General features: G+C 42.0%; 1 protein-coding gene across 3 annotated transcripts; it reads left to right on the forward strand.

Annotated features, from left to right (window-relative positions):
* The first annotated feature begins 1,314 nt into the window (after nucleotides 1-1,314).
* On the forward strand, nucleotides 1,315-44,056 carry fgf13a (fibroblast growth factor 13a). 3 transcript variants are annotated; one of them, XM_034543359.1, is made up of 5 exons: nucleotides 1,315-1,477; nucleotides 26,648-26,758; nucleotides 31,639-31,742; nucleotides 41,034-41,232; nucleotides 43,920-44,056. In XM_034543359.1, exons 1-5 carry the CDS (start codon nucleotides 1,348-1,350, stop codon nucleotides 44,054-44,056), a joined length of 681 nt encoding a protein of 226 aa, XP_034399250.1. In that variant the 5' UTR covers nucleotides 1,315-1,347. The 3 variants fall into 3 exon arrangements, with proteins under 3 accessions (XP_034399250.1, XP_034399249.1, XP_034399248.1); XM_034543358.1 differs by lacking the exon at nucleotides 1,315-1,477 and adding an exon at nucleotides 21,661-21,691; XM_034543357.1 differs by lacking the exon at nucleotides 1,315-1,477 and adding an exon at nucleotides 23,690-23,879.
* Nucleotides 44,057-72,089: the final 28,033 nt, after the last annotated feature.

The following is a 72,089-nucleotide window of genomic DNA, read 5'->3' on the forward strand; positions in this document are numbered from 1 at the left end:
GAAGTCAGTGAGTGGGAGTGTGTCTACATAATGTTTGATTTTATATTCAGTAGTTTTGTGTATTCTCTCTGGGAGAAGCGGCTGAAACGGTCCTGTAGTCCATTCATGTTTCAGCTTTCTGAGTAAAGCTGACTGAGGCTTACATGCGGTACAATATTGTGATCTTATCACAGTATGAGAAGAGTGGCTATCGGGTCATCAAGAACAAACGGTGTGAACATGATCAGTTTTAACACTATTCATGATACCATTTTCTGGTGGATTGAATTAAGCTGAAATGAATTATGTTGGTCACACATGTCATAAATGCAGTCATTCATTAAGTATTGTGGAGGTTCTGATTAATAGCTTTTTCTATAGTCATTTTCATAAAGTAGTAAATGTGTCAGAGAGAGGCATGGCACTCAAATCCATTAGGAAAAGAAGATACAATTTATTTGGCTTGATTCTCTTGTACCTAATCCATCAATAGAGAGAAAATAGGTCAATGATCGAAGCCAAGTAGGGACTTTGTCCAGAAGAGGACAGATGCAAAAGATCCAATACATACAGACAGAAACACAGGGTTTTTCACAGGATCCCAGAATTCCTGCAGACACACATGCAGAGTGATGTCATAGTAGCGCTCCTTAACGCCACTTTAAACGTCACTCGAGTTCACCGGCCGCTCCTGGAGGCCTGTGCATGCTTTCCATCTTCCTGCCTACTCATACAGCAAATGGCGTGGATATGTGGTGAACAGGGGAGCCGTACTCACCCACCACCTGACCTCCGTTTCAGTGGTGCCGACTATACTGCACACAGCAGCAGACTGCATGCTCGGCCTGAACATCGAACAACTTTTCACTCCTCTACCGGCCCGACAGTCACCTCTTTAAAGCGCAGCGGCTCATGGATCTGTGTCTGCCATAACACTGACTTTGAACATAATTGTTTCCCCTTTTCCTTTTCCTTGTGTTATCTGATCACTTTTTAGTGACACAGGATATATTTGTTGTGTATAATTTGATTAGTTTTGTGAACTTGGTGTTCTTGATCTAAGCCTGTCTATTTCTTTCTTATTCTCTCTCTTCCTTCTCTCCCTTCCTTCTCTCTCTTCCTTCTCTCTCCTCCTGCTCTCCCTTCACTCTCTCTCTTCCTTCTCTCCCTGTCACTCTGTGCTGTATTACTGTTGTTTAAAGCCATTAGCTGTAGCCAATATGTGACGTATTATTATTTGCCTGTGTTTCTGCCTTGTGTTTTTGCTGTTGTTTGCTTTTGTGTGGTGAGTTTTCTAACCCCAGTTCATTCTGTTATGGCACCACCGCAGTCCAGGATGACGCTGCCCCAGGTACCCAGGAGTACATTATGTTACGGCAGGACTCCATCCACTCTGCGGATATAAGGAGTAAAGGGTCCCCCTTTCGTGCTAAGTGTCACGAAATCTTCTGCTGCCCGCTGAAGCAAGTCACCAAGAAAGAGAGCACAGAACCCGAAGGTTTGATCGCATCCCCTCCTTGTTTTGATTTGCTGATGCTCCACGTATCCCCTGCCCACTCCCATCTTGTTTTCCCCTCTCTCTCATATTCTGTGTGAACTGATAGTTCTCCGCCCCTTCAAACTAAGAGTCCTGTCTTTTATGCCTGTCTCATTTTTCGAGAGCATCTGGTGTGCTTCTGCCGCTTTCTAGCATGCGTGTGATTGTGCACGAACGAGCGCATCAGTGTACGGAAGTGCAAGCGCTTGTGTGTGTGTGTGTGTGTGTGTGTGTGTATATGTGTGTTTGTGCATAGTATAAGACTGAATGCTTACGGGCATGTTTGCTTGCAAATAACCTGTAGGAGGTCATCTCTCCCTGGGATCCTCCAGCCTTGGTTTGTAATGTGTGAGTGTGTGAGTATGTGTGAGTGTGCGTCTGCCTGCACACCTCTTACGTTGGACTGAGTGAGGAGCACATCATCTGTAGCCCCTCCCACCCCTCGCTACCCCAAACCATTAACTCGGTCATGGCCACCCTGAGGCACGTGCACAGACCCAAACAAAGTGCAAACATAAAAGGGGTAATAGCAGCTGCTGCCCTAATGAGTTCAATGACTGGGTAATCTCAGTGTGCGCTTCCACCTCAACTGGCCTCGTAGAACAAAAAAGGTGAAGCGCTTTTATCTTCTTGTCTTGAAGACAATGTGAGATTCAAATGTTACATATTCATGACTAAATAGTGAACTACTCCGCTACGGACTGCAAGTCAGAAATCCCCCCCCCCCCCCCCCCCCCCCCCCCCCTCCCTCCCTCCTCCTGCCCCTCCTCTCTTGTTCCCTGTGCTCCCAGTGATGGCTGTATCTTACCCTCTCAGTGCTTCCTTCCATCCTTCCCTTCCTCCCCTCCTACTACAACCTTGTTCCCCTTTACCCCAACCTCTATTTCCACATGTGTTGTGCTTGTAGCAGCATGAAGATACGCCTGCATGCATACCTTACAGTGTATGTCATCAACGTTTGTACAGTTAGGACACGCAGTAAAGTAACAATTAAAAAAACGATCCTGCTCCTACTCCAAGCATGCTTCCATACCCTGCACTGTCTGGCACTCAGGCTCTTTGACTGCCTCATCTATCCCTCAATAAGAGTGCAAAGATTGTAGAAATTGCTTTCCTTTGCAGACTTCCTGATAGGTAAGATATGAATTATCTTGCTCCTGATATGTTTACTGCAATGTATTGGTATGTCTTCTGTTGCATCTAAAAGAGGACCACGTTCGGTACCGTAGTGCTACACTTACACATCAGTTAACCTGTTGATAGATGTCTGTGTTCCTGCTGAAGGACTCAAGCACATGCACGTATCCTTGTGAGAGAGAAAGAGAGGGAGATAAAGCAGTAGAATACTAGTGGAGGTCTGGCTAGAAAAGTACAGATGTATTATTCAGTTTGGCTGCAACTCCAGTTGGACGTGACTGAATTTACGAAGGATGGAGGAAAGACTACAGCTGTTACGTCAGCTGTTTGTGAAGACGTCATTAATGTTGATGCATCATGCAGATGGAAACTTTGTGTAACCATGTGTGGCCCACACACACACACACACACACACACACGCACACACACACACACACACACAATACAGAGCTGTTTGCTAATATTCTTGCCAATACGTGTAAATAACAAGTAAACACAACATACATATTGAAATAGTAGAAGTTGATATATTTGCACAGGAAATGGTATTCGATATTAAATGAAAACAAGATGGTTGTATGTTTTGAGAGATCTGAGAAGTGAAGTCAGCCTCGTCACAATGTTACCATGGCAACAAAAATCCAACTGCTTTGTGTTGCACTTCTTGATGATTTTAATGAGTGCCATAATTTCGCTCCATGTTAAATAAAGTTTGTAAGTCACAGTGGATTGCGCCACAGAGAGTCAGGAACTCTGGTTGGTTGTCTCTATTAATCTATAAGCAGTAAAAGGCAGTGTTTCTATAATGTTGTTGACGTGTGTTCAGTGGAGATGCTGGAGTGTGTCTGCTGCTGTATAGATGAGTCGCCAAACTGACAAGTGCTCTGAAAGGTACAAACATTAAAGCAAGCTCTAACGTGGCGTTGGCAGAGTCGGTTATCTGCCGTATCATTTCCTCTTAGTCCAATTCTGATGCATATCCCAGCAGCATTGAGGTGGCTGATACAGAGAGCCAAGATATTGGTTTCAACAGTCACTGGAGATGTACTTGTCGGAACAACACATCGGCAGCACACAGGCTTGGGCTCTGGCACCCCAAAGGATGAGTTCAAATCATATCGGTTCATCTCTGTGGAGCTGCAGGGAGCATAAGAACACAGTCAGAGAGCACTAGACTTGCTTCCTGCATCCTGAGGAGGATCCTATGTGTGCGGCCCGCTGTCAATCAGTTGGTCAGACAGTTGGGCATCTATCTTGGAATTCACTTTGACACGCTCTTTGGCTCAGTCTGTGTCACCACCTCTCGATTCCTTTTAATTCTCAAATCAATCTCTCTTCCCTCTGCTTCTGTTTTCTCTCTCTCTTTGGCTCTGTTCTGTTTCTCCACAGCAACAACAACCCGATCTGTGTAAATATCCCATTCATAATTCAGACGACTGCAAGACTTGGTGTTTATAGTTTCAGGCCACAGACAGACAGATATCCATAACGAGATGTAAACACAGAGGTATAAGGCATGAGCAGTATGTGTATGTTTTCATTTGTAACACAATGACGTTTAAAATGCCAAACGACTTAGAAATAGAAATATAATGTCACAGAGAGGAAACAATTCAATGCGATCAGAAACCTCTGGTAATTTGGTTATTTGTCAGAATTATGTGAGCATTTGTCTGATTCCCACTAATATTAAAAAGGTTGGAAATGAATGGGGCTGTCCCGAGTGAATCTTCCGATAAGTTGTCAGAATTGATCTGTAAGGAGTTATGGTTGACCCAGCTGTTTTCAGCACCAACAATAAAACCGAAAGCCCAAACGGTCGAATCATCTTCCAAAGTTAGTCTTTTCATTACAAAATGTTCTCTTTGTGTTTCCACTCACTTGATTTAGATAACTCAGACGACTGAGAACAAGCACTGTGGATTTTGACCTCCAGCACATTGTCATTTTGTTCATAAAATTATGTTTTGAGACACTTGAGAATTAACCTAACCTTTTGTGTGTTTTATATCCTTCATCTGCAAGCTGCATAATAACTCACATTACTGCTGACCTTTTGGTAGGGCTTCCAACCCTCTGCAGCCTTTTGTATCGGTTCCTTTCACCAACGCTTGCAGAAATGTGAATCTTGCTCGAATAGTAATTCATCATAACTCATTTTGTTTCACTATTACTTTATGAAGTTTATGTTGTGCACGGTAATGCAGTTGTGAGAAGGAATTATTTTAATTCAAAGTGTTCACGGTGCAGGCCGACAGCAGGGACGTGCAGGCCAACGTGAGGCAATCACAAGTGTTTGCGTTCGCCACAACCAACCGGGAACTCCAGGATGCTCCATCTAAAAGCAATATAATGAAGTCAGTGAGGCGATATGTCTCTTACAGACAGAATGAAGTCCAGCACCTGTTGCTTGACATTCAGGCCACTATCTAATTGGTTTCAGCCTTATTGACAAAATAACTCATCTGCTGCTCACTGAGCCATGAAAGTGTAAGCAGAGGAACAAGAGGGATGTATCGTAGCCCCATTCATTTCCCACACTCGATGTTAAATGCATGGTGGTGATGCAGCACAAAGTCGACAGAGCGCAATTACATTTGGAGGTGTGGGCGAGCATCGCTCCTCATAACAAAGTATCCCATTGCAGTGTCTCACCGAGTCCTGCACACTACTGCAATGTTGACAAGAGACAAACATGCAGCCTCAGGTGCACTCATGCTCTAATAATAGCTTGTTTAATTTTCTTTCTTTCGGCATGAAAAGCAACAACTCTGTTTGTCTGAGTCAATACATAAATAGACCACGCATGAATAAATAATGCATATGATAATGTGATTTGGTGCCTGGAGAGACGAGGCTGGGAGGAGAGCGTCAATGTCACATTCGTTCTGCTGCGCTTACCTGACCTCTATGGTTGCCTACAAGCGTGCATTTAGCCACATGTCAAAGTTTTAGCTGGAGCCGAGACTTTAGAGTGAGTGAACAATGTATTTTAACAGCTGATAAGAAGAAGAAGAAGATAATAATTAAAGACTCAGTGAGACAATATCTGTGTCAAATAATGTATAAAAGAGCAGTGTTTTACGATCCTCGTTCACATTGCTTATTAAACGTCAGCCTTTCTGAAGTGGAATGTCACTGTTATAAAATATGTGAAATAGAAAAGGGCGTAATGTAATCAACACCTCCGCTTGGTTATCACTTGTAAGCGTAAACGAGTTGACATCCACGTGCACAAGTGAACATGTTCTTATAACGTCAAACTTACACGAGAACAAAATCTTGACTCAGATTAAGGCAGAAAGGTTGACACAGTGGTCATTTCGGGCCTGGCTGGGGCTTAATGTAAAGGCACAAAGAAACAGGAGGAGTGGGTGTTTCTGACAACATTAATGAGAAACTACTCAGGAGACCAGCAGAGAAGTGAAGGACACTGAAGTTGCCTATTACATTCCAGCAGCATCTATTTTATTAACAATTCTCACGTATTCGCCTCCGCATCCCAGGTCCACTGCTCGTGAATTAACAACAGCCAAACAGACTGACTATTCTGTTCAGAAATGTTGTGAATCAGTTATGAATGAATATTTGGAATGGTCACTCTAAATTCTTATGTCACGTTTGTATGCATGCTTTGATGGTTATACATTACATAATTTGTAGAAGGATTGCTATTTACTGAGTAAAAAGACGCAGTTACAGTAGCAATATACTGTTTAATACGCCACATAGACATTAGCAGCTTTACTCACTTTGACCCTGAAATCCCAGTTTATGTCACTGATGGTCATAACTTATTATTGTTTTACTCAGTAGAATTCCTGTTTCTAACTACTGACCAGCTCTAAATCAGAGCTAAACATGAACCATCTCTAGAGTAGGTTATAGCAACTGTGACACAAGCAAGTGTGTAAGTTTCCCCCAGAGTAAACAAGCAATACGCTATTTAATTGGGGCAATGAGGCACACTGCTGAGTCAGCGCCACACTAATGGGAGTCTCGCAAAGTATCTCCAAACGGCTGCCAGGAGAGAGATTACAGATACACACAAAATAATGTCACTTATTAGGGAGAAGATATTTAGTAGATAACATAATAAATGTGAACACATACTGAATCTATAACCTCCCTGCACTCAGACCCTAATGCTCTCTCTCTCTCTCTCTCTCTCCAAACGGTGGTCTTAATAAACCTCACACTTTATTGAATGGACAGACCAGACCTCTATTTGTCAATTTTAATATGACGGTCCCTAATTACTATGTATGCTTGTGTCCCTAGAGAGCAGATTACCTGGTCCGAGAACAGAGAGGGCATAAAAGCCTTGCGCTCTCGCGTTGCTGGGCACAGGTTTTCTCTCCGTCATATGGAGTGGGCCCGGAACGCTGCTGCGGGTTACTTTGGTTTTGGTTTCACTCCATTACACACGCATTCATGTTGACACTACTGATGTTAGTGACTCCATAACGTTAACTATTTCTTTATTAAGTTTCAATAAACACTTTACGTTCCAATCAGCTGTTGTGTCTTTGCCGTATTTGTCTTAGCCTAGGAGCCAGGTTGTGACACACTATTAATTAGTGTGTTTGCTGAATTATGGTCAACTTTGCCAAAAGACTTGCAGTGAATAACCAACACTTACAGAGAGTTTGAGGGTCATCTTGGGGGCTGGCGGGGTTATGTAAAGACCTTGATTGATTTATCTCAGGGAGCATTGAGTAATGTGCCAGCCGGCCAAGGCCAATGTTGTCAAGGATTCATCCAGACACCCAATTTCTCCCATCATGTCGCCTGACAGCCCCACAAGAGAACCAGAAAAGTACTGCCGCCCTCCACATACATGGATTAAACGTACTGTTCAGGGATACGGTTAGATGTTGGATAAAAGTAGTCTGGCTTACATTAAAGAACCTTTGGTCAAGAATGTGATCAGACTTGTAGCGCCAGTCATGTTAGATGCTATGCCGCTTCTTTCCCCAACAAGCCTTTCTTGGTTGGATTTTTGTGTGCTTCACTAGAGACTCAGTTTGTTTGTTTACTTCCATGTCAATGGTGGTTAAATGTCTGGAAAGTGCCCAGACTATTTCACAGTTGCTTTATCCCGACTCAGTGGTCTGTGTGCTGTCCAACTTTGGAACAGCAGATACTGTGAAAAACAGCTAAAGCATCCCCACGATATTTAATCATTATGATGATGTGTTACTAGGGCTGTTTACATTGCTATTCTGCAATTATGCTCACAGAGTTTTGGGTTTCACCCCCGATAGGTTTGCGTAACCCTACCCCAACACAGCTTTATACAGCTAAGTAGTGTATTATATAGGCAGGTGTGCACATATGTGTCATAGTTAAAATACTCTCAAGTATCATCACATAGATCTTTTATTAATTACAATGACATTCATGCCTAAAAAGAGGTCATTGTAAATGTATGTGCCAGAGCAATAGATGGGTCCGACATAAATAATGCATGTTGTTAATGAAATGATCATTCTTCAACTGTCAAAGAGAGTTCTCTCTTGGCAGTCCTCTCCCATTCATCAGTTCCCTCCAGCATGTGTTAAAAAGTGCACAGTGCTCCTCCATCACCCTCTGCAGGTGTTTGTCCAACAAGCACTGATGGAACTAAGTCACTTTCACCTCCAACAAGCTCCAGCAGAGCTTCTGTGTCATACAGCGTTGTTGTTCTTCATAGTTCTCACAGACACACCCTCAGCTGGTTGTCTCACATCAGGACACGAGCCCCCCCCCCCGCCCCCCCGAGTCATTATCTTCAATCCAGATCTAATTTTGCAGCATGTATGCGAGCAACCAAGCAGGCTGAGGCATTGGACTAAATAAACCACAAAGAGACACACAGGCGCTGGTGAGACACGGCAGGCTGCATGCTCACACACAAACACACACACTAATGTCATGAAGGCAAACGACACACAGAGCAACATTACTGAAATGAGGAGACTGTGTGCATGTGTGTGCGTCTGTTCTCCAGGGACTGCAGCCTTATGTCAGCCATTAGTGTTAGCTGGCTAATCCCCTTGCTGGAGAGATAGTTAGACATTGAACATCTTGTCAGGCCCGGCCAGCATTCACATTCACATTCACATCCGCCTCTCTCGTCTCCCTTCTTCTTCCCCCTGTCTCCCCCACTCGCTCTCTCTCTCTCTCATGTTTTCTCAAAAGGTTAAAAAACCCTGTCTTCATAAGGTCTTCACGGGTCAGAGTGCTACAACGTGAACCAAAAAAGGCAACTACGTGTCGTATTGAAATGAGTGCCTCCTCACTATAATGGTGACAATACTAAGAATGGCTCTTGGCTCTGCTGGTGTGTTAGTCGGATGTCACAGGCCTCGGATGCATGTTCAGTATGATGTAATAGGGAGCAATCAGACAGGAAGGGAGGAAGTCCTTCAGCCGTACAGATAGATGATCATGCGTAAACCATCTTTACAACAGGCCAGTGACACGCAGCCTCCCATCTCTAATCTGTGCCCTCCAACAAGCCAAAGCATTGGTTATTATGTCCTAATCCCCACATGTTGTATACTCATTTGCAAACACCCACATTGACCCTGGATAGTGCGTGTCATAGGTCATGCCCAGAGTCCTATTAATCTAATCTAGCAGTACTGGGACAAACTTGTTCTGACTTGTTGAATATGAGTGCATGTTTACAGCAGCTACTCTTTCAAAAGAGCCTCAGACACAAAATACCACAGTAGCTGTGCTGCTTGGGGAACTTAACTTTCTTAATATAATATGGGCCCACAATCATTTGTACTGATCCTTCAATCTGTAGCAGAAGGCTCACTGCAATCATTCAATCATGTTAAAGCATGACCTCTGACTCATCGCCCGCCACATTGGCCAATCTGGTTGTAGGACCTGATAGATGAAGGAGCCCAGAGAGACCAATGGACAATGTATGTAATTATTTAATCAGTCATCCACAGAAGACACTAAACCTCAGTCCGATTCTCTGTATTCTGCAGTGGTAAATACAAAGATACTACCGAGCATGCTGCCGGAGTCGTTGGGGAGGAATCAATAGCTTTATCAAGCAAGACACATGAAGTTGATCCCCACAAATGTCTGCATACACAGCCATAATGCATTCTAGCCCCTATCCTTTATGGACACAACTAAAGGACACACCAGGACTTAACCGTCCTTTGAAGCAGTGAGGACTGTGCCAACACGTTCTCACAATGCAGAAATGTCCTCACTATGATGGTTTTTTAAACTGAATTTGGTCCTCACAAAGATATCAAAACAAGCACAAAAATACAACAGTAGGTTACATACGGTATACACAACCAATCCTCTCCTATAAACAGGTGGGTCTTGCGAGCCATAGAGTCTTAGAACCCTCGGAAAGTCCCTAAGATCCCTTCTCTCATCAGGGCTATACCACACACATCCCGCATCCCACAGTACACATCCCACAGTACACATCCCACAGTACACAGTACACATCCCACAGTACTCAGTACACATCCCACAGTACACAGTACACATCCCACAGTACTCAGTACACATCCCACAGTACACAGTACACATCCCACAGTACTCAGTACACATCTCACAGTACACATCCCACAGTACACACACATCCCACAGTACACATCCCACAGTACACACACATCCCACAGTACACATCCCACAGTACACATCCCACAGTACACATCCCACAGTACACATCCCACAGTACACAGTACACGTCCCACAGTACACATCCCACATCCCACAGTACACAGTACACATCACACGTTACACAGTACACATAACACGTTACACAGTACACGTCCCACAGTACACAGTACACATCCCACGTTACACAGTACACATCACACGTTACACAGTACACATCCCACAGTACACATCCCACAGTACACAGTACACATCACACGTTACACATCACACGTTACACATCACACGTTACACAGTACACATAACACGTTACACAGTACACGTCCCACAGTACACAGTACACATCCCACATTACACAGTACACATAACACGTTACACAGTACACGTCCCACAGTACACAGTACACATCCCACATTACACAGTACACATCCCACAGTACACAGTACACATCACACGTTACACATCACACGTTACACATCACACGTTACACAGTACACATCCCACATTACACAGTACACGTCCCACAGTACACAGTACACATCCCACATTACACAGTACACATCACACGTTACACATCACACAGTACACATCACACGTTACACAGTACACATAACACGTTACACAGTACACGTCCCACAGTACACAGTACACATCCCACATTACACAGTACACATCCCACAGTACACAGTACACATCACACGTTACACATCACACGTTACACATCACACGTTACACAGTACACAGTACACATCCCACAGTACACAGTACACATCACACATCACACATGACACACAAAGATTGCACTGCAGTTCCCAAAGACGGCAGGATTTGAGAAGCCATGGGAAACGGGTCATTCCCATTTAACTGTTAGCTAAATCAAAGAGAAGAAGAAATAAAAGCTTAATATAACAGTCCATCCGTTTTTATCAGCCCGTTTTGTAAAAAGATACAGCAGAATTGAAATAGTATTCACATTGTCAAAGCTGTATGACTGCAACGTTGTTAAACATTTTTTAACATCTACTGTACGTTTGGCATTATACTGAGAGGCACACGTATAGCTCTAACTTCTTTTGATTGACATTACAATGTGTATAGACCAGGTTTGATTTCCAACAGCACACTGCAGTTCACAAACACACCACAGCTCAGCAGCTGGCTTGAACTCAGCAAATAATAAATCATACAATGATAACATCAGTAACACAAAGGCATGATGTTCATTTAATTGGCTGTCAACTGAACAGAAGTGATGCTGAAGTCATGGATAGACATAAATTAGTGCGCGTCAAATCATGTTTGCCTCCTCAGACTCTTTTTGTCCTTTTCTTCATCACCATTTTATGACACTTGTTTATACGTATGCATTTTAGAGTATTCACTGGCTGAATGGCATGATAGTAATTTAGTAGTCTTAGCTCAATGCTCTAATGTCTTTGAATATGAATATGTGAATATGTGTCTCTAATGTCTGTGAAGCCTTTTTTATTTAAAACAAAATAAATCTTAAAACCAAGATACAGTACGATGTGTCTATACTTGGTAACCGGTATAGTTACCAAGTGATTGGCTGGAGGCTCGTGTCAATGTATTGGCATGATGCAAGGTCCACAATGTAAGACCTTGTTAGTTTTGTGTCTCTGCTAATCACTCATTCCCTCCACCTGCCACGCCTCTGTCTCCTTGATTGGTTATGCCCTACACATGTGGTTCCCCCTATATATGCTTCCATTCTTTCCCTTGTCCTCTGCCAGATTGTTGTTTATCCTCTGTGTGACTTCACTATCCAGCCTGTGTTTTTGAGTTTGAGATTTTCAGTAAAGATTCTTTTGTTCACGTGACTGGACTCCTGCCTTTTTCTCTCTGCGCCTGAGCCATACCCTCCCCCCGTGTCACACAAAGGGATTAGGTATAATTGTGTGTTATTACTGCAGGCGTCATTATTATGTCCAAGACCAATGCTATTCAGTAATAGTGTTGCATCTCATAATGTTTCTACTACCGACCACAGAGAGCCATCCCTGCCTTACTGCTGTGTTTTGCCCTACTTTTTCATCCCACTGTAGGGTTCTATCAGCTCGGCACAGCTCCTCCTACCAGTTATATTCCAAACGCTGGTCCACTACCATCCATTGACATTATGTTGCCATTGATTTCTCTGTGCGCTGACTTCACTAACAAGCGCCGGGACTGAAAGTGAAAAGTGGAAGACTCTGTGTTGGCTAGGGAACATGACCTATTTACCCACCCACTCCCATAAGTGGAGTCACGTCTCCTGTCGTGTCATTTCCAGCTCAGTCGATCTGCTCCACCTAACACCTAACGTTGGGGCTTTTAAATACACTGAAATAATCAATGCCAATCTGAACCATGCTATCACACCGGCTTGTTCACACACGTTCTCATCTTTCTGTGATAACCATTTTTATCTTAAGTGTCGTGCCAGAGATGTGGAACCCATTTACAACCATTTATTGCTCACTGTATGAATAACTATTCTCATCCCTGCAGCTTCTCTGTCTCTCAGTTTTACAGTCAGGGGAATGAACCCCAAATACTTTCCTCGACGAAATGCATCGGCGGCAGGGGAAATAAAGAGTGTGTTGCCAGACTAAATGAGCTTCATTAATGATCACACCCAGCTCACTGCACTGCACATTTGACCTCGTTGTATAATATCCACATTTATTATTGTGGCCAGACGAGATGTAATGGGGTTATTCTGAGGACGGGGACCTGGTTAATGGACAAGATCAGGGTCTATTACAAACACTTGGATGAAAGATGTGATAAACATCGAGACAAGCAGTGAGGAAACATGTTTTCATCTAAATTAAAAAGGGAGAGTTCATCAAAAAATCAAGAGTATTTAGTCCTCTGGAGCTATTTAGTTTCTACATGAACTTTCACAACAAGGTCGATGGATTTTCTTTAGTAACCGTGTCATGATTTATTGGAAGGAGACATTGCACATTTTTAGGGACTTTGAGCACAACCAGCAGATTGCCATAAACCCATTATATTCGAGAGACAGCATACATCTCTATGACCAATATCTCCAAAACTCTGCCACTCATACAAAAACAATACAGATTGATAAATAGCACTACGGGCCAAAAGAAAAATGTGTATTTTAGATTTTGAGGTAACTGCCCCTTTAAAACCTTGCATACTTGCCATTTCTAAATCAAGAAAGCTTGTCAGCTACAGATTTAGTTCCAAGAATAGCGTAGTTAAAGCTTTTATCATCCTCGCTAAGAAGTGTCCATCAACTAAGACAACAATGTGTCCAAAGTTAGCAACTCTTAAAGAAGCAAGCGTGACCTTGTGCTCTCTTGCCAGTCTCAGAGCTTTCCTTTGTGTCTACATCAGTAAGTAGACAGTTTAAGCCAGCTGGTGTTGGAGATGATGCCTTTAATCTCGCTCCATTCCCTTCCTTGATGTGTCATACTGGAAAGGATATGTAGGACAACATCACTTCACTTACTGTATTCTGGGACTAAGACTGTTCTTGCTAGACAGGGTATAATTAGCATGGAGTTATTTAAATAATATTAATATTAATATTAATACAAACTTTGAGAGAGTCTGAGCTTCAATATTTTGGCTGCAGCATACTTCCTTGATTTCTCTTTGATACCAGATGTCCCTCTTCACCGTGGCAAGAGCCCATTTCCTGTGTGTGTTCTGGTTAGTGGAGGAGGGATAACTTAAAAGAGAATAAAAGTGATTTTGTTGTTTACGGTCTCTCAACTCCTAAACGCCATCTCGCTGCAGCTTTCCCAACGTGATGGTATTGCCAAAGGGCTTCTTCCATTGACTCACCATCTACGAGTCAAACATGTTAATGTTCAATCATCCATTTTGGCAAGGGAGCATCTCTTGCACTGGATTTCCTCCTCCGTCTACCTCCTGTTGTGATGCTGGCAATGCTAGATGTTGTTCTGATAACAGGCATTCAGAGACTCCTATTAGATTTGGCGGGCTGGCTGCCTGTGGTATGTGTGCGTCTACAATGCATGTATGTACATGCATGTGTGGTTGTTGAATTATTCTATACACACACATGCATGTGTGCAAACATCCTGCTCCATGATCTTATCTTCCAATCACTATATCTGCCTCGGCTGGCTGATGGAAAAGTAATGTTGCATGAGACACCGTGTGCTCCAGCGACCCAGAAAAAGGCAACATGTACAAAATTAAATTACTGTACACCTGGAATTTGCTTTGAACTTTGTCCTCTGCCTTTTGTGCTTGTTTTCAGTCTTGTATATTGAATCAGCCGTACAATGTTCTGTAAGACGCGCTGCTGTTTAAAGCATTTGTACTGTCTAGGTCTCCATACGCAGCAATCAGTCACAGGGACTTTTAGCACAACATTGGCTATGATTCACCCATAATCCCCCAGGGGACCTGAGAACTGCAGGGTCATGGTCTTGGTAGACACGTCCACACACATTGCAACCATGGCACGTACACACAGATATTACATTTCAATTTCCATTAGTGGCCTAAACAAAAGCGTAGCTTGCTGACATCATCGCATCGATGTATCGTAACCGATCCCGCGCGTTGAATAAACCTGCCTCTTTTTCATATTCCCGCTCAGGGCACCTGAGGAACAAAGAAGACGAGCCAGACTTTGTTAATATCAGAGATAATCAGCTTCAGTATTGTGAACCAGATGGCTAATTAATGGTCAGCTGGGTATAGGGTAAGAGAAACAGGAAGCCTCTGTTGCCTGTAGTTTTACAACCTTTTGCTGGGAGGAATACGAGCACATCGCGGGTCCAGTATTAGTCATTCCGAGCAGGCTGCTGTCTGAACTCCGTGCTCTGGCCATTTCACACACCGCTTGGTGCCTCTGATTGAGATTTCTCCACATCATTACAGCCTCACACTCTCTCACTCACACACACACACACACACACACACACACACACACACACACACACACACACACACACACACACACACACACACACACACACACAAAGAGCACAGAAGCTATAGCATGTGAAAGCCCACAGTTTGCACATGCAGTTGAATTAAGAAGCAACAGATTGTAAAGCGCTTTTTGTAAAAAGGTATACAAAATACTGACTATATATAGCATTAAGTGAAAAGCAGAAAGATGGCCGAGTGTCATCATTGCATGCTCATGTTTTAATGTCCTCAAAGTCAGTGGCCTATTATATCACACTAGCAGCAATTACTGTAGTTAGTGGTCAAAATGTTGTACTTACATAATGAAATAACTGCATAAATATGTACACATGAAAGAAGACTTGAAATGTCATTTTCTGAGATGATCATAAAGCTCTTCTTGCACTGTCACACTTTCTGACTCTTGCACAGGCCAGATTGCATTTACACATCTAATGCATGAATATTGCTTAGCAGTGCACCTCTTCATCTATTTGTATCATTATCAAGCGCAGAGACACAATGTGCTCAGCTCCTGAAGCCGTTTCAGCTCGATGTTTCAGTGCCATATTTAGCTTTTATTGATGTATAAATAGAATGTTGTTCCTTTCACTTGGAAAACAAAAATATCTCACTTTTCTTTCCCTGTGTGAGAGAAAATATGGCAGCGTTGATCAGCTGACGAAGTCTTTGAAGCCAGTTGTTATACACATGGTGAGAGGTTAAATGAAATATGGCAGGCATTGCATTTTTTCTGCTCCTAATTAGTTTTGGTGTTGTAAAGCGAGAGAGATGGAATTGTTGATGGATTAATGAGGAGCACACTGCTTCACACACACAGATATTGTCTTATTAATAAAGTAGCGAGGTTTAACAATAGATGTGTTTTATGTTATTCACACTGCCACTAAAGACAAGATTCACCCTGTTAATAAATATCTTCAAAATCTTTCTGACACTTGGATAGAAACACAAGATGTGATGTATAACTGTGCCTCGCTGATTTTTAGCTTGCATGGCTTGTGGGCACTTTCTCTACACCGTTTGTACCCGAGGTGAAGATCATCCTGTTTTACACGCTGGGAGAAATAATGGGACTAATGTCCTCTGTTTTCAGTCTACTGGCTGTCTGCTTGCTTTCATGTCTTGAACACAGCTCTGCGGTTCTTAAAAGGGTGGGATGGATCACACAATCGTTGCCATGAGTTTGTCAGTCAGCCATGACTGTATTGTATCCCCCATCCTCTTCTGAAACCTTGAGTTAAGGTTTCTTGCTCTATAACATCCAACCCCCATTCCCATTCTCTCTCTCTCTCACACCCCCTCTTACGTATGTGCAGTCTCCATGGTAACGCGTGGTATCACTATGGCACTGGTGGCTTAGCATGCGGAAAGCTGCTGTTGTAGTGGATTTACTGTAACAGCGCATGTACAAAGAGCAGACAGCGAGCAGGATGCTGCCAAAGGGCTGAACAGTCTGAGCAGCTACTCTTTGAGCTCATCACAGACCGTTCCTTTTCTCCCTTGATACGACTTCACTTGATCACCTGGCTCTGTAACAAGAGGTTAAAATAAAAACCCTGCTATCGCAGAATCCTATGTTAAGATATGTATTTACTTTGACATTTAAAATCTAGATATGATCAGTGGCACAGTCATGGTATGCAACCTCTATTACGGACCACGAGCAAGGTTAACCTCCCCACTTATTCAGTGTTTGCCCTTGGAGGCCACTTTTCTCAATACATTTTTAAGAAATTCATTAAAACACAAGCTGCTATCGTGATAGCCTTGGGTTATTAATAAGACGAGATAGCTCTAATCATTTTGGCTGTATTTAATAACACAAAGGTCAACACAAGGCTCAACCTTGGCAGCAGACAGGGAGATCTCACACCTTTCTTCTCGAGCTCTGCTCTCTAGTGGCCAGAGATGGAAAGAGTAGCGCGGTGCTGGGACCGTGTGGGTCTGTGTGAAGTCATTCGGTCTTGCACAGGTTAGGCGTGTTTGCAGACTAAGAGGCGCTATTCGTAGGACTATGTTTGAAGAGCTAACAGTGTGAGGAAGAGTCATCACTGTCTCTGAGGCCTCGCTATGACAGCAGTCTCTGCAGAACACTTTTTCACAGTTATGGCTCTTAAACACATCTTTTTAGCAGGAAAGCCTGAAATGTATCAAATCTAAATCTAGTTATTGCAAATCATTTTATACATTTGAGCATATTGCAAAACACACTCTCTTACTTTGTGTGTGTGTGTGTTTGTGTGTGTGTGTGAGTGCAGTACAGTGAAGGTGCCCCCGGGAGGCCACAGTAGACTGGTATTCTGGAGCACTACAGTAATTAATGTGCCCATGGCGTATTGCTACACAAGCAACCAAAGCGCACACATACCACAGAGACACAGGGGCATGTTGTGTGTGTGTGTGTGTGTGTGTGTGTGCGTGTATGAAGAATGTCCTTGCGTCTGTCTTGCTCATCTTATTGACAGTGACTACAGGTGTAGGTTACAGAGGTCACTTGTGTCTATGTTTATTGGAACAAATATACAATATTGCATTTGGATAAAACCAGAGGAGGGTACTCTCATAGGATTTCTGAAAGCATAGTTCATCAACGCACATCAGCTGCATACTTCCACTTGCAAATGAGCTCAGTTTAGGTCTGTGTAAGACTTCAAATGAGTCAAATATAGCTATAATCCACTTTTGTCTCACAAAACTACTAAAGACAACTTCTGAATACAAATGATACTGGAGAAATTAGGATACAATAAAATGCTTATGATTTATCCTATTTTTGTTTAAACACCTTGTCTATTTGAAACATAACACGTCTCTCTCCTGTACTTATCTCACCAGTTCCACTTGGGGTATTGTCTGCTTTGTTTTTTTTTTTTTATGTTTCCTCCTCCATCATTGCTTGTCTGCTTAGAAAAGCACGAGCAGCGAGACCGACATTATCAGGCCGATGCACATTTGCACTTTCTTCAGTATCATCTTGAGGTGTTTGATTAGTGTGGCTGTTGTACAATGCAGCCCGACTCAGCACCTATTTCTGTCCTCCTAACTGTCAGTGATAAACCCAGCCGTCCCCCTGAAGGGGCCACACTGCCTGCTTGAGTGATGGCCCCGGTTTATCAGCGGTGCTTCTGGTAGTGTTGCGATCTGTCCGTCTTCGTTTGCTCATGGCAGAATTAAGAGGCATCGATAGAACCGGGCAGGTATATCGTCTGCTGCTGTGTAAACATGGCGCCTTAATGCTACTTCAGGCCCTGGGGTGATGGACATTTCTGATGCCCTCCCGTCCCTTCACAATATGCTACGGCAATATGAATTCAGAACCCTCCGTCACTGGACAGTGTCAAATATTGCCTCCTTCAATGTAAGACAATATGTCAACAATAAGTCAAGTTATCAGCTAAGATTATACATTTCCAGCATTTGTTTTGGTTAGAAATATTGCATCTTTTTCTGTGTAGGTTTTCAAATATCAATCAGCTTAATAAGTGAGAGTACAATAAAATGTCTCCTGAGCTGTCAATAGTGCTGATCATGCAACTGTCAAGATGTCGCTGTCTTAGTGACTTTGTTTTTGCACTAATAACTGACTAATAACTTAGACTTCAGACTGTGTGTATAAATAAGGTATAATAAGGTGCAACTACACAACTTTAGCATACTTTGCCATTCTTATAAATAATAGGCTGCGCTATAGTCATCACTTATTTATATTTACTGGATGGAATTGTATGCGTCATCAATAAAACAGTAAACAAGCAAATCATTACACGTAGTCTTTTAACATATAAACATACATCATATTAAACTATTCAATATGAATCGACTGCCCAATCAAGTTCTTCTTCTTCTTGGCCAGGCCTGAGTGTGCTGATCATGCACGGGAAACTTTAAAAAAATTTTTTTGTGTTACTCATATTTCTAAAACAATTTTGTCCAAATTTTGTCCAAACAACAACGTCTTGAGACAAAAGTTTCAAAGTCACAGTTTCAAAGTAGAATATTACCTTGTCCTGTTACTAACATGAGTTAGGTATGGTGATTAGTATTTATTATATAAACAATATCAACATTTAAACCTTGATTTTATCTGATCAATGTTTTTTTTTCTTCTTTTTCTCAGAAGTAAAATCTCTTATGATCCACATTACAACTTAGTGAGCAGTGGGCTGCAGTGAAGCGCCCGGGGATAAAAAAAGTAAAGTAAAAAGTCTGGAACTGCTCCCTAAACAATAGGGAAAGATGTTATAGAGGATGCAGCCATGGGAAATGTTCTGAGGAGTAAATGTTCTGTGTCAGAGCTTTGACCTCTGTAATAGAATAAAGAAAAGAAAACAAAGAGTATCAAGTCTCCCACTCGTCCAGACTTTATACCAGAGATTAGCTTGTGTTCACAAATGTTGACTGAACTTTCCTTGGCAATGGAAATGTAACTGCCTATGCATGTGGAAGATCTACAGCTCCACTGAATCGATCTTAGATATAGACTTCTTTTTGCGGTGTAAAAAAAGATTGGTTTCCTGTGAGCTCAAGGCAGAGATGGCAGGAAATGAGGAAATTGTGCGGTATTGATTACAGCCGCACTAAAACATCACAACATTCTAGGCTGAACCAACGTACAGTGTCTCATTGAGTATGTTTAGGTCATCACTGGCTAATGGAAAGGAACACATGTATTTGCGCTTCACAAAGAGGATCCTTCATACATTGTTTATTCTTAGACTGCTTTTTTATCAATTAACACGTTTTACTGCGTATTGCTTGAGGTGGGGTCTTTGGTTTCTCTTTGTTTAAAGAAAGGTGTTGGAACTACCTATAATCACAGTAAATATCACCCCTGTGGATATAATTGCTACTATGCACTGAGGAACAAGCTGTTTTTTGGAAATAATCTATCAAACTCAGTTCAACATTGAAACAACTTTGGTGACTATCTTCTCTGTGTGGGGTTACAGCTTGATTCCCTCTATGCCATGAGAGAAAACATCAATAACAGTAAAACCGATATGTGTATCTCTACAGTATGCCTTGTGTTATGTAAGCCAAAGTCAATATATTGGTATTGATCCATGAACTATTTATATTCCTATCTAGTTTCAGTACATAATCACAAACATAGCTTTCTTCCACATGACTGGTGAACACGTTTTGAATTACATATAGAAAAGAAATTGTAGTCGGGACTTCATTGATTAGGTATTTGTCACTCTAATATATAGTAATCTCTAAAAAATGACTGATTCCACACTAAATAAAATGTGGTGTTTTCGGCTCAATAGTACTCTGTGAATTAGAAGTTGGTCTTTAATCTGACGGGCAGAGGAATAGACTGTGGTTATGCATATAGTCATTTAGAGACCCCTGGAGCGGGGCAGGTTCTGGATAGTGGGGAATTTTACTATATTAGCTCTACATTGAACAAAACACATTTGCATGTTACAGTGATGTTAGTCACAGATCAAAGAGAAACCCCGTTTCAATAGATCAACCTTATTATTTTATTATTAAATAATTAAGTGTGGTGCTCTGTATAGAGTTGTGTTTTTAGGTGGATTTCCCCTTTAAGGGGAATCTGCTGCTCATAGCACCCATAGCCTCCATAGCATGTCCACTGGCTCCACCTAGTGGTCAAAGTTGCTCATAGTCACTTGAGTGCACTAACCCTCACAAGTACCCACTGTAAGGCTCCCTATATCTCAGAGCTCATTGTTTAGTGGTCTATCAATACATACACGGGCTGCGGCAATACATCTGCTGTCACCAAGTCTGTAAAGAGATGATCTACATTTAATAACACGCCTCACATAACTCGATTAATACAATAAATTGAGCTGATAACTAGCATGCCATATCTGGCCAATCTCAGAATTAGCTGGGTGATTTGAGAAGGGAAAAAAAAGGAAGAAGAAGAAAGAATTGTCTTTGAAAACGCATTACCTAATGTTGTCTCGGTTGATTGTGCATCGATATTGTTCAGTCCAAAGTGGACAGGCCTGTATAACCAGTTTAGTCGAAGCATTATCGGATCATTTTACAGCATTTTTTTTTTGTAATATGAGAGCTAACTCTCCCCTGCCCCCAAGAAGGAAGTGCAATTTCAGCCTGCAGTTTTCCGACCACTTTTCTTCAGCCCGGCCCCGCCGCGACACAGCAAACACACGCCCGTGTTTCTGCCGGATCAACAAGACCTCTAAATGAATGTTTAATGAGCATTTAGACGTCGTAATGGCATGTCGCTAATGTCCTGTAATGATCTTCCTGTTGATGGCCACGCCTCGACGCTTTGTCTCCCACTACGCCTCTGACAGTTGTCTGACAATGGTTTGAACTTTGCTGAAAGTAGACTACTCGCCTTCACTTCAGGACTGCAGGTATCCGAGTCAGCGCTCTGGGCTTCGCCAGAGACAATCATGTCTTTCCCGTTGAGAAAAGCGGTTTCAGGTAGGCTGCCGTGTGGTTTTTGAATTTACGCTGCACTTGTTTTGGCTTTTTTATTTATATATTTGTTAAACTTTTTTTTTTTTTAACTTAAAATGTATATTACTTGTTATTGATAAAATGCTTCCCAAAGTGGTCTTAAGTCAAATGTAGTTTATATTTGTATACAGTAAGTAGTGACTTGGAACAGTGCTGTAGTTCACCGTCTTGGAGCTGTCCGTGGTGCTGAAGTGGATGTGGAGTTGGAGCACTTTGCTTCGTCCCCATTTTGAGTTTTGAAGGTTGTATGTTTACAAGAGACACGTGCGTCTATGAGCTTTATATTTGATTCCTAAATTCACTTTTTAAATTCACTTCCGCGAGATTTCAGACGGAGTGAGGCCTCAGTCCATCGTGTTGAGGGTGCGTTACTGCCGTGTATTATTAATCAGAAGACAGAAATAAAACATCCGCGACAGTTTGGGTGGACGACAGTAGGTGGCACCATTGGTTAGGCTGTTAGCTGGGCTCGATCCGGGACTCAGGGGGAAGCGGCGGGGAGACGAGGCCTGCAGTCATGGCTGGAGACCTAACTTTCGCTCTGGAGTTTAAAACGGCACTAAAAGAGCACTCTTTTAAGGTGCCAGGCGTATTAAGGTGGAATGTCATGGTATTACGATGAAACAATTCAAGCGAGTTATATGTTATTTCATGGTGCCGTAGCTGTGATCCACCGGCTTGAGGCTGTTCCCTGCTTATTCCACTTTATTCGTCTTGCGTTACCATCACCGCTGACGTCTGATGATGGCTATACCTGCTGGTTCATCCCTCGCACTTAACCGAACACTAAAGCGGGCAACTGACTAAGTTTGATAACATTTTAAATCATTTTTTGCGGCTAGACGTTCGCCCTAAGAATCATGGGATTTATCTTTTGGAAATGTTGTAACAGCCAACCGGACCGAGTTGTATCAGTAGTTATTTAGCTTTTCCATGACTATCTGTCCACTCGTCTGATAAAATATATATTAAAACATGGTGATGTTTGCCCCTCCCCCCTCGTTCGACGCCCCTTTCTCTTGATGTGTAACATGAATTATCCCACATGACGACCTAGAGCATCTCTCATCTGTGCACACTGCCTGAGTTGGCAGCTCATAGACTCCCTCCCCCCTCCTCACTGCTCATCCTCCAGGTTGTCGGTGCTCTGAGCAGCACAGCTGATTCTGATGTGCTTTGCGCAGCGCTCGGATGCTGCATCCGCAATGATGCGCCTGCCACTGCCTCACATTGACTCAACAAAAGGGAGAGAAAAGAAACCCAAAAATGGGAGTCTCTTTAGTGATTCGTGCACATCCTCTGTGTTGCCTTTCTGAAACTCGGTGTTAAGCATCCCTGACAGCAGCAGCCTCAGTGAGGGATTTAGAGAAAGAGAGAGAGAGAGAGAGCCCTGCAAACTTCAAACAGGTGTTTCCGTCCAGTGGCTGCGCGTGGAGGTTCATTCACGACTACCTGCCTCTCTGCATACCATGTGCCACATGCGGCCATGTAGTTTAGAGGGATGGTGCGAAACCGCGCACGGGGACCGAGTCTGTGCGTTCCGGTTGTAAGGCACAGACAATGATGCAGTTGGAGGAGCATGCAACTTGCGGTGGTGAAAGTATTGGTGCAGCTTCACGGGCGGGTTTGATTTTGTTGTCAAGTTTGACTTTTTTTTTTTTTTCTTTCCTCGGAGATACAACGGACACTTCCTGAATAACGCCCCAATTCGCGAAAAAACTCAAAATGATGAATTTGGACATTATCTAAGTGGCTTCACTGCACCACTGGGACCGTTTTACTGTCTACTCGTCAGAGTCCACTTGGAACACAACTTGTTGGTTATTTGACGAATAACTGCAGTTACTTCAGATTGTTTGCCACTGCGTCTGGACGTGTGTAGCTTCGGGATCCAGTTTTTTTTCTGCTCGATCCTTTTCACGCTTCTGCTGAAGTTGTTTCCAGCGCGCAGCCAAACTGGCCATGGCTGCAGCGATAGCCAGCTCCCTCATACGGCAAAAAAGGCAAGCGAGGGAGCGGGAGAAGTCGAATGCCTGCCGCTGCGTTAGCAGCCCCAGTAAAGTCAAGGGAAGCTGTGAGAAGCCCGGTCGGCTCAACGTCTTCTCAAGGGTCAAACTCTTTGGCTCCAAGAAGAGGCGAAGGAGACGACCAGGTCTGTTGTGCAATTTCATCGGGATCAATAACTCTTCATCTACTGTAGGATGCCATCGTATACATCTCTACATGTGTACAAAATACTCCTACAGAGTATACTTTTAAATCTTTGTGTTAATTTCAAAAGATAAATCAGCCTGCCATGGGTTTGGTGGGAGAATAAGGTCCCTTGGGAAGTTTGTCCACAGAGAAGTCACCTTTTGGCATCTCAGGCTGTTGAGGGATATATTAAACTGATACTTCATAATACTTCACTATCCAATTATTCAGGCCACACTGGACAAAAATACACGCAAGTGCTTATTAAGTCGATTTTTGTAAATCACTGAAGACTTTACTGTCTCGTTTACTTACATTGTTCACTGTTCAAGTTGCCCTGGATAATCAGTTCATCATAGGTTAATAAACTATTCTGTATTATCAGTCTCAAAAATGGATTCATATGGCAGCCTTGCATGTGTAGACTATTTAAATATATAGAGACACAAGTTTCACAAGAGATTTAAAGAAGTATAGGTCTTAACTTTTATTTTGAATTTTAAGCAGACCTCACTCTCAGCTCAAAGGGTGTATTTAACATATAGTGTTGGTCAAGTTCTTTGTCGCAGATATACTGTATATCCAACTGAAGAAAACAAATACTTGGCATATAATGAGCAATAAGTAGATTGCCAGTTGAAATGATGAGCATTGTACCTTTTATACTTTTATAAAGTATTATAGTCATGTGAGCCAAGGTCCAGGGTGGCTCTTTGAGCACTCTCACTGCAGCAGTGTCAGAGGGGTTGTCTTCGTAGCCTAAAGCACCCTCCCAATCAAACCCAGTGAAGAAGTGATATCTGATCGGTTCACATCAGGCCCAAAGATCACCTCTTGTCAATTGTGTCATTTTATTCATGTGTGTGTGGACATGACGACGACGAAGGGGCGAAGATTAAAATCTGTTTTCTCCCAAACTTTATTCAATCCCATTCATTTCCAACTGTTGTAACTGGAAGTAAAGGTTATTTTTTAAGCAACAACATAACTATCCTAAATATTTTAGCACCCCTTTCAATTCCAATGTCTCTCCCTATCCATGTGGAGGAAGCAATGTGTACTAAGAAGAAGGCGTTGTCCGTGTGTGACTTAGACCGTATATATGGTGCAATGTCTGGTAATGCAGTGTGCACATCGACCTGTGCCTTCTCTGTTTGCAGCACATGCTGACATATGCACATTCATCAATGTGTTCCACTGAAAAGTACAACGTTTTACAACAAATTATTAAAAATGGTCTTTTGTACACAATGAATAAACCATCTCTGAAGCTAAAGTAACCCTAGTTAGGCAAGAAATGATGGTACTGGGAGGTAAGTGAGATGAAAGGATAGATGAAAGGTGTGGTAGACCACAGTAAAGGACACTCCACCAGGGACACTAACCAGGAAATGGAGAGCACTTAGCTCTTATCAGACTTACACTGATGTAACACAGGCAGGCTGCCCAGCCACTTCTAACTATGGTCTTTTAACCTGGTTGTGGCTCATTTTCTATGTTGCCCATTTGATTAGTACAGCTATAACTAATTTCATTGAATCATTCTATTGTGTCCCTGTTTAAATATAATGCAGTAACAGATATAACAAAAATAATATAGCTCCTTCTTTACTATGTCAAAAATTATACATTTTGATCACTATATTTATCACAAGCCGTATGATTTGCAAGTAAAAGTTAATGCACTTTAACTTTAAATGTAATATACTCAAATCCTATTATGTACTAAATAAAGATTGTATTGAAGTTTAGATTATAATTTAGCCTTTTGTATTTAACTGTACATATCCCAAACCAGTTATTATGATTTTCAAAAAACCACAGCAGTTTCTTTCAAATATTTACTCTCTAAAATTCTAATTCATTGAACAGTTGACATGCAGCCTCAAGGGAGTAACAGAGGGTGACATAAAAGAAATTTTCTCCGTCATCTTAGACCACTGAGTCACCACACGCCCCGCTTCCAAAGCCATTTTTATATTTGATATTATTTGCTCCTGTCCACCTGTGGTCTTATATCTCTTTGGAGTCGAACTGGCGGCCTTATTAGTCACCTCTGTTCCGCCGTAGAGAAAAGACAGAAACAGCTTTCATGGATTGTCGGCACAGCAGCATTAATCAAGCTGTAGGTCTTACCATTTTGCCAATTAAATACTATTATCAATCGATGTGTCAATCTTAAAGCTCTCTAAAGCATAAATGTTCTATAAGTGTTTCCATTCATCAGACGTCTTGCTATGTTGTTTATCCCCTGTAAATAAAAAGTGAAATGGCCCACAGGATCAGTGGGAATCAGCAAGCCGAGAGCCTTTATCAGTGCTGTTGTTGTATAAAGTGGCTAAGTGGTCAAGCCAATGTGAAAGAAGCTTAAAACAGCATGCAGCTTCTTTAATGGCCGCCACATTGTGGCTCTTAAAATATGAAACAACACAGGATTCCCTTGAAAATGATTCTTCTGACATGCGTTTGGTGATAACCATGCTTGCTTGATTAACAGGTGCATTAACCTATCACAGTCAGCCATCGTAATTGCTACTATTTGTCCCACCTTGGCTCCACTTTACTACTAAATTGGATTTTGTGGCTTTAGTAACTTTTAAAAATGACGACAAGCCGTGACCCAAAACTGAAGCTACGAGTGACATCTCATTGCTACATTCCTGTTTCCCTAAAGTGCGTGTTTCATTCTTGTGTCTTCCTGTCTCTGTGTCCCCTCTGCCTACACAGAGCCCCAGCTAAAGGGGATCGTGACAAAGCTGTACAGTCGACAAGGTTTCCACCTGCAGCTGCAGGCAGATGGAACCATTGATGGAACGAAGGAGGAGGACAATGGTTACAGTAAGTTTCACAACCTTTCACCTTGCTACTGTCAACAGACAGGATGCATTAGGTATGAACTGTACCATGTAACAGACTATCAACATTATGGCAACTTGAATGAATACCCCTCAAATGAGTTGAAGAGAGACTTTTCTGAGAATTACAAATGCTCAATACTACATTAAGTACAGTGCTTGTTTTGATTTTCACTCCTGCGGATAAAAAGTATTGGTTCATAACAGAGGCAAAAACATTTTCTTTGCCAATGCATTTAAGCAGTGCAGTAGTGAGTAGCGGTTAATTTGATCTAATCAAAGTCACGGCAACCTTAACACTAATGATGATGATTGTCTTTTTACTCTCCTACACACCGCCTCTTTTGTTACAGCCAGTTATGTCTTATACTACGTGTTGGTGCCTCCCTACCACTGCCATTACACCCACCAGCTCTTTGTTTTCCAATAAACAAATTAGAGATATCAATTGAAGAGTAACAGAACAGCCATTTGTCTGGTAGCAGCACAGCAGAAGCAGACCACCGTATAATTAGGTATTTCAGTGAACGCTGCGTGCTTTTGAAGATTAAAAAAGTACAGCAGTTAGTGACCTTTGATGTAATTTGAACACCTTTGATGTAATACTTGCTGTGTAATCCTGACACTAAGCGGATGAAAACACTTCTGGAGCCTCGCATTAGTTCCTCTATATTCAATTACGTCCCTGGTGGAGATGGCGTCTGTATCTTACTGTACATATAAATAGCAACTTTGTGCAAATGGGATTTAGCCGAAGAAGAACAATAACACCTTGTAATTCGTGTGAAATTTGTTTCCTAAAGTTAAAGTACTACACTGAGAAAACTGTGTAAGTAGAAACGATAATGAATAAAGTAACACACACACACACACACACACACACACACACACACACACACACACACACACACACACACTACTATCCTTCACTTCACACACACACCACCCATCATGTCTGCAAGGGCTCACTTTTCTGTTGACTTACATAACAACTGTCCCGCATTGGCAAGAACATTAAAGAGTGCTGCTGAACCAGCAAAGGAGAAAGAGTGAAGCTCTTTGCACTGCTCCGAAAATAGCGTTGTTAGGCGCTGGGTGCGCTTGTCTCCATGGTGATGGAGAGCGCAGTCCTGTTGAAGCTACTGGTGTCTTGTGATGGTGGGAGAGGACCTACTCAAATGCACACACACACACACACACAATTATGTTATCATTGCCCTCGTAGCATAGTCGTTTGATACTGGTAATAAAGAAGTTTAAAAACTTTCAAGTCTCATAAATCCAAATGATTTCTTTCCCATTTTGAACTGTTTCACCCATTTTCTGAACAAAGCCAGTTGGTAAAAAAAAAAAAAGGCATTTCCGAAAAGCAACTCCAAACCCTTTTCTTTGAAAGAAAGAGGGTACTGTTAATGTTCAAAATCACGCCCATTCTCAGTCTTGTCCAAGAGGTTTTGCTTTTAATCCTCCTCTTTGAAAGTAGAAAATATTGTTTGGATTGGAAAGATTGTTAAAAGGTAAAGTTTTTCAAATATCTTTATTTAATTGCCCATGAATTTGCTTTGCCTTTTCAAATCCTTTACCTAGCAGTGAACCAATTTGTGTTCTTACTTTATTTATTACTAATGTACAACTGCAATATCCCTTTTGAGCTTCCTGAACTTGATAATGGTCAATAATAATAAAAAGTAAATAATAAAAAACAGTGCCATCCTTTATGTAATGGCACTATACACATGCTTTGATGCTAAATGTCAGTCTAAATATAGTCATTATTTACCTAACTTAACCTAACATTTTTCCTTGAGTAACCCAATTCAGCCCAGCCAAAGAGCCACTGCAGTTGAACAGTAATCAGGTGACACAGGTTCTACTGAATTCTGTCGCAACAAATGACTTTTTATCATGTGGTTCTGTCATATTTCAGCTGCTATAATTGCCAGCAGGCTGCTCCGAGAATGACTTACAGATTGGATAAAAATGATAAAAATGTGAAAATGTTCATCGTCACTCGAATTGGTCATGACTTCTAGGCACAGAGATAGCCTGCACGCAATCATGAGAAACTGTCCCTCAGGCGTCCTCACCCTTCTTATTCTATGTGTCTCTTTGCACTGGGAAAGCTCGGTGAGTGGGTGGCGGCCCTGTCATCCTCTTCAGGGTGCTCAGGTGTTTCTAGGAGCCAGGAAGTAATTTAGTTTCTCCTCTTGAAAATCCCCATCAGTACACCAGCTGGTAATCCTTCTGAAATGAAGTCGACGGCGGATGAGAATGTGTGCATCGTGGTGGGAGTATTATAAAGACAAGAACTGCTCAGGTAGCAAGATGTTTCAGGGTTGCTACACTTCATACCATCCCCTCTAGCTCCATACAGAGCAAAGCCAAGATGGATCAATCTGAACAATGGTTGCGGAGAAGGTTTGCCATCTGAAACCTGGAACCATGAATTTCTGGCAAGAAATTGTTCCGCCTCCGCACTGCAGTATTGAAGAATGCTCCAGAAAGTAGCGAAAGTTCAAAGGGCATTTGTCAAAATGAAAGAAAACTACCAAACAGCCAAATGCTTTTCCACGCCTTCCAATTATGCGTCGTAAATGTTGGTGTGAACTAGTTCAATAATGATGGAGATACGCTAATTATTGTTTGTTGGGGTTGGAGGATGTTATTCTTCTTTGACTCATAATTGCAAAATGTATAGTCTGGTTTATAGTCAGTAAATAACATCAGCAGATCTGTCATTGGTATGTCAGCTTAATAAATGCAAAATATTACTGTAGAAAGCATATTAAATACTGCAGGTATACCTTTTGCTGGCTGCATCTGCTGTACAGAGCTGCCAAAGCAGGAATCACCTAAAGAAAAAAGATACACCAATCTGTCATAGAGAGCGGCGTGTCTTTCCCCAGCCATATTTTGATCACAGTACCAATATAAGACTGCCATTTGTGTTGGAAAAATGGAGCAATTTAAATTCGAGCTGAAATCAGTTAACAAGGTAACTGAGAATATAATTGAGGATTTAAGATGCACAGAGGAGTCCTGATTATTTAATCACATTACATTACAATAAGAACAACAAGACAACTTTTGTTATCCAGTATGATATTACAGGCTAGACTAAAGCATTATACAGTTTTCTTGTGACCGCTGTTTTAGAAATGTTGCTTCTGATCAGCCAAAACACTATCCAATATGTCCGTCATTCTATAAGTGCTGGCAGACAGACCCATGGGATCTGTATCTGTCTAGGAGCCAGACAAACCTTTGTTGTTATTGGTAAGCTACTCTCACCGTTAAATCATTTCAAACGTGTCATTGGTGACAGGTGAAGAGACAAGAGAGTAAGTTGATTTGAAATATATATATATATATATATATATATATATATATATATATATATGAAACAAAAAAAGATAGAGCGGGAGAAGCAGAGAGAAGTGGAAGGCAGAGAACCACAAAGCGAGTGGTTCTGGGACTTTTAACCAGGAATATGCTAGCAATTCCTGTTTACTCGAACAAGTAAATACATTACGCATTCCCGTGGCTGTTGTTTACAATGGAAGCCCAGAGAGATGGATGTCGGCACTGTTAAAGGGATACGGGCGGATGAAATAGCCCATTAAAAAGCCTCTATAGTGCACTTCGCTCGAAGGAGTCTGCAGATAGGGATCTACTAAATGGTTGTGGAGGACCTATAGTAAGGGAACGCTCTGACTCATAGTTTAACTGGTGTGAGAATTAAGTTTAATTTATCCCCTCACATCTCTTGACCGCCAAGTCCATATCCTAATGTGACAATGTACACTCTTTAACAATCAAATGGGAAATTTGAGATAAATAGATCATTCTCCTGTTGACGGTATTTACTGGATTTGGTATGAAAAAGGTAAACAATCTAACAGCAGTGATGTTGGCATCCCTGTTTGGCAGTATGTCCAGCAATAGTCAGAACAAAAAGGCAGGACGTTTCCTTTTATGGGATAGAAGCACAACTCCAGACTTTCAGGTGGATGTACATGTGCTTTCCTCTACTCAGCCCGTGGGTTCCCTGCCAGCTTCTTATGAAACACACGCAGACACACTTGTATAGAGTCCAGGCTGACATTAATTATGTAGAAGTGTACCTCATTCACCAGCTGGGCTGCCGCTGGTACACATATATATATATATATATATATATATATATATATATATATATATATATATATATATATATATATGTGTTCATGTAACCAAGAGGTGTATAAGTGTATTCTCCCTCTTTCTTTTCTCATAATGCTGCATTGCAACTGGCCCATAGTGAGAGCAGCATTGTCAGATAACAGCTGTCGTCGTCGTATCACAGATTAACATTTGACCACAGTTTTGTTTTGATATTTAATTTCTCTCCATCTGAAATACTTTTCCATATTGTGTTTGCAATACTTAACTTCACACAGCCTGAGCTGCTTTGTCGTTTCAACAATTTCTCTGTTTTCAGTCTCTTGTTACTAATTTTGTTTATTTGCTTTTTGAAACACCCTCGGGAGGAGAGCGGCTGAGTCCCTGAGCTTATGTCGCACCTCTATTTGTGGTTTGGTTTTGACAGTTTGCGCTTTGGGCTTGCTCGAAAATTTGGATTTGAACATTTGTCCACTTTCTGGCTAGTGATATTAATAAGAAAAATGTCAACGGCAGTATTGATTTAGCCTCTGTCAAGTGTGACTGTGTCTGGCTGACTGAATAACCCAAGTACTGAATGTGCTATACATTTAAAGGAGACCAGAATCATGAGGATGTATGGAAGCTGCATAATATAATTTGGTCTATTATTCATTACTTCATTTTTTTGTTTAATCGTTTCTGTTGTCTGTCTCTTTCCAGCCGTGTTCAACCTCATTCCAGTGGGGCTGCGAGTGGTGGCCATCCAGGGGGTGCAAACCAAACTCTATCTGGCTATGAACAGTGAGGGCTACTTGTACACATCGGTAAGTGTCTCACTTCCTTCATGTGTGAGTGTTTGTGTGAATGTGTGTGTATAGGTGTGTGTGTATAGGATGGCTGACCTTCGAGTCCAGCTGTATGCAGAGAGATTGTTCGCTCTCTTGCAGACATCTGAGTTCATATGGTGGCATGAGCGATTGGAAGAAACACAACAACACACCTGAAAAAGAGAAGATAGATATGGCAGTGATTTGGCTTCAAGTGTTTCTATTTCATCAGATTATCTTTCTTCTATTCATAGTCTTTGGGGAAAGGATAACTCACGCCAGCCTTACTCTGATGAAAAAGTATCTTCATTTCCAGATGTAATTCAGTGTCAATAAAAAGCCCACGGATGGTGTAAGCATGTGGAGCAGTGACATATCTGATCGCGGCAGCTGGCTCTTTATCTTTGATTAAATGTGCAAGTGTATGAATAATTCAGTTTCAGAACGAACAATCCAGTTCCTGTTTGACTTCTTCCCAAATGCCACCATCACAATGTGTGGCAGGAGTCACTGGGGAAGATTGAGAGGCTGCTTGGAGGTTGCACCCAGAGGGCGTGCAGACACACACGTTAACAAACAATCCGCATCATCAAATTAGTAAAGATTGTTCTGTATGGTAAACGTCTAAGTAGGACGGCACAATGGTGATTGATGAAAACAAGCTTATAAAAAGCAAAGAAAACCTAACTTTTTATTTTGCAGCTGCTGCTGACAAATGATCTATTAAATAGTTAGACAGTAATGTGATGAAGGAAGAAGGAAATCAAGCCTTCTGGCTCCTCTCTCTCTCTCTCTCCCACCCCAATTTCACTCTTCTCTTCTCATACACACAAATGAGCTCTCACCAAGCATTAGTTCAGTTAAATGCACTCGCGTCAAGGAATTGCAGATGGTTATACGATTAGATTTTGGTAAATATACTCAAAGAATCCAAGAAGCAACAAGAAACCTGCTGAAATTACTAACACCCTGAATAACAATCACATATATGAACATTAGAGCTCAGCTTTGAGGAGATGTAGGCATTGCGGTCAGCTACAACAGTGAGCAGCATCATATACATCAGCAGAATAATAGTGGGAAGTTAGAACACCTGATTTCTGGTAGCCGATTAGCTGAGGTTTACGCCACTCATAGTGAACCATTGACAGCCAATGATGTAACAGGATCAATCAAACTGTTTGTTTGTATGTATTCTATTTTTATTCACAACTTCTGCTTTACATTTAAAGCAGTCGTTTGTTTCCTTTTTTTTCGCAACCTTTTAATCGTAAGTTAAACAACGTAAATACATTGATTTCTTCAATAACAAATGTAAGTAAACGACTGCGATCATCCAGCGTTACAAACACAGTTACTATCAAATCACTTCATGTCAGTTGATAATACAGTATTAATATTTCAATAAGCCAAACCCGGAGTGGCTATGCCAATACCATCTGGTCCTATCTGGCGTGGAATGAGTTGCACACCTCTTTACTGAAACCCAATAGCTTTGATAGTAGCCTACTTTTCTGTTGTTGTTGTTGTTGTTGTTGTTGTTGTTGTTGTTGTTCTGTACATTTACATATCCTGTACTGTAATATTTTGGAATTACAACAGTACAACACTGGCAGGTTTTATCTGACAGTTTTGAACGCAACCGGAACCGCAATTGTATTGTTTTACCCGTCATTCAGCGTTTAATAGTAAGCACGACCAATTGAGCTTCTGTTCATAGTAGGGATGTTCATATTTGACCAATTAATGTGTTAATCAGTTAAACAGTTAAAAGTAATATTCAAAATGAACAAACAAGCTGAAAGGAAAATAGCGTGGGGTCCATCATGAAAGGTCAGCCCACCGTAAGTGAGCCTGAGCCAGAGTTGTTGCTAACTTCGGGGCCAACCTTCACTAAAATCAGCAGGTGGCTGGCAAGACACAGGAACTTGAGGCATTTATTTTCATCGACATAAACTGTAAACACACACTGCTCTGCTACGTTCACAGCTATTACCTTACTGCTGACTTTGTGCTCATTGTCACACACACTCTCCCTCCATCGACCGGACACCCGCTAACGTTACACAGGGCTTGCAAATACACAGACGGAAGCCCTGACAGAGTATGCCAGGCAGAAACACAGCTGACAACCTGGCAGTTGAACTAATTGATGCAGTGGAGACTTATTGGGAATGCGGCTTCGTGTGTACATGACAATGCACGCGACAATGTGGCTGCTAGCGCTCCCGGACCGATGAACGCAGGGACTCAGTTGCCCGTTTTACGCATACACCGTAGGGATGGATTTAACTGGTTTGTGCATCAGTTATCATTGCAGCTGAGCGCCTTGTTAGGCACTTCAAACACAGCACCCGCTGCATGCGAGGCACTAATGTTGGCGGTTAATGATTGGTTAACATGGGTTGGCTCAGCAAACATTTGCGTCCCTCGCCATAGAGATGTAATGTCCTCTCCAAATATATATAAATATGTTCATCAATTGAAAATAAATATCTAATTTCTAGTTAATAATTGTGTTTGAAAAAAAAATAAAACTCAACCAAAGGAGTGGCAAAAAAAATAAATCACGGTAGCCTTTTGCACATGTTGTATGGACTTCCATAAATACATTTTAATGAGTGCTGGCAGTTGTTTGACAACAAATCCATGGGGGTTGCTCCAGCTAAAGCAGAGTCTTTCAACCCCTTCCCACACACACATACATGCATACAATGCACTTAACATGGCTCCTAAACAGTACTGTATGGATCTTGCTGGAAAAGGCTATACAAGCAGTAGAAGCCGCAGTAATCGTATCATTTTATAATATATATACACTGTATATATCACACAAAAAAATATATATATATATATATGTAATATATATATATATTTATATATGTATGTATATATATATATATATATATATATATATATATATATATATATATATATATATATATTTTGGGATGTAAAACATGTGTTAAATCATAATCAAATGGTAAAGAGCATAACAAAATGTAAAAAAAAGAATACTGCTGGCTGCATACAGTACATCATCTTTGGTGTTTTAAATACCAGCTCTCACATGAAATATAGTACATCCTGTAGGTGTTTAAATAGGAAGAAAGCGGTTGGGGGATGGGTTGCAGAGCTTCCCGTTTCAGCTAAATTAGAGAGGGAATTGAATTGAATGTGTAGCTGGCTGCCTAATAGTGCCCGTCTTGCTGGGATTTCTGCTGTGGTATAGCGAAGCCTTGAAGCCACACATTAAAGCAGCCAATAGCAGGTCAGCTCGGGGGGGAGATTCCCAATCAACAGTTGAGAGACAACAGATGACGTATCGTGGGTGGGGGACGAAAAGCTGCTGCAGGGATCTGGATGCCTCCCATTATTCTACTTGTGTGCGCAAGTGCGTACATTAATGGGAGGGTGAGAGAATGTTTGCGATATCATAAAAAGGATTCATATGATGTATAGTCAATTTACATTTTTAACACACATTCTAATGCATACTAAATTATAAATGTATATGTATAGTTAGGTATAACCTGATGTTTTAAAAGTATGAACCAGGCTGCCTCACATGTGCATCTGTTTGAACATAACTGTGTGTTCTGTAAGAGCATAAAGAAAACAGAGAGAGGGTAAGAGAGAGAAACGCGGAGTGAGAAAAAGTGCTTTATGTGTGGGAGAGGCAGAATATACCAGTGAAAATATATTCATCCCTCGGCGTCAATGTGTGGTAGAGGAAGAACCCATTAATATGTATTTTATTTCACAGTTTTCTCTTGTACCGTTTGCCCCTCTACTTAAAAAATAAATAAATAGTGGCGCTATTAAGATTTTTCCAACACCTTCTAACACATCTCTAGCAAAGCAGTGCATATTTCTAAAGAATCTGAATAACAAAAGCCTTTGAGCTTTCTTCATACATTTTAGATTGTCGTTATATTTGTAGATCCTGAGCTGGTGTCCACATATCTCACAATGTGCTTTTGAAGTGGCGTTATTAATTTCCTCGTGGGTCATATTTGAATTAGTGTGAGTCACTGAGGCTCCAGTTGAGTCTCGTCTAGACTGCTTTCTGTGAGTGTGTGTAAAATGGAGAGTTCAGGGATCTTGGGGTGGAGATATTTATCAAGTTGGCATTGAGATTTAAAGGCGTTTTGACCCAAATCGCCAGGCCCTGCAATGGTCATGTATCCTGTTAAAGAGTCTCTACATTAAGACTTTTCTCATTTACAAATGCACTAAACTAAGAACTAAACATCTAAAAGGAAAAATAGTGTCATCTGAATAATGCACGAGGCAACAAAAGAATGATGAGGAAGAGGCAAAAAGAAGAAATAAAAAAGGCTTCTGGATGAATCTGAACCCAGCATTACATCTACACTCTTACTCAAGTCACTTCAAGTATGTTAAGCCCATTCTTAGTCAAGGTTTAGGTATACATTTTAACTTCCAAATAACACTTCAGGAGAGTCACAGAAACCTTGAATAAAGGATGCAGAGATTGTGGAAGAGAATGTTAAAACCACATTGGACTCATTCAATTTGTATGTAGGATGACCACAAATAAACTAAAGTTGTGCTTGTACATGATGCATTTGTATTTTAGCGCACCGATGTTAGATATGGAGTTGGCTCACAACGATGCCTTTCCTTTCTTTTTAGCAGGCACAATGCCTTCGGTAAATAACTGCTGTAAGGTTCCACTCCATTGAGCTGCGTCATTAACTAGTTTGTGTTGTGTGTGTATATGTGTATATGCTACCGGCTTCAATGTGTACCCTGTGTGGGTGTGTCTATTTGTGTTTGGTATTATTTGCAAGGGTCTTTTCCACCAGCTTAAAGCTCTCCAATGTATTCCCAAACAAATGAATACTATGAATGTATTTTATCTTTAGCGAAAGAAAAAGTCTACTGAAAAGACTGGGAAATTGAAAAGCTGGATTTAGGAAGATTTGTCTTCACTGCCCGGCCATAGCATATGCTTTTGTGGGTCCCACAAGCATTGATGTGTCTGCAATGAAATTACAATAGCACTTGATTTCATTGACATAATTGGTGTCCTCTTAGTATTGATATGGCAGCTGAATACACATGGGGCAGTGTGCAGTGTGGGAAAAGTCCAGCCAATACCTTAAAAGAAGAGATCAGACCCATTATGCTAGTATTTCTTCTTCTACTGATTGGATCAGGAAAACACTATTGTTGCATAATTACTCGCCTAAATCCGACCAGAACGCAGTTTGAGCTTGCATCGTAATTGGTCGTGTTTTCGTGACATGACTGATAATGTGACTTTCATGTCACAGTTACCCTTACAACTGCTGAATTGTGAAACTGTTAGGAGTTGATAGAGCAAGAGAGCTTTCCCAGATGGACAGCATGCGCCTGTTTGTGTGTGTGTGTTTTACATTAATGGATATTAAAAAAGGGCCTTGAAACATCATTCAGTATGTCACAATATCCTCTTCCTATATGCAGTTAATGGATCATAAAGAGCACGGGCAGTGCTGCAATGACTTAAGCTGGGCTTTTCTCTCTCTGTAATGTCAGACCGTTCTATGCCCTTTGCCCATGAGATAAACATGTACTGAATTTAGAAAGACGAGTATGAATGAATTTGTGTATGTTTACATGTGCAGTCGTATATGTTGCACTGAAATGAGATGTGCATCCCTTTAACTACAGACACTGTCAGAAGAGAGCAGAGATGGTGGAGCAGAAAGGATAAAAGGATTTATTCGGCAAACCATCTGTGCTTCTAACAAAATTCCATCTCAAGCTGTGAAAAAGATATATTTCGATGTCCTGTTAGTGTGACTATAGTTGTCATTTTGATAAAAGTTATAGCATGAAAAGACATCGTCCTCATACTATCTATTCAAGCCACCCTGCATACAAATATGACCTAATCTTAAAACTGATATGCAAATAGGAGGAGGTGAAACTAGATGTCACCGCTGGCACTGCATTGGGTTTAAAGGTATAGAACATGAACATACCGTGAAGATTTCAATCGTCTGGCCCCCTGTTCACTTTCTTTCTCCTTCCTCCCTGCGTGTCCAACAGCAAGGGTTCAAACTGAGAGGTCTATGAAGTTAAATTAAAACACTGCTCATATCTACACAGACACTTTAGAAAAGAGGAATGTACAGCAATGGATATTTTGGTATTCCACTCCTATAAAATGTGGAGCATTGTATCGCAGAGCTCCCAGCAACACAACTATTAAACACATTTTATCATAGCTACAGAAATAGGTGGAGGTAAGGAACAGATGACAGACTTATTTAAACAGGGGTACGTATGCATTACAATCTTTGTTGTATCAAACACACCAGAGGCTTTCATCTAATTTTCCTTTTGCCCAATTGGTTCTATATAAAAAAGGGGCACAGCTCCTAACAGCATTACGTGCACTCAGACAAAGCTGTAGGCTAATATTCTTTTACAAAAATGCTTGCCTGGACATTGTAAGTGAGGTTGCCAGCCATGCATCATTTAGACAAGGACTTGTCATAGTTGCATATTTCAAGGAAAAAGCCCATGTAGCGTAATGTAGATCATTAAAAGTCCATTTAGCCAAACCACCATAGAGACGTGGGGGGAGGGAGATGACACGACTGGTATTATTTCGATGCAGATAGTGTCCTACTTTTTATTTCTAAAGTGATTTCCCCTCGCTCCATCTGGCACCGGAGTCATGATTAAAGTGATGTGAGGGGTTTTTTTCACTGGGAGATTAGTTTCAGTGAACAATAGATATGCTATTGATTGAAGGAGACGCCACTGGAGCCCATTCAAAAGAATCTGAATGTTACTGTCTGTCACAGTCCTGTTAGTGAGCCTGTCCATAGACCCACTCCAATACAGCAGTACCAGCCAGCAGCCTCTCCTCCATCTTGGCTCTAGATGTGCCTGTATCTGGATGCGTCTGTTTATCAATAGACTCTTATTCTTCTCCAGGGCGAGTGTAACCAGCCAAATCCACATAAGCTCATTATTAGAGGTAGAACAGAACTCCTGGCTCCAGAGCTGAGCAGCTCCTTGTTTGTCTTTCACTTGCTGCCCGTGCATTACTGAGATGGATGCTGCCCAGCCTCTTTTAGACTGCTGCTGCTAATCGGAGCAAGAGAGCAAAGAAGACATTGAGGTATTAAGGGAGGAGTGGAGTCAAACAGTTTGTGTTCATTACATTTGCACAAATAGACTGTAGTATACATTTAAACTAGCAGACTACTTGAATAATACTGCAATACAGTAGCTTACCCCTGTGATCTGCCTATAAGAGCCAAAGTCTTTATGGTTATTTAATGTTTGCAGCAAGACATTGCAAACCGTTTTCCACTCTGCTGTTGTAAGTAACATTTGTATCTTCAAGTGTGTAAAGGTTTGTGTTTGTTAGGAAGCTCAGGAAGAAAGAAAACAAAGCTCATTATCCTTACCCCAACCCTGAATGTAAACCTTCATCTGTCCACATGAACAGAGGTGAAACAAAGAGTTGCACGTTGTCATTTTACTTGACTATTCCGTCAGATTCTTACTTTGTGAAATACACATAATAGGCCACTTCTCCTACACGCTGTGTCCGATTCATACCAAAATTACTATCAATCATAATTGAAGCCAGATCACCTACAATATATCAACAGTTTTTTTATATTTCATTGTGGTAAGGATATATGAACCAATGAACCTCTTAGGGGCATGTCTTGTTTTTCAATGCTCATAACTTCAACACTATTCGGACTAATCACACACAACTTGCAGTATATGTGCACATTGCATCATGTAACCTTCAAAAAGAATCTCGAGCGATTTCAACACTAGTGCTACAATAATTTGCAGAATTTGGCCGTTTTTCGCTTGTTTTTGTCACTTAAAGATGAATTGTTAGAACAATGTTGACTTTTCACCACTTTTCACTTGACGTTATGTGGACCCCAATAAACGCCCACTTTCTGTGTTTTGTTATGTTATAGACTGTTGCTTAAACTGATCCAATCCTTCCAAAAATAATCATGCATGATGCCAGTCAAGGCCTGACTAATATCCATGAAGAAACCTTTGGATTTGTCATAGGAACACCTACTAAAAAAATAAAATGACAAGTTTTAGAACATAATGTATTCTACTTAAACTGTAATGCTATCTTCTTACTCGGTAAAACGATCAATTTTTTTCATCTGATCGGTAGCTCAATATGGTAAGCATTTGTGACGCAGAGACCTGTGTTCCCGCTGCTGAAGTGTAAAAAAAAAACCCAGAGAGGCTGTTATGGATGACTCTAGTAGGGAAGTATGTTGTTTGTCATGATCTCACTGTGGGTCTCTGGCCCTGGGGATACGTCATCATGCTCATCATTGACACCCACCAAAGTTATGTTTTTTTTCCCACTGAGTTAGGACTAATCCAGGATAGACCTGCTTTGGTCGGTAAAAGCATCCATCTAAGAGAGTTCACTTTATAATGCCCTTTGTGAGTTTGACCGGTTGGCTATTACAATTGTGCGATACTGGTGGTATTTGCAAATATTATATAGGCTCTGGATACTAAACCAAACAGAAATGGGGAGTGAAGTATTGCACAGCTTGGAGTCTGGTGGGTGAATAACAAAACATCATGTCTCTAGGGAGTCTCTCCACAGTTCATAAGTGAAAGAGATACGGTCGTACCCGGATAACATAAAAAGATAGGTAGAAACACCTCATTGCATGCACTACCCAAATGCAGACAGATTGTATTCAAGCCTATAAAGCCACTTTCTAAAAAGTATTTCATCATGTAGTTTAAAAGAAAGTAAGTACTTAAATACGTAGTGTAATTAGTGAAATGGTAGTACTAAATGATCGTGTCCAACAAAATCTCCCACAGAGCAGACAATACTTTGAAAGATAATGAACTGCCCATACATAATTAACAGCTTGTAGCGAAATGAGAATATACTCCCTATGTTTTATTAATGCTCCTCTCTATCTGTCATATCGCCATTATCTATGATATAAAGTGCTACATTATTCACTACAGTAAATGGAATGAATAGTTTTAAAAGATTCTCAAGAGACCAACATATTACAACAGTAGCTTGAGCTTTGAGGTAACTTCTTCCCTCTTTTCGTGCCCCGGTGTGAGTTGAAGATGCAGTGTAATGTACCATTATTAAGTCACACTCCCAAGTAATGAACCATTCCATTCCAGCTGCTTCTGTTCATATAGGATGTCAAACCCTCTTGAGACCTTGTGAATTACTGTCCAACATCTACTATGCTCTGTATCTCCTTCTCTCCCCCCCAGGAACACTTTACGCCAGAGTGCAAATTCAAGGAGTCGGTGTTTGAGAACTATTATGTTACATACTCCTCCATGATATACCGGCAGCAGCAGTCGGGCAGGGGCTGGTACCTCGGTCTGAACAAGGAAGGAGAAATCATGAAGGGGAACCATGTCAAGAAGAACAAGCCAGCAGCCCACTTCCTTCCCAAACCTCTCAAAGGTAAGCCTGCCCACAGATCCTCTCTCACATTGTACTGTTACACCATTAAGGGCTGAGTTATAGTCTATCAGAGTCAGTTCATACAATGCCTGGTCCGACCACAGAAGTAAACGTATAGTTGCTCCAAACAGCTTTACTGAAAGCAGAGGGAAAAGCCAGCTATCTTGGAGATAGGTGAGGTGGGATAATAGAAAAACTGAAATAGTTGTGTCAGGAACAAAAAAAGAGTTTGAGAGAGACGTTTAAACTGTTGCATTGTGGGTCTGTGTAAGGGTGGAGAGGGTTTCTCGTTTCTTGGTGTTTTTCTATAATAAGAGTCTTGCGCTTGGATTCGCAAACGTTTCTCTAATTAAACTTCCACGTTTTCTTCCAGTCCATATGGATATTATTTTACTAAAGAGCTGCTTTCTACATGGCCCTCTTTCATATAGCATTCCCCTTAGATATGCTGGTTCTGACCTAGCTTCTTCTAGCTGGTCACACTCCCCTGTAGACACAGCGCAGAGCTGAGCCATAGTCTTCGACCAGAAGCAGCAGGAACACCTTGTTTTAATGCCTTCAATGGAGACTTTATTTCAGTATATAGTCAAAGAGAACCCCACCCAAATATACTATATGTGTGATAGTGTGGCAAAGTGTGGAGAACAGAGGCATTTGAAGGGAGAGGCAGACAAGTCTCTCTGTTGAAAAGGCCACAGTTTCCTTTCATCTTCAACAAGACACCGATTTACCTGTCAACAGAGAGAGTCTGGTTTCACTTCGCGCGCGTGTGTGTGTGTGTGTGTGTGTGTGTGTGTGTGTGTGTGTGTGTGTGTGTGTGTGTGTGTGTGTGTATCCACATGCCTACTGGCACTGTCGAGTTATTACTGGCTTCTACAGATACTGTGTTAGAAGATAATGTAGTCGTAAACCCAGTCAAACCTTTTGGTTTCATGAAGTACTAGAAAAAGCTATTTTATCATTCAATGTTTAAGGACCAGGTGATTTGGAAAAAATCTAAATAAAGTTTTATTTTGATATCAGTAAATAATTTGGTTTAGTCGCAACATTATTTCTTTCTATGAGAATGTACATTATGAGTAGAGGGGCAGGAGAATGGATATTTTCATTAATAAACTGACATTCACTTACTGGCCATTTTATTAGGCACACAATCTAATGCATTCCAATAGAAAAAAGATCTGCCAGGAAGTCTGCTTTTATAAAAGGGTATACATTTTCAGTGTTTGTTGATGTCATAAACCCGATAACTCTACTTTATTTTTGTTATTGAGGTCATAGTTGGTGGTGGTGAAATAGTGTCTTCTTCCTCCAGTTTCTTTTAAATAAACACTATGACTGTGACTTCATATTCTTATTTCAAAATATATGACTCTTCTGTTATGATCAAGGACGGCTATAGGCTGGGCGAGACAGTAAATCTAACGGATTCAAAAAACTATTACACTAAGCTGTCTTTTATATTTGTTTCTTCTACAAGGAGAAATCTAGTATTTTTGAAGTCCAACAGCAAATCCAAAATGAGAAAAATGAATAAGTTTGTTGTAATAGCCAAAGATGTAAGTTATTCTCCTTCTTTTGAACAAACTCTAAATTATCCAGTAATGCACCATATTTACTAAATCGTGTACATAATTTAACTTCCAGATGTAGCAAGTGGTTTGGAAAGTGCTTTGCAAAGGAACCAGAGAGAGAAATAAAAGTATAATTTGTTCCAGCAGCTCATAAAGATTTAGAGGCAGCGGTGTTACAGGGCACCAATTATAAAAAGCTGTCTCTGTGTTGGCATTGGCATCTCCTCCAGCCATTACTCACTCCTCTTCTGGTTCCAGTCTGTGAGTCTCAGCCCACAGCCTCTCATTCTGTCTTCCTCTGGATGAATCAATTTCAGATCACGTCATTCAAACCCAAAAAGGAAAGTCCTCTTACAATTCTTCTGGAAGTGATTGATGCAAGACACAAAGAGGTGTCTTTATTGGAAAGAGTGGATTTGTGGAAGAATGTGAAAAATGACTGGTTGTTATTGGGGATTCCTGTAAGTATAAATAGCAGCACTGGTGTTGAGGTGAAACCATAATCCCAAGGTCAGGCGCCCACCATTATAATCATACAATACTGTCACTAACGAGACTGGAATCAATCATCAGCAGTTTCCCAGGGAAACCTTGCCATTGATTGATGTGTCTGAGGATGGTCTCTGGATTGCTGCTGTGACAGAAAAATGCTGGGCTAAGAGAAGTGTCTGAAGGACTGGGTTTCCTGTTTCAGCCAACATCAAATAGCATTCTAGGCAGAAGGACGTTGACAACATCCTGAAACCAAAGACTGATTACTGATATTTCTTCTGAAAAGCGACTGCTGAGACATATTGGGCCAATGCTGCATACACAGCAAAGCTAGAGCACTAGCAACTCCTGAATTCATAATGCCACGCTGTGAATATAGGATTTTCTTTGCTTCAGCATCAACCTAGTTTTTTATAATCTCTTGATTCAGCAGTTTGTGGGGAACCACAAGATCTGACGTTATGCCATCACTTGAACTACATTATTCTCACCAAAACAGAGCGAAGTCCCACTTTATTGCTATTTGTGTATTAAATCACGTTCCTCAAGTTCTGTTGTTGCTTGTCTAATGAGTAGAAAAAAACAGTTTGTCTGATTCTCACTTATTTTGTGTTTCCACAGTTGCAATGTACAGAGAGCCATCCCTCCACGACCTGACAGAGTTCTCCCGGTCCGGCAGCGGCACACCCACCAAGAGTCGGAGTGCCTCCGCCGTGCTCAACGGAGGCAAAGCCGTGAGCCAGAATGAGTCGACGTAGCCCGGCAGCCGAAACCCAGGCCTTGGGGCTGAACCACGAAACCTTACCTCCAGCAGAGCACGAATACAAGCAGACTCATCTCACCGATCAGCGGTCCAGGACTAGCTACGACAACAAACCACACACAAATACGCAGACACCATCAATAACCAACAGTTAGATACCATCCTGGTCGGTCATCATCACAAAAAAATCATCAATAGTAAGAAAGTTAACGGCACATAAACCATTCTGAACATTAAAAAAAACAAATACAATTTTGGTTTGGGTTTATCTATTACCTTGATTACTCTTTTTTGGTGATGATCGCATACCAGTTAGCTCATCTGTATCTTGTTTTATTTTTCTTCCTGTGGACAATAACTTTTCTTTGGCCATTTAGACACAAGCACTCATGCATCTGTCAGCCAGGAAGTTAGACATGCTGGCATTCAGGGCTGCCAGTAATAGTACTGGTCTACAAGGCTGCAGTGGTACAGTCCAAGCCCTGATCTCTGTCTCATCCATGCTTCTGTGAATACAAAGCCTATAAACTCCCTGGTGTGGCACAGCCCAGCGCTGCTGGGACGGTGGCCAGCCAGACGGTAGCTCTCTTGCGTCCTAGTGCACACGCTCAGAGACTGAGCTCTCTAGCATGGGAAAATAAAGCCTATGTTCAGCTGACCTGAAATATAAGGGACAGTGTGGCTCTCTTGCAGTTTTTCTTCTCTTTTTTTTTCAGAAATGCCACAGCTGCAACTTGGTTTTTGCAAATTTTCTGAATTAGCCAAGAGCTTTTTATTTGATAACTGGTTTTGTTTCTGTCCCCTCTTGTTCTCTTCCCCTTACCATTGTTCAGTATTTGTATTTTTGTTGCTGTTACATCATTGAAAGGGGTTCCAGCAAACCAAAGACAGAACGAAAGAGTGTCCCTTTAAGCCGCTGAAAACCAAGTCAGTATAAAGGCTGGAATCTTTTTTTTCATTGTACATTTTTGATGAAAGAAAGCAAAGATATTGTGGAGAAAAAAAACAGACAAAGGAAGTGATTTTAAACACTTTGGAGTTGGCAGCGTGCTTGATGTTGTGCTTTTTGCTGATATGCTCGATATGAGGATTGAAACGACTATTCTGTGTTCCCATTCCCTTCTGTTACCACTGTGTCACAATGTCTCCGTCTTTTGTCCTCGTGATCCGTTTCCTCCTTCTGTGCTTGTGTCATACTTCCACTCCCCCGCCGTCCTTTTTGTCGACTTCTATTGACTGATACAGTTCACCATAGGAATATGGTGCAAGCCCCTTCCCAGGACGCTTGTTATGTGTTTGAGTAACTTATTGTGGTGACAATATTTTCTATATTTAAAAAAAGGAATACTGTGGACTTTTAGGTGGCGTGACATTTTATAGGACACGTCATATTTGTAAAAGTGAAGAAAAAAAAAGACAAATAACATACACAAGTGAACATCTTCCCTTTCTTGCACAGGGCATGTACAAACACAATTATGTACAAAAAGGACCCTTTTTGTGGGCTAGGTACTCTTCCCTTCAGCTACATAACTTCTTTCTGGTACATGCTTCTGGGAGGCTTTCTTTTCTTAGTTTCCTCCAGAGGTGGTTTGTATTAGATGAAACTATCTGTTGCATGGGAGAAAGCAGGGACATTCTGGTATAGAGCTGCATGATGTAGGCTATGTGTATTAACCCATGTTGGATCATGTGTTCCAAACTACCAGGCTAAAGCTGATAAAACAACATTTATAGGCAGACATTGTGGCTGCCTGGTAACTTCCAGTTGTTTATTATTTGTTGTATACACAAAAATGCACTGAATAAAATGTTTATATTAAGATATAATTTTAAGACGTGTGAGACTTTCTTCTTCGTCCTATCAATTGCCTTATTTATGTAGGCTACTCAATTTAATCTGTGTATTCCACCATCCAGCCATTGCAATTATAGAGAAGTTTGGTTGTGGGGATGAGATTTTAGTAGGCAGTATTACATGGTTGGTTGGGGGTGCAGAATGGGGAGCCATCTATGCTGCTTTCTTTCCTGAACACACACTCATACCGCACATCTACGGGACGCCAGCGTATCATACATGGCTTTAATTGCATCCGAGTTGAGGAGGACAGGCTTGTAGGACTTATTGTATCAAATAAATCAATATGTCTTTTGGATTTGAAAAGCTGAAGACTATATACCTGGAAATTGCTCCACTGTGGTTGCTTTTCTATTCGGGTCGAGTGCTGCCTTGGCTCAGTAATGGTGTAAGAAAGTAAGAAAGATTCACTTTGACTATTTTCCTAAAGGTTGATCTTGAGATTCATTTTTGGGGCGATGAACAAGATCATCATCCAGACATATCAGAGATCCTTCTCAGTGAAGGCAACTGCAGGCTGTGCATGATCAAAAAGGTAATAATTAGGCCAGTATAAAAAAACGATCCCATTTGATGGGTAAAATCCTAACATGTCAGCTCAACAAGTCTTCATATGCGCAGAGAGGACGTGACACAAGGTAAAAATGATCTGCCGAGTCAGTAGCTGCTAAAACAAAGTGGTAAAGAATGATCTGAATGATAGCATGGCACTGTGTTAACCTGCCGGGCTGTGTTAATAAGGTCAGCCCTCACCGTCACTGCCTCTGTCCTCTCTGGAAGAAGCATTTTCTTTAATGAGGGGTTTTGTCCATGATCACTCTGCGCTGATTGTCGCCCAGAGTACATGTCAGGAATGATAACAGTAAAGGTGTCAGACTGTGACACAAAGAATAAAGTGTAAAAAAAAAAAAAAAGACTGCAAATACTATTGTTGAGCCAACTCGAGTGGAATGGAAAAAAAACAACTAGAAAATTTAAGGTTTTCTGATTTAATTTTCTGAATAGAAAGGTATTTAATGGGATATGTCAATAAAGGACACATTGCTTTCAATTTTCCAATAATACCTGTTAGTTTGAAAGTCTAGGAAATCTTGCTGACAGACATCCTGTTCAACCTTAAAGTTCTTAAAACATTTGAATAAAAGTCCTCTGTAAATTTACAACAATGTGACATGCAAACTAGCTCCTGTATGCTTTTTAAATATGAATTAACAATTCAACAACCTGTCCCATGTTCTTTTCTTTCTAAACTGTCAAGCTCAAAGAGATATCGTGAAAGAACAATTGCAGTGAGTGCCTTACATCACCTCCATACAATATGCATTAGAATACTGTATCTTCATATTTGCAAACTCCAACATTTTGTAAAAGACCTTTCCGACTTGCATATTCCGATCAACGCTGCACCGGATAGTGTGGACACACAACTGTAGTGCTGTTAGTGTTATCACAATACCACAATTATGACAAATAAAATACCTGCCTAAAGTATCTTGATACCAATACTGAAACGATATCACTGCAATAAATAAATAAATTTGTAAAAGCTATAGAATAAAACATTTACAAGCTTAATTGTCAAGGTAACAATAAGGCCACTCACACAACCATATGCAACAACACAGCACACTGGCCTTTCTCTCTTAAAGCCGAAGTGCACACTGAGCCGACACACAGACCGTGGCTCTGCCTCTTCTTGTTGCCATCCAGGTATCCAAAGAGAGGAGACACCATGTCCTGCTTTGATCCAGGTTCTCACCAATGCCAGGGGATCACCTTTGTCCAAATGAGTCTGTTTAGGTTCACAAACAGAAGTGAGAACAGGCTCTCTTCGCACAACCTGTTGCCCCTCTCGATTGCTGTGTCATTTAGAACGGAAAATATTTTCTCACACTCACTATTCATATTTGTGAATAAATGTAATCAATTTGAATAATGAATACTGCAGTACATAGTAGACTACACTTTTAAACGACATTTATGTGACAATTGCAAATGACAAATCTTTTTTTTTAAAAGATTTTAGAGACCCCCCCAAACTTTTGTTTTGTTATTAATTGTTTGTTGAGGATTTCAGGGGGTCTCCAGTCCCAATCAAAGGGGTCTCGGACCCCACGAGAACCCCTGTGTGCCTTATATATTGGCATATTTTTATTTATAAAGCTATCTTGGGTCTGCTCCCCCACTACTTATGTAACTGCATCTTTAAATCCCAGCGCAATTATTGCTTACGTTCCAATGAGCTTTATTTATTAATTATGCCCAAAGTTCACTCTGAATTTGGTAAGCACTGTTTTAAGTTCGCTGCACCTGCTGCTTGGAATGCACTGCAAAAAACTCTAAAGTTAAAGGAGCTTATCAACATTGAAACTTTAAAGACTTGTTCTTGTTTTGGTGTGAATCCGGAGCTTTAGTCCTGTTGCCTTATCTTTTTTAATGTATTTTATCTGTGTTATGTGATTTCTGTTGTGTCTTGTGACTGTTGCAATTGTTCTATGCTGCTGTCTTGGCCAGGCTTCCCTTGAAAAAGAGGTCATTGTATCTCAACGGGACCGACCTGGTTAAATAAAGGCTAATAAAAAAATTAACTAGTGTTATGTGCTATCATTATCTACTTGTTTGTCTACAATCATCAAAAGCACAAATGACTGTAGTTGCAAATTCTGAATTTCTCTAATGTGCAAACAGTTATCAATTAAACTAAAATAGAGATTCCTTCTGCATTTTGATGGACTGAATTGAACAACTATTCTGATTGTAGTGGAAAGTTCTTCAAAAGTTGTGTCATTGTACCATTTTTTAAATGCAAAAGAGACTTGCTGCTGATAACAGCCTTCTGCCCGACTCTACATTAAACCCACTCTCCATCCCATGAGTGTGAGATAGAGGAGGTATCAATTTGGTCTAAGGAGACTGCCTCATTACGCCCATTGCCAGCAGAGAGAACTAATAGGCCCCTGTAATATAGGTCCCGATATGAGCTACTTCATCGTTCATGTAGCTTGACATCCCCCTACTCCTTTCATTTCCTTTTGCCTATCTCTAGACTCCATTCATTAGCATGGGGCAGTCCAATTCATTAACGGAGGCCGTCTGCCTTATTCAGAAGATTTTTCACTCTTCGGGATCTCTTTCTCCATTTCCCCTCTTTCTCTACCTGCCCCTCACTTGGCCAGACTAATGAGTCTTCATGGAGCCCCCAAAAAGAGAAGATGCAGATCCTGCCTCTCATGCATCAACACACAAAGTCTGCAAGGATTTGAGATCTCGAGTGAGATCAGTCTGCAAAGATCTGTGACGAATCAGGCCGAGCTGATGGAGCTGTGATGTACAGTATGTGAGCACTGTGTACCTGTGAATGCTATAACTCATTACCCTTTATCAGTGCCAACATGCTGGCTGGCTTCCTTCCTCTATCTCACCCAGTCTCCCTTTCTGTCTCTACATCGTTGTCATCTTATTCACAAGTGCACTTTTGTTTGACTGACATTTTCATCGAGACATCCTTTGCATGTCCAGAAATCACATGAATGTTTCTATAATTTAATCATTTATTTATATGGAATTAAATGGAAATGCTTACTGCATGATCATTTGGTGCTACTTTACAATGGTTGTTGACTGTATTGGAAAATTACTCATTAATGCTTTACAAATCAGCAATATATGTTTTGTTATTAAGCTAAGCATTAATAAAAACATTTAAAACATTGATTAAATCATAAATAACAGTTTAAAAACCCTTCATGACTATGATTTATTGCATGTGGTAAATATAAGACATGGATCATCATCAGATTTACAGTCAAAGCTGTAAAATAAATCCTTTTCAAAATTCATATAATGTATGGCTCCGTTCATTATTATGCACTGTGATTACTTCTTTCTCACTTACAGTGTTGATGTTACAGATGTGTCTTTTCTTATCATCCTACATAGCTCTAAACCCTGGAGACATACCAAGAGTAAACAGGCAGGAGAACGCAGAGGGGAGAGGAAATGTGATAGAATGGCTCACTGGCGAGATAAATAAAGTCACCCAGCCAGCTAGTGTTAGGAAACTAAGTTGTGCATTTCCATCTTGACTAGAAAACAGAAAAAAACAAGTGACACTATTATTGTGTAAACCAGAGCACAGAGCTGACTTTTATGCCCGGGCTTTCACATGAGAAACAAAACAAACTTGGACAAAATAAGCTCATCAGATGGCTGTCATCAAAACCACAAGCTGACATTCTTCAGGTAGAGAAACTGATTTTTTAATTAAATGAAATGCACCACTGCTAACCCCGGAAGTGCCGGGCCTCTCCATCCCACAGTGTTATGTGCAGCTCGACAAACAGGACACTGGACCCAAACGCCGTCAACGATGGAAAAGCAACTTTTATTGCTAAACAGGATTCCAAAACAGGATTCCAAAAAACCAGGATACAAAACATGCACACAAGATCTTCCACGATCTAGACAAGACGAACCGACAAAGGGGAATGACATGAACAGGACTTAAATACAGAGGGCTGGTGCAGGTGATTGGACACAGGAGGAAACAATCAGGAACAGGGCAGACAATCACAGGGACAGGAAGTGAAGAGAAACAGAGGACACGAGAGACAAGGACTTCAAAATAAGACAGGAAACACGAAACAACACTACAGATCCTGACATAACCCCCCCCCTCAAGGGGCGGATTCCAGACGACCCAACACAGTCCCCCAGGGTGGGTGAAGGGGAGCCGGAGGCGGGACCAAAAGCCTGGCAGAAGAAGTCCGGGGGACGGGCCGGAGGACGACCACCAGGAGGACTGACCTGCTCCGGAGGACGGGCAGGAGGACGGCCACCAGGAGGACTGACCTGCTCCGGAGGACGGGCAGGAGGACGACCACCAGGAGGACTGACCTGCTCCGGGGGATGGGTAGAAGGGCGACCACCAGGCGGACGGAAGGGCTCTGGGGGACGGGCTGAAGGACGGCCACCAGGCGGACGGAAGGGCTCCGGGGGACGGGCAGGAGGATGGCCACCAGGCACATAGACCTGCTCCGGGGAACGGGCAGAAGGGCGACCACCAGGCGGACGGGCTGAAGGACTGCCACCAGGCAGATAGACCTGCTCCGGGGGACGGGCAGAAGGGCGACCACCAGGTGAACAGACGGGCTCCGGGGGAACCCCAGGAACAGAAGCCGGAAGCGGCCATGGTGGCGACTGTTAGGTTGTAGTGGATTTTATATACACTTGCACATGTAGATAAGAGAGGTTATGTTTTAAATTAATACATAAAGAAAGATATGATCATTAATTTGAGGAATATTCTGAGGAATGTATTATGAAGCATAAGAGAGGATCACTGTTTTATTATTCTGTTTGTTAATGACAAATGTAAAGATTCATTGTATGATGCATGGGAATGAATGGATGTTTTATTGTTTAGACAGTAGTTAAAGGGATGCCGATTGAAACCTGAGATGTTGCTTTTATTCTGTAGGCAGGATAATAGGGTTTTATTCTGAAGGGGAACTTCCTGTCCTTGACCGGAAGTGTGATCTTTGACCCCGCTAGATTATCGATTTGAGGCATTCTTTGAAGTGGCCAATGGAACTAACCCTCAGGTGTGAACCTTATGTCTTATTCGCTGGTCAGCGTAGCATGCTGTGTCTCTGAAAGGTATTTGCATGAATACCTCCACTAACCAATGGGAGCTTAGCTCAGCGAATGGACTGCGAATAAAACTAATTGTGAGACGTGAATTTGGTCTCTTACGTGGTGACGCCAGACAGAAACTGTTGGCTAAGTCAGGAGACTGTGGAAGCGAAGCCATGTGAGCGCGTCCGGGCCTGGACCATGTATGTATACAGATGACTCTTGTTTGTTATGATTAAATAATGATTATTATATATCTCTGGCTTCGGAGCTTCTTCTTCCAAGCACAAGGTAGCTCGAGACTCTCTGAACTCTTACAATTTGGAGCCCAACGTGGGGCCTCTGAGTGAGCCTTGTGTTTTGAGGAGTGGCTCGAGGCTACAGAGTAGCATGATTTAGAGAAGGCTGAACTTTGTTTGGGCCTCTCGGACGGCCTCTCTGAACTTTCCCACACACAGCGCTGATTAATCACGGTCTGCAGAGCCCGTTTGACCGAAGTCTGTGTAGATTATACAGGAAACATTTAGGTGTGGGGAGGTCAGAGCTGGTTGTGCGAGGTTTTAAATTTAGCGTGAAACACGACATAGATTCTAAACTATTACCTAAGAGGTGAAGGGGTCATCGGTATATTTGTTTGTTGAATGAATGAATATATGTTGACTGGAAGTTTTGTGCATGCCGGTTGTCCTCGCTGGGAAGCGAAAATATTCCATATGTTAGATACTGGTTTTCCATACACTTGTGCGTTTTGAGTTCCAACAGAACTGAAGTCTGATATGCCTGTAGGAGCTAAGATGTTAGCGGTCTGCAGTGGGAAACGGTTGGAAGTTCGCTGAGTTATACCGACGGGTGCTCTGTTGTGTCTATATACTAATTCTCAGGTTCTGTTTGGATGCACGGATAAATTATGGTCTGGAAAAGACGACGCATGAATTACTAGGCAAGGAATTCATGGCTAGAAACCGAAATTTAAATTGCTTATGACGACGCCTGCGGTTGAGGGCCCAAAGCTCCGGGCTAGACAACGAAATTTGCGGACAATTAAATATTGGATAACCAGTTGATATAACACAGTAAGAGCCAGATGGAGTCGCTGAACTGCCATTCTGTATTACTGCAAACGCGTTGTAAATAGAGTACAGTGTGCTAATGTCTTGTAAATACTACGTTAGAAATGTTTGTTAAAATAGAGGAAAATGAGTTTTCAGACAAAGGGTGCTGCAGCTATTAAAACTCACTCATTTGAATAGGGGTGGGGAGTGCTGAATAGCCACCAGGTGTGAAAATCCCCCAGCCAGAGTGCTGCAGCCTTTAACCAACTAACTCATTGACTCGCTGGAACATTTGGCCAGAGCATTACTGTTGTTGATGTATTCATTAGTATGTTGATGATAGTAATGACATAACCTTTTTTTTTCCAGTTTTATTGTCAATATATTGATTTGTATGATAAATGCCAATGGAACTGCAGTGCAGTTACTGTCTGTGAAGTGTGTAACTTTTTCTGTTTTCCCCTAACTAACAATTTATTCCAATTGCACCACACTTGCACGTCTAGACACTTATTTTACTTTTAGGATTTTTTTTCCTACATTTACATTTTCTTATATAGCGCCAGAGTCAGGACCTGATTCCTTTAACAATGTCAGAGCCTTCTCCAACCACGACCCCACTCACATGGGTTGAAGCAGCATGCCATGCCGCCATGGACATGATGAATCCAGAAAGGAGGGAGAAGACACACATGAAGCTGATGGGAAATATCCAGAAATGGAATGCCGAGGGTTTACTGGATGTAACAACCCTGGAGGGGCCCACAGAAGACCAGAAGTTGCAGCTGATGACAGTGCTCAAGCTGAGGCATGACGTGGCAAGGGAGAAACAGAAGGGGAAAGGATGGTTCACGTCCCGCTCAGCGGACATCACCAGAACCGGTAAAGCCATTGTGTCGGCAAGACTGCTGCTATATGGAATTTCACAGAGTAAAGCCATCGATGCCCGGAAATGCATAGAGGTGAAGACCCTGCTGGAGGAAGAAACACCAACCGAAGAACGGGGGATGGGTGCATATAGACAGAGCCATAGCAGCCCCTCACCCCCACCTCCATCACCATGTGGTGGAGTCACACCACAGACCCAGCATCCTGTGTCACCTCCCGCTTTACCCGTAGCGGAACCCTTCCCCCGCATTGACCTCACGCCAAGTACACTCAAGAGCCAAGTAAGATCCAACATCAACTACAGGACTACAGGTCCACGTAAACAAATGCTGCCACCTATGAGGTGTGGAAGGAACACATCACACACCACATCGCTCTGCACCATGAGGATGAGGAAGAAGACAGAGTGAACAAGGAGAAGTTGTCGCTAAGACTGCTGAAGCTACAGATAGCAAAAGAAGATGCGGAAGCTACTAGGAGAGGACTGAGAACACAGAACCAGATGACTGTTGTGAGTGACATAGCCACCCAGATCCAAGAAGCAGTGGCCAATGCTCTGGAGCAAGAGAAGAAAAGGAAACAAAATCACAGAGACCAGCCTTGTCAAGACGGACGAGGAAACAACAGAGTTGGCACAGATCGGCTAACCTGTCATAACTGTGGGAAGCTTGGACACTGGGTTAGGGACTGCCACAGTCGACCTTATGGAACAAGACAACGTGGAGAGGATGTCCCCAACTAGCATCACATGCCTGCAGGAGCCATGGAGAAATGTGGCACCAGCCAATGACGACGACACCGATCCCTTCCTTCAGATTTCTGAATCAATTGGATTTGCTTCAGAAAAGGAGGGAGGAAGGAGAATTGATACTGAGATATGGTGTTCTAAGGAGAATTAGGTCTGACAATGACACACACACACATTTTTGTGCAAACAAACACCGACAAGAAGTTAAGAAATATATATAGATGGAACACATTCACATAGAGCAGTCTATCACCTAGTCAAGAGAGCTAGTTAAACAATTAATTCTAAAATGGCTAAATATCTTCCAAAAGGAGGGAGAACATTTCTCTCGCCATGAGAGTTGTCAAGGAGACCCATGCGGACTCTACAGAGAGCTAGGAGAAAGTCCTAGCTTCACGAAAGAAGGTGGACAGGGCTGTTTGAAGTCGTTGATAAAACTTCACACGCCCTCCAGGTAAGAGGCCTCATGAAAACAAAATGGCACCATTATAACATATTGTGTATTTGCAGATCCGACGGCCAAAGAATCACAACGAGCTGCTGAAGAGTTGCAGAATCAGGAGGGTAATTCTGAGTAGAATGGAAGACCCAGAGAGAAGTAGAACTAGGAGAAGATGTGAGGTTACTTCCACATTTCTGCCTAGGCGCAATAGTTTTGGAAATTATATTGGTATTACTTTTTATTTTTGTGGTAGGTGCAGCAGTGAAACATTGGCACAAGAGTTAGGACACAGAAAGATGTTCACAAACTACACTGAATCGCACTGCTCACTACACTAGACTTGCCATTAACTGCACCCCCAGGGGCAAGAGTTTTGTTCCCCCCAGAAATAGATCTAGGTGTTCGAGCAAGAGAGGAGAGCCGAACGAATACCAGCTCGCAATCAGATCCTAGCAGGATTTGAAATAGTTAAAAGAACATAGAGTTGATCAATTACATTTAATATAATCCGCAGAGATGAATAAATTAAGAGAGAAATAAATTTAAGAGAGATGGGATTGGACGAGTAATTAAGACTCCGTTGGACAACAGAAGCGCATTTAATAGTTGATTCCTCCCACGGGTGAGAAGCTGATCCTTGATCATATAGTTTGAGATTGCTAGTCTGAACCTGGATAATTTAGTTCCTTAAGAAATATTTTTTGAGATGTGTCTTTGAGAAGATTAAAAGAAAACATAGAATAACTACTTCTCAGACATGTTGGAGAATTGGTTCGGGAAATATGAAAATTATTTCCAAATATATTTCAGATATCCAACTTTAGTTAGAGCCGGCGCAGAAAGCCGCTCTGTGTGTTTTTAATTCTCTTCCACAGCTACACTTGTCTCCATCGTCGACCTTCATCGTGTACCTGACTGCCTGCTGTGATGGACCTCACCAACAGATGAGCTGCCCACAGAGGAGTATCGTGCACCTTTAACACATTGATTCAAATAACAAAACACAGAAGTCTGTTTGATGATCATCATAATAAAATAAATATAGTGTTTGAACTTGCTGTTTTCCTTTTACCCGAGGAAATCGAGGATTGGAGGAATGCAGAGAAAGGAGACCATCAAGGAGATGAGAGTGCAGAGGAAGAAGATGCACATAGACATATGCACAGATAGACACATATCTGATCACAACACTCCTAGACTTTAGTTACTTTGCAGAGCAGGGTCAAAAGGAGGGAGTGATATTGTTTTTTCTTCCACAGGTATTGATGATAGAGATTGTATTACAGTGATGTTTACAGTGCGGTGAAATAAAATCCAATACAAGTTGTTTATACTATGGAATAGTATAAAAGGAGGGACTGTTAGGTTGTAGTGGATTTTATATACACTTGCACATGTAGATAAGAGAGGTTATGTTTTAAATTAATACATAAAGAAAGATATGATCATTAATTTGAGGAATATTCTGAGGAATGTATTATGAAGCATAAGAGAGGATCACTGTTTTATTATTCTGTTTGTTAATGACAAATGTAAAGATTCATTGTATGATGCATGGGAATGAATGGATGTTTTATTGTTTAGACAGTAGTTAAAGGGATGCCGATTGAAACCTGAGATGTTGCTTTTATTCTGTAGGCAGGATAATAGGGTTTTATTCTGAAGGGGAACTTCCTGTCCTTGACCGGAAGTGTGATCTTTGACCCCGCTAGATTATCGATTTGAGGCATTCTTTGAAGTGGCCAATGGAACTAACCCTCAGGTGTGAACCTTATGTCTTATTCGCTGGTCAGCGTAGCATGCTGTGTCTCTGAAAGGTATTTGCATGAATACCTCCACTAACCAATGGGAGCTTAGCTCAGCGAATGGACTGCGAATAAAACTAATTGTGAGACGTGAATTTGGTCTCTTACGTGGTGACGCCAGACAGAAACTGTTGGCTAAGTCAGGAGACTGTGGAAGCGAAGCCATGTGAGCGCGTCCGGGCCTGGACCATGTATGTATACAGATGACTCTTGTTTGTTATGATTAAATAATGATTATTATATATCTCTGGCTTCGGAGCTTCTTCTTCCAAGCACAAGGTAGCTCGAGACTCTCTGAACTCTTACACGACCGAACACAGGGAGCCTGAGTCGGCCGGGGCGGCGACGTGACCCGGGGAACCGGGGTCTGCCGGGGCGGCGACGTGACCCGGGGAACCGGGGGCGGCCGGGGCGCCGACGGGACCCGGGGAACCGGGGGCGGCCGGGGCGCCGACGGGACACGGGGAGCTGGGATCGGCCGGGGCGCCGACGGGACACGAGGAGCTGGGGTCGGCCGGGTCGCCGACGGGACACGAGGAGCTGGGGTCGGCCGGGGTGCCGACGGGACACGAGGAGCTGGGATCGGCCGGGGCGCCGACGGGACACGAGGAGCTGGGATCGGCCGGGGCGCCGACTGAACACGAGGAGCTGGGGTCGGCCGGGGCGCCGACGGGACACAGGGAGCTGGGGTCAGCCGGGGCGCCGACGGGACACGAGGAGCTGGGATCGGCCGGGGCGCCGACAGGACACGAGGAGCGGGGGTCGGCCGGGGCGCCGACAGGACACGGGGAGCTGGAGTCGGCCGGGGCGCCGACAGGACACGAGGAGCTGGGATCGGCCGGGGCGCCGACGGGACACGAGGAGCTGGGGTCGGCCGGGGCGCCGACAGGACACGGGGAGCTGGAGTCGGCCGGGGCGCCGACGGGACACGAGGAGCTGGGATCGGCCGGGGCGCCGACAGGACACGAGGAGCGGGGGTCGGCCGGGGCGCCGACAGGACACGGGGAGCTGGAGTCGGCCGGGGCGCCGACAGGACACGAGGAGCTGGGATCGGCTGAGGCGCCGACGGGACACGGGGAGCTGGAGTCGGCCGGGGCGACGACGGGACAGCATCGGCAGGAACCGGCGGGGACTGCGGCCGAAGCAGGACCCTGTCTAACGCCTGGAGGGACTCCATCATGTCCCGGAAAGCGTCCTGGGACAAGGCAAAGGAAGCAAGGGCCGGCCGGAAGTCCAATAGGTCCCAGGAAGTTGGGGTTGGCCGGAACACGGAGGCGGCAACAGGAACAGGCGAGGGCTGCAGCACGGAGGCGACTGCGGGAACCGGAGTAGTCTGCGGCACAGAGGCGGCAGCCGGAACCCTCCACCGACGCGGTCCGGAGGTTTGCGCCCCCCACTCCGGGGCTGGGCCTGGGTGACCTCTGCCCCTGGGGCTACGAGGCCCCCCATAAGCCAAACGGGTCCCGTTGAAGGGGTCTGGTGCCGAGACCCTATGGGGGTTGTAGTTCCCCTTCTGGAGGCTACGAGGGCCCCCATAGGCCAAGCGGGTCCCTTCGAAGGGGTTTGGTGCCGAGACCCTATGGGGGTTGTAGTTCCCCTTCTGGAGGCTACGAGGGCCCCCATAGGCCAAGCGGGTCCCTTCGAAGGGGTTGTAGGCTGGGTCCATTCGGGGTCGGTTCGTTCTGTTATGTGCAGCTTGAAACACAGGACCCTGGACCCAAACGCCGTCAACGATGGAAAAGCAACTTTTATTGCTAAACAGGATTCCAAAACAGGATTCCAAAAAACCAGGATACAAAACATGCACACAAGATCTTCCACGATCTAGACAAGACGAACCGACAAAGGGGAATGACATGAACAGGACTTAAATACAGAGGGCTGGTGCAGGTGATTGGACACAGGAGGAAACAATCAGGAACAGGGCAGACAATCACAGGGACAGGAAGTGAAGAGAAACAGAGGACACGAGAGACAAGGACTTCAAAATAAGACAGGAAACACGAAACAACACTACAGATCCTGACACACAGCACCCCGGTGCCCTCTGAGAGCAGAGAATACAAATAGAGTGCTGCTATTTGTCCCTCTAACGACCTCTCTTCCATCATCCTCCCCATATGCCCCTGGTTGGCACAGAAACGGCAGGAGCTTCGTTCTCACCAGATTACCCTGAGCAGAGAGTGTCTCACACCTCTGTTTATCAGCCTACCAGCACATCAGAGCACCAGGACAGGGAGAAAACAGCCACCACAAATAGCACAAGACATCACTGCTTCCCCCATTAGAGGAGCAGTACAGCTGGGGTGTTGCCTCCTGCTTGTATTCTTCAGGCTATAGTTGCATTTAATGTGGATTGTTTATCAGAGACGGGAGCTTGACCCACTTTACTGAGAAAGACACTTAAAAGGAGACCATTTTGTTTGTGATGGCTCTGTAATCCAGAGGACCACATTGAATTTGAAAAAAAACAGCTTCAAGGTCTCCAGCCTTTTTGGGTGTACTTGAAAATTAACCACGAATGTCTGAACAAATGCCATAGAAGAAAGTTGATATTGCAGATATTTCGGTCTCCTGAACAAGCCTGTATGACCGACCAACAATGATGCTAGCACGGCTAAAAGAAGTTGTCACCTCTACCTCAGTCATTGTTTCATTTAAATCAAATGCGTGAATTATAATCCACTATTATGCTGAATATGACAATATTCAGAATTTGATATGGTTCATGTAAACATCATATTCTGTTTGGATATTCTGAATTGAGCATTTTACGAGAAAGGCATCAACTTGGGAATGTGTGTCTAACCATTCTTCTCATTTAGAATATATACAGCGCAGATAGATCAGTGTAGAGTGGGAATAGTTCATATATGCAAATGAATGCTTGTGTATTCAGGGTAGGATGCTGTGGGCGGGTCGACTTTACTCAAAGACTCATAGTAGCACTCCTATAAGGCATCACTTCACCAGAGAGGAAATCAAGTTGCTTTTAGCTTGAAAACATTCTGACATTCACAGACTTCTGGCTGGAGAGGGGCATTTTGCATCATCATGGAAGCCTTTAGTTACAGCATAACACTGTCATTACTGTATATTAGATAACAGATTTAGACCACACAGTACAACAAATTACACAATTGCTGGAAAATCCAGTATTGGAAGCTCTTTGCTCTGGTTTGAGCAACTTTGACTTCATCCAGTAATGATGTATTAATTCAAACACGTGTCATATGTCAGCTGTAACTCTGAATGTTTTATCCGTGCGACCGTTTTACAGAAGACCCATTGTGTGAAAGATTATATAACAAAACACAAAGAGGAATTAGACTAAATGGAGACAAATATGTGGTTGATGCAGCGCCACAAAAGCCTGATGTCCCAGTCAGGAGAGTCAGATTAACGTTACCATAATCCAGACAAAGACTGCAACCCATTAGTTCAATGAATAATCCCAGTTAGTAATGTAGAACAGCAGCTTTGGATGTGAATTATGTAAGAAGTTAATGTGTATGGCAGCTGTTCTCATCACAGTTGCTATGAAGTATTTGCACCCAAAAACACATCCTAGTGGTCCTGGGGTAGAAGAGCCACCAGCTGTCGTCTTGTTGTTTTATGTGAAGCTCTCTTATCACTTGGGAGGGGAAAGGGGAGCATCCAAGGGGGGTGCCACAGTAACTAGCTGCCCAAGGTAAGCTCTAAAGCATGAAAATATACTCCTAGAGTCTCGGCAGACATACACTTCAAAACGCCTGCAGACACACCTGGGGCTGTATGACCTGAGTGTGACATTGATGAGACTTTAAAATATTTTTTAACTTGATATCATAAAAAAAAGACAGACCAACATGAAGCATGTCCCAAACTTTTAGCAACACGTCTCTTCCCACTATTGCACATGATCAATAGGTGATCTGTAAATGCCAGGAGGTGTTTTGTACAAAACCAACACAATTACAATAAATTATAATATTCCCTTGTGGCTATATTGTATTCTGGTCTATTTAGGTAAGAGTCTGGAGTTTGTATCTCCGGTTCATTAATGATGCATTTCTCCCTGAAGGATTAATAAATGTCAGTTTGATGTTATCTAGCAAGAAACTCTTCTTTGGATCTGAGGAACTGACACCAAAGACTGATGATTACCGTCAGTGTAATGTTAGAAGGTATGATATTGGAAAGAGAAATATACTGTATGTACCACACTGAAACATAATTGGCCTCGAAATGTATGTGTAGTGTTTTCATGCGGTATTTTTGGGTGGCAATTGTCTGTAAATCTGTGGTGTGAGATTTTATGAGTTTGTGTTCAACATATGCAGTATTACTATTCAGTGTCAATGTACTTGGCAAAAACAAACATGTATTGGTTCACTGGGTTTGGGACAATAAGGCTGTGAGTCACACATAAGGAAATAGGATCAAAAACATTTCATCTACTTTTATATTGTGGGTTCAAATAGCATCCACTGTCTGGGGTCGTACCCTCCCTCTCTTCAGTCTTTTCAGCCACTCTCCTCCACATCACTCAAAAGAAATGTTACATCATTCGGTTTTGTTTGTTTGCTTGTGTGCAAAATGTGAGACCATTTGAATTATAACGGTACCTTCTGAGTCAGGTTTTTGAGAGGATTGTGTGATTCTTTTCATCAGATACTGTAATATTCTGTCAGACCCACAAACTATATTTATATACTTTTATTCTCAGTTATCATTTTGTGTATTCTCTGCAGTCTTCAGCATCTTTATATATATATATATATATATATATATATATATATATATATATATATATATATATATATATAATATAATTTCTCATTCATTTTGAGACTGTACCTGAAATGCTAATTTAATTTTTTTTAAATTCACTACCTCTTTATCTGTTCCAACTGGATTTGCTTCAGTATGTTTTAGCTCAACTTATTCAATCTCAGTCCCGCAAAGCTCAGTCATTCCCTCAGGAATCGAGGGAACACTTTGTATCCCCAGCTACAGTACCATGCTCACTGCGCATCACCAGTTCCTACTTACCATCATCAGCCACTCAAATAGTGAACCACACATATCACATTTCAACCACAAATGATCTGGTCGTACTCATTTCCTGTCACTTTTAGTTGTTGTGTGCATCAAAGCCATCTGAAATCCAAATGCATTTCAGTTAATGTTCTCCTTTCATTTTTCCAGTCCCCAGTCTAATCGTTAATAACCGTCCATTTTCTTTGTGGCTGCATGGTGTTCTCCCTCCCTCCCCTCCTGTCCGTCTCACTCTTCCCTTCTCACCACTACTGGTTTCCATGTGCAGGAGGGAATCCCAACTCTTGCCTCACTGCAGTGGATAAGGTCAGGCATTACGTTACGGGGAGCAAATGAGCCAGACAGCCAGCACCAACCTCTGCTAGCATGCAGTCAAGCAATAAGGCAGCCACTGAGAAGCAGGCAAGGGGCCAGATCTAATATTCATGAAGGCTCTGCAGCATCAATTCATTCTTCTGCTGCCATGCTACAAAACAGGAGACAGAACTTGGTAAACGCCTGCATGGGGAAACATTTTGCCTCCAGTCCTCCATCCACATCCTCCCCCCAGGGAGGATGGATCAGAGAGTACAGTATTACTTACAAGCCTACAACAAACAGGAGAGCATGAGGGAACCTTAATGAGCACTCAGATCACGGCCTGTTTAACCAGAAAATATGTGCAGAACTACGTCAAACAGATATGAGACTGGGGGTCTTCAGGATATCTGATATCCAATCATTGAGCTCAGATAATTAAATGCGTCATAATGTTTTGAGTGAATAGATGTCACTGGTGAACAACAAGACCGAATCAGAATGTCTAAAAGATGTAGTCTGCGGTTCCTAAGCCTCAAAACAACAAGAGCGTCTTTAATATCCTGTTGGATTGACTGCCACAAGCCGAGATCCGGGAATGAATCAATATTGCCGCCCTTTGGTATTGATGGGATGGTGTGATTTAATGATCCGATGTATGAGGATTTTCTCTGCTGATAAAACATGACAGTTTGTGAAGGCTATTTCCTCTCTACATATGCATACCAGTAACAGCCCCGCACAAATAAATGGCCTTGATATTAAACATGTGATGGCAAAACAGAGTGAGTGAACAGAGGAAAATGAAAAGGACTTAAGTCTTGTGTGAGCTATGGAGGAAACACAAAGGATGATGGGAGAAGAAACAAATTATGAACAGAAATATAGGGCAAGATATCAAGCTCCCTGCAGGGAAGTCATCATAAGTTGACTGCTTGCTGCAATGATAATAATAATAATAATAATAATAAATAGTAAAAAAAGATGATGTGGAAGGTTACTCTGTCGTATTGCATCTGCACCATCCTATTTACTGTACTGGTACTCTATATATGTCCATCCAAATTTAGTTCAAAAGGTACATTTTCAAAACTAATAAATATCAGGAAAAGAAAATGCAAATCAGCATTTGTTCCATCTGCAGATATTATAATGAAGGACAAGACTCATCTGTGTATGGCAGCTTTTCTCATTACAGTTACAGACTTGTGTAAAAAAGCCATTTCTTCACTTGGAAATGAATTGCTGTTCTCCGTGTAAGTGTATGGCTTTATCTCTCAATAGCAACTAGCCCAGACCAAAACAGACTCAAAACTCACTTGCATTATCCGTATAGGCCAGACAATTATAATGTGTGTCTCTCTCTCTCTGCTATCTCCCAGTCTTATCTCCTGCACACAATCTCTTTCTCTCTCCCTCCGGCTGGAGCTTTCTTGTGCCTAATGCGTGTGTGTCATCTCTTTAGTCTCTATCTATGCGATTGTTGTCTCTGTGCTTCACACAAGTAGGTTAACGTGGAAATTGCTTTCATCCCATACACCTTCCCCCTCCTGATAATGGTGTGTTGATTCTACTTGTCGATAGTGATTCTACTTGTGGTTCGGACGAATAATGCACATGGTTGGAGATCTGTGGCTTGAATCCCCATTAACAGCTCAGCCTCTGAGCTCAAATGTACCAGGATGTCAATATCTTGGCCAGGTGTCTATCAGCTTTCTAAGTGGAGCTGGAGCCAGAAGCCTGCAGGGAGAACTGCATCTCATGTGAGGGGAACAACCAATTCAATTTAGTACGCCATTTTACTACTTCTTTCTACTGTGCTTTTGAGTATAATTTACATTAGGACATATTCATTCTTTATTATCAAAAAAAGGACAATTAAAATAATTAGTGACTTTACCTGTGAAGAACCACTGTGGTACCACTAACCGATCCCATCTTTGCGGAGCTGGGTGAGAACATGTGTTCACCCCATGCACATCATAGGTTTCCTGAGATCATGATTTCACCTCAAATGGCTTCATCCTTTAGCACTTAAAGCTACTCGAACACCAACAATGTTTAACAGCAACACATATGTACACAAAGGCCTAGGCATAAACACAGAAAAAACAATGCACGCAACCATCATATACAGTAAAAATGTATAGTATGTACAAGTATGTTTAAAGCTTTGACCAAGGCATGTCTTTATTGGTACATTCTTCTTATTTTTGAGTAATGACGTAGCATTTGTCTCTGGAAAGAATGGATTCTGTTTTTTCCGCTCTGCAGAGTTGATCAAGTTGATTGTTCTCATGCTGCGTTATATATAGTTATATATATTCACTTCGCTCGGCTTCTGCCAATCTGCTTGTAGCTCCTTCACTTCGAGCTAAATCACGACTGTTTGCTGTGCTGGCTCCTCATTGGTGGAACGAGCTTCCCATTGACATCAGGACAGCAGAAAGTCTCTACATCTTCCGGCGCAAACTAAAAACACATCTTTTTCGACTATACCTTGAATAGGTAGCACTTAAATGCCGTAGTAGCACTTAAATGTCCCTTACCGATAGCACTTTAGTAGCACTTAAATGGCACTTACGGATAGTACTTTGTAGTTTAACTTTATTGAAGAAATTGTACTTGCTTGATTCTTGTTGTTCTGAGTTTGGACTCACGGTTTAATGCACTTATTGTAAGTCGCTTTGGATAAAAGCGTCAGCTAAATGACATGTAATGTAATGTAATGTAATGTAATATAGAAAGCAATTCAACATTTAGCCACACATGGCAAAAAGTATTCTACTGCGGTGCGTGCTGTGGGTTTAAAATTCTGAGCATATTGCAATTCTGCCATCGGTTTTTCCTTTAGCCGTGCCGAGCCATGGCATGCATTTCCACTGCTGCCTCACTGCACGCTGCTGTGGCCTGCTTAGCCAACCACAGACATGAAGAACTGAGGCCAGATGTTTGCGCCATTTCCCTAAACACAAAGTGGTATTTATGTGGAGAATGAGCGGTGACAATATGTGAACATTGTGCCTAGGCGTGGTTTTCTAGAGCCAGATGCAGGTAACATAATAACATGGAGATGAAATATAAGGTGAGAGACAGAATCAATAATCAACGATTATTATCAATGATGGTTTATTGATACATGTGATGCATTAGGGGTTCAGTGAGTTCTCTGGAACATTTTGGGATCTTCTCCAATGCTACACTTCTAAATGGACTTCTTAATTGTTCTTTTTAGATCTCTCTGGTGGTGATGTCAGTTGTGTGTCTATTGTGCTGAGAAAGGGGATAGATCAGCAGTACGTTCAGAGTGGGTGTTGGTGGTATGTGCGCATATTGTATGTCTACTTGTATTGGCTATAGACAACGATTTCTGTGGGGGGAAAATAAGTGTGTGTGTGTGTGTGTGTGTGTGTGTGTGTGTGTGTGTGTGTGTGTGTCGTGATGCTGCATTTGCCATTACCTATTACAGCTGATTGCATGCTGTGAGGGTCCACGCTGAATGAACATATTGCCTCGAGGCTCCACCGTCGCTTACAATGAATGATGATTAACTTGTCAAAGAGGTTGCCACAATCGCTTTGCTCTTGTTTTTACATACATCGTATTAAGTGTACTTTAATCATGTTAATGTAAGCAATGCTAACAGCAAGCACTTATCATGTATTTCTTTTTCAGAATGTGGCATGCTGTGAGCAATCCCTTATTCAATCCCTATATTAATAAACACAATGTCAAACTAAATCTGTAATAAGCTAAATATTTATGTTTGTAAGGAGACCAGGTGCTCATAAATACAGAATAATGATGAAAAGCATTTATACCAAGCCGCCAAAAAAGGGCATCTATCTTGAACTATATGCAATGTATACACATTTACATACATACACTAAACGTGTCTAGCTTACACAATTAGATAGAGATTAGAAGTTGATCAATCAGCCCATAACTACTACCAAGAGACGAAAGTGCAAGCGTTATATTTTTGTGAGACAACTTTTGTGGCGAGAAATAAACAGGAAGGTTTAAGAGCACATTTTCTAGGTGTTTTCCTGCAGTGGTGAAAAGTATCTCAAACAATCAAAACAATAAATATTGTCTGGAGCAGGTGGTCTGTTGGTGATGAGGTCTGAGGCCATGATGGGTGGGGCTGGAGAGTGGGTGTCCCTAAAGCTCTATATGCTGATAACCAATGTCTCACCGGGAGATGTGGGGAAGAGAGAGGCCCTCACTGAATGGAAGGGATCCTGAATGTCTGAATTCATGCGTCTGCAAATGAGTGAGCCTTTGAGAAAGCGGGACACTGATGTTGTGTGGGTGTGTAGTGTAGGCTCGCTTGGTTAGGGATTGTTCATCCTCTGTGCCACGCTGTATTGACACAGTGCATACGTTTCATGCGAGTACAGTACACTGCATAGTACAGTACTGGGTTGCATCCAAACATTTGAAAAGCAGATCTCAAAGGAGAGGAACAAGAGGAGCTCACGATTCATCTCAGGAATAAAAGACCTGTGATATTATTGTACAAAAAGAAGATGAGAAGAAGGGAAGCAGGAAGAAGGTGGTGGGTCAGTCATTCCGGGCAGCCCACAGAAAGGAGCCGGTTGCTATGGTTTCAGCCAGTAGTTGTGGCTGGGCCGATGGGAAGCAGGCAGCTGGTTGCCTAACAGCAGCAGATGGATCAACGCAGGTTTCCAAGAACACACAGGCACTGTCCCTCGCCTACATGTGTCATATCATTTCCGTCATACCACACATACACACACACACACACACACACACACACACACACACACACACACAGATTAAAAAGAATAATGCCATTCTCCATCATAGGATCTTTGAAATCCATCAAGTGTGGAATTACAAATGATCTCCTGTGTGATTGTTTGGATGCTGCATATAAATGACCCTCTCTCCATCTGATCATTTTATAGGCTCTTAAATCAGTTTTATTCCTTGAGCTAGTAAAAATATCACAAGCAAGCACATGAACTTAAAAACCCTCAAAGTATTGTGAAACTAAACTTAACAAAAACAGATTCTTTTTTGTCCAAAACACCCACGTACGGTACAAACGAAACTTCTTCTTCTGTGCCTTAAGGTTGGCAAGCAGTAGTAGTTTTCTGCTGCAATATATTTTGTCTGTGCATGTTCACGTGTGCTTGAGGAGGCAGCGGAAAAAACAACAACCAGAGGATCACTGGACCCATTCTGAACTTTTAACAACTTCCCAGACCTGTGCACGTATCTCACCCTGGGTAAGATACGTCTAATAATAGCTTGATTTATGTACACAGAAGAACGTCCATAATCCTACACTAATTATTTGCCATAGACCTTGGCAGGTTGGCATCAAATCATACAGATTGGATGTAAACTCGTCAGGTTTTAGAGGAGAGCAGTAAAAGAACAGAGGAAAGCATACCATACCTTGCTCTTGATGTTTTCTTCTTCAAATACATCACGACTCTACAGAATAATCCTTTTTTTTGTGTGCAGTTGCTATGGTAACCGTAATTAGAATCCAGCATTATTGCACTGTTTCCAATTAGAGCATGGCTCTGTACCAAATCGAGCAATGCCAACTGGTTGCTGGATTTTATTGTACATCACGGACAGCATATTTGTCAAAGAAGATGCATGTACAAGAGCACAGTTGGATCAAAACACAGAGAGAGAGAGAGAGAGAGAGAGAGAGAGAGAGAGAGGTGGTCAAAGCATTGAACCGAATGGAGTGTGTGATAGTGGAAATGGAGCAGTCATCACGATAAACAAACAGCTTTCTCCCTGTTTGAACAGCACTGGCTTGGCTGACCTCCCACAGATGAGAAGCAGTTGGAAGAGTGTTTGGCCAGAGAAGACACTGTTAATATCAGCTAATTAATATTCATTACAATATGATGTGATTGCTCATCAATAGCACACACACACACACACACACACACACACACACAGTTTCTGGTATTTATCTTGCTCGAGTCTCTGCTCTTTTTTTTCTGCGCAGCATGCATTCAGTGATGCTCACAGCTCAGCTTAATCTAAGAACATTTATTCGATGCATCCATGTCTCTGTTCCCCTCAATTACACATCTCATCCATCTTGTCCCACATAAAGTAGGGGGAATTGGAGCTACAGTGAAATTATGCCCATTAGAATAATTAATGTCCTCTGGCGGGCCATGTGAGAATGTATCAGCATTATTAATAATGTGGTAGCCAGGTCCAGAAACAGCCCTCCGATGACAGAGATGGAGGAGGCCAGTCAAATTAAGCTGAGAAACTCACCGCTTCAGGCTGCTTCTCGGCTATGTTGAACTGTACTTTACCAATGCGTCCCGAAGATATAGTATATGGAGTATGGAAGAGCTGGTGGACAACACAAACTTGTTCTTCACTTATACTGAATATGTATAGACTATGATACCAAAGTATGAACTCGCCGTATCGATTCCCTCCCAAGGAGACAGAAGGCAATTCATCATTTCGAGTGATGTGCATTTCTCACACAGCTATAAAATCATGGTCAGTAATTGCCCACGGTAGTACCTCGAATACTCGCTCACTGAATATGTCCATAAGTATTGATTCATACTTGTTATATTCTGTTTGTGTGACAGAGAATATATTCCATTAGTCTGATTGGCTATCTTCTGTGTTTCTGCTTTCACCTGGACTTAAATGAACACAGCCATGCTTTGTAATTATTATGTGATCGGCAGTAAAAGATAGTTTTCATCACTTTCTATTAAGCGAAAACAATCGAGTCGTTTTTGTTTTGGAAAACAGTTTACCCTCAAAGCCTGTGCCACACAAAATAATGCACAGTGAACGAGGTAATGACCTGTGTACTGTGGGTAGTTGAAACTGACCTGATGTGTTGAGCCACCACGTGACTGAGTATACCCATCACATATCTAGACACACACACACACACACATGCACGCACACGAGCGCTGACTGTCCGACAGATGTTCCTGCCAGGCAGGAAATGCACAACACCACAAGATTAGCAAACATACAATGTCATGACTTACGGTTGCGAGCATCTGCACAGATTTGTTACAAAACAAACAACATTTTTACAAATGGAACAAATGATGGCGGTTTTTAGTGCTGAAATTCTGCTGGAGCTGCCAGTGAAAGGCCAAAATAAGAGGACATGAATGTAAAAATGATACATTCATGGCAGCGTGTTTTGATCAGATTTTTCTGTGGGTGTCAGAAGACTGAGAACACAGCATAATCCATTCACTGATATCAAAACACTCAACTCAGGCACAAGAAAACACCAGTAAAGCAGTGGCTGTGACAAAATGAAGTAAATACACTGGTTCTCCATTTAAATGGCCTCTCCAGCTTGGCCAGGGTTTAACAGTTTCTCAGTTCCTTTGGCAAAATTCTTCAATGAAAATAATTCCTCTCCAAACACTGTGTGAACTTCTATTCCCAATTTGATCACAGCAGCATATGTATGTCTTGATCATTTCACATTGAATTCAAATACAAGAGTACAATTATCTTCAATTAGCCCAGTGATGCACTGAGCAAGTCTTGGTGATACAAATTAATTACAGTGCTATTCTAATGAAGTGTGTTTCCCTGATGTACATGATGAGTTAATCCGCACGCATTGTGGAAATCCTCATGCAAAATATTCCAGCCACCGCTTATAAACTGTCAACATATGTGCAACATATGTGCTTTTTGTATATGTGATTCCTGATATTTTGTATTGTCACAAGACTAAAATAAAGGTTGATCTTGAAATTCAAATTGTATTATGTTCCTAAATTTTAGAAAACTGATGTTGTCAAATAGATGACGCTAATCATTTCTGAAACACATTTTTCACCCCAGAGGATGAGTAAAGTCTGGCTAATCTAGCAAATAAAGTACCTTACATGTCAATACGCTTTAATACATTGGTGTAAAAATCATCATATAGAGTGAGTTGTAAGCATGTTGTGCAGTTCTGGTAGAAAATTATCATTGTAGCCTCTTTGATCCTTGCTTCAGACAAGTAAAAAACAGTTAGCGAATTAAGCGAACAGAAATGCCAATTCAGTCCGATTACTAACTTCAGCATTTAAATTCTGTTTAAAATATGTAAAAATGTATCAAGTAAAATCAAACTAATGTAAATCAAAGGTGAAAAGAAAGACAAAAAGAACAAATTATGTATGATTGTGAGTGAGTGACTACAGAGTGAGGGATGTTGAAAAATTCAGTAAAAGGCTTCTGAAACTTAGACCCATGAAAGTTTAATTACAGACGCAGCCCGTAGCCCTTTCATTCTCATGTTTTTAGCACTTCTTTCTTGATGTACTTCATAAACATGACTGAAATGAACATATTACAGTAGTATGGAATATGTAAAAACCAACACATCCTTCTTCACGTGTAATATCAAGACCTGATGACCGGCAAAGAGCTCAGTCAAAGGTTTGCGCAATCTTCCATTTAAATACACTGGCAATGTGTGCACCATAATCTGAATTTAACATAATCCTTTCAGTGCACAAAGTAAGCATCGCAATGGCACATTCAATGCCAAAAAAGGTCATAAACACTCCAACCTCCTGGCTAAACAACGCAGGACTATGCCACTGACAGTGAAACAAACAGGGTGACATAACAGTGCAGACCAAGTTTACTTTTTCTGCCACAAGTCTGGCTTTCCTCTCCAACTACCCAATCTTAGTCAAACCTCAGGTCGCTTAACATTTAGCTTTAGGAAATCTCCAGGACAAATATAAAGTCAGATGCAGGATTAATGAGGGAATGGCAGCCAAAACAAACATCAAGCAACGAGCTCCACAGCTCAGCAGGGACATAGAAACAAGCTGCACGGGTACAATATAAACTTCCATGACAATATAACACGGTCATGGCAGGGGGGAGAAAGACAGAAGAAGTACTTGCACTTATGCTGTGTGGGTCTAGGTGGTAGTAACAATGGTCTCAGCTCCCAGTCATCCCTTATAAATCCAACTGGATGTTTCCAAACGTTCAACAGCAGCTAGCATCCTTCTTCCAAAGTCTTGTAACTTTTAAATCCACTTGATTCAATGTGTCCACCATCATATCCATAGTTGGTTCGCTATAGTTCAGGTGTACAAATTAGCAGTAAAACAGGTAATAGCATAATGCTAATTAAATAGAATGTTGTTGAACAAACACCTGTGTTTTTAGGGGGAAGCACAACCCTGGAATAGTCTTCTATCCATGTTGATTAAAACGTGTCCTTCAGCCCACAGCCATATGAAGCTTTGACGTTGTAAAAGGTGCCTTAACGCAAACAGATATGGACGATTTAGTGGCATTTCCATTTTCGGTTTCTTAAGATCTCTTTATCGATTTAGTTCAGAGATTACCACTGTTCTTCTTGGGGGGCCTACACACACTGCAATCACTAGATGCTGGAACATCAGAGTCATTGCATCCTGAACATCTGGTCTTGTCTAGCAGGAAGTTTTCAAATTCATAATCATGTCTCACTACCCAGAATACCGAGGAAGAAAAAAAGCACAATCGAGCAATTAAATATTACACTTAGCTCTGTATTATGGTTATGATCTGTTTCATCTGTGCAAGGGTCACATGGCAATAAACTATTGAACTTGAGCAGTGCACAAGTGAGCCAGTTAGTCAGTCAGTGAGTCAATGAGTGAAGGAACTGAGTGAGCAAACACAAATGGCAGATTGTCCAGCCATTCAAGCTTTAAATGGCTGACAGCGATGTTATGTGAACAGTGCTTTGCTTTTGTCGTCTCGGAGCATTTGTGTACGTACAGTACATGTCTAGGATCTCATAGGCTTGTGCGTATTTGTGTGTGCGCGCGTGTGTATTTGTGTATCGGGCTGTCAGGGCTGTCCTCCACTCCTAATGGTTTAATGGGCACCCTGTGGTGCCTCTCAAGCCCCCTGGAGTGGGACACACTCAGAGTGTAGGGCAGCACAAAGGCACAGCCATGTCTCTGGAGAAGAGTGTCTTTGTGGCGAGGGGCCACTGCTGTGCTGACTGTTGCTGGCCTCATGGTGATTACTCTCCCCGGGAGGTCTGCTTTGTGGGCCCTGAGACCCAGAACTTCACCTTTACACACCCTCCTGCTGCGCCTCAACAGGGGGCCGAAACGCACCCCTGTCGATCACCTCACTTCGGCAGAAGTGGTTTGCCGCAGGCAAGCTGCGTCACTTTTCACTTTACCCAATTAGTATAGGTATATGATTGCTTCACAACCACAGTGACCACAGATCATTTGGA

The sequence above is a fragment of the Cyclopterus lumpus genome, chromosome 10 (assembly GCF_009769545.1).
Source record: "Cyclopterus lumpus isolate fCycLum1 chromosome 10, fCycLum1.pri, whole genome shotgun sequence".
In the NCBI taxonomy this organism is placed as follows: Eukaryota; Metazoa; Chordata; class Actinopteri; order Perciformes; family Cyclopteridae; genus Cyclopterus; species Cyclopterus lumpus.

Excerpts from the sequence above, each read along its gene's own strand:
- fgf13a (XM_034543357.1), top strand. The coding sequence starts at position 23,690 with ATGGCTGCAGCGATAGCCAGCTCCCTCATACGGCAAAAAAGGCAAGCG. Across the intron at positions 26,759-31,638 it reads GGAGGAGGACAATGGTTACA|CCGTGTTCAACCTCATTCCA; the intron begins GTAAGTTTCACA and ends GTCTCTTTCCAG. Across the intron at positions 31,743-41,033 it reads AGGGCTACTTGTACACATCG|GAACACTTTACGCCAGAGTG; the intron begins GTAAGTGTCTCA and ends TCTCCCCCCCAG.